Source organism: Artemia sp. Qi Xiang Cuo, chromosome 18 (genome assembly GCF_049724085.1).
Source record: "Artemia sp. Qi Xiang Cuo chromosome 18, ASM4972408v1, whole genome shotgun sequence".
Classification (NCBI taxonomy): domain Eukaryota; kingdom Metazoa; phylum Arthropoda; class Branchiopoda; order Anostraca; family Artemiidae; genus Artemia; species Artemia sp. Qi Xiang Cuo.
In genome coordinates this window covers 37,567,355-37,633,547 of record NC_142811.1, presented here as the reverse complement: position 1 = coordinate 37,633,547, position 66,193 = coordinate 37,567,355, and the positions used below count along the sequence as shown (strand labels likewise).

Below are 66,193 nucleotides of genomic sequence, written 5' to 3'. Positions count from 1 at the left end.
TTATTTTCGGTTCTCGCGTTTTCTACTGTATTTGCCTCCGTGGTACCGGAACCGTAACCTTGTCTCAGTTTTTGGGCTTCCAGATATAACTGAAAAGCTAGTTGAGCTTGCTGATAAACTCCCCCAGACAGTGAAGGCTCTCCCAGCTCATCATGGGTTTGTACGCCTCCTTCATTGATTTAGTGTCTTTACTGTATGTGATTTAGTGTCTTTACGATTTGTATGTATTTTTTCTTTTCTTTTATTTATACTCCGCTTTTGTTACCTTAGCGGGTTAAAAATAAATTATTATTATTATTATTATCAGTGGGAGGTCTCACATAGCAACAAGCTTCTTGGAATTTCTGGTTTTAATCTTCGGAGCATTAACGGAAGAGGCTGCTTCGGGACACGCTGTGATTTCAGCTGAAGTACTAGGTACCTCAGCTCTGTTACAACTTCTAATAAGACTTTTCACATATGTCACATCTATTGCTGGCATGAAACGGTAAAGCGATTCTACGTCTTTTATTTTTGCTGTTGGCAACTCAACTACTGTACTAGAACTCAACTAGGTACTGTACAACTCAACTAGGTACAGGAGGCAGCAACCTTTCCACGACATTCACTGCTGACGCATTGGGCAATGGCCTCCTTAGGCTAGCTTCTGGTGGAATCAGCGCTACCGAAGGAGTAGTATCCGCAAATGAAGTTTTGCAGAACACCCTTTTGCATAGTCCTTGCTTAAACTGTAGTAACTTCACCTTTGAAAATGGCACTAAGCTATACTTATAGCATTTGGACGTTTTGGCGTAATAAAAAAACTTCTGTTTGGTCATTTGAATAATGACAAACGGGTCACGGGGCCGAAGAATCAAAAGCTTTTTTGTCAAGTCTAGTAGCGAAAAGACTTCCTTGTGCTTCAAAGACCTCTCAATGACGCTGTGAACAGCATCGACCTCCTGAATCGTGGAGTGGCCAGGCTCAGAATACTTCATCGTTATACTCTGGACGTGTGAATGCTTCTTCAGGATGTCTTGCTTCATGTAGCTCATTATTTGATTACGACTTTGAGGCACACATGAATCTGACCATGTAACCAACTTTCTGATGTCAGGATAGGTAGTAAAAACCTTATCAAGGATAGCACGAAGACCACTGGCAATATTATTTCCACTTCAACCAGCAAGACATTCTGACCACAAACAACAATAAACTTTCTTGATTAGCTCTCCTGTCTGTCTGCGAAAGGTAAGAATAGCAGTTAAGTTAAAGCAAGTGATCTTCCTTTTGTAAAAAAAAGGATGAAACATCCCCCTTTGGCAAAGAAAAAAGTTTTCCATATCAAAACACAATACGGGGTCATCCGAAGCCCTGTCCTTATCTCTTTCTTCTTTGCTTTCTAGTTTTCCTTTCACATGTTTTGCTTGAGAGGTTTTGACCTCCTCAGATAATTCAGTACCATTTTGTTCAGCCACCTTTTTTTCGGTCGCGTTCAGCAAATCAGCAACTTTCGGCAAAACGGACCATGCTATAATCCCGTATGCGATTCGGCAAAACCGCTTTAAAAAAATCGAAAAATATGCGATTCGGCAAAGGAGAACTGCAAAATACAGGCAGTTAGAGACGTCTTACAGCATTGTGAATTAGACCATTTGAAAGGAGATTTTTTTTTACACAAGATGGTGTTTGTAACTCAGTTTCGCCAAAAATTGTTATTTTCGGCAAAACCGCTTTCAGGCGACGATTTGTAGCTTGCTGTTAAAAAATGAGACAAAATAGCTTGAGGGCCAAGTTTGAGAAATATATCGGAACTGTATGTATAGTAGTATTGGGTCAACAGTAGTTTAATTTATTTTCTATTAGTCAAAGTTTATTGTTTGATATCATTTGATTTGTCAAACAATTGCATTAACATTATTGTTCCGATTCGGCTTAGGTTTAATTATTTTAGGTTTTAATTTTTTTGGCTTAGGTTTTAATTATTCAATTATTTATAAATTATTGGTTTAGTTGTTTATTAAAATTTTCTTTATATTTAAATTTGTTTAGATATTTTTGACTGAAAGCTGTGGTTAAAAGGTCAACAACACATAAGTTTTTATGTATATTATTTTACACCCTAACTGCAGCTCTTCAATGGATTTTTTACAGTCTTAAAAAGATCATCTAAGCCCTGTGAACTAAAAAGATTGCCCATCACTGAACTATGGAGATCAATTTTTAGCTTGTTGGCATTAAAAAGTGGAGAGATGACTTGAAAGATACTGATCATTTATATTGAACAACACAGAATTGGAAGAAAACTAAAAGAGAAAATATATATATAGATTACAGACCTTACGCTAATAACAGGAATAGAAACTTTGCCTAACAATAAAGACAAATGAAGCCTGTCAAAATTCGTTTCCCACCTTAGTTGATAGTATTGTAAGTTCTGCATGATAATTCTTTAACTGCAGTATTTTGAGCTTAAATTACTTGTTGCATATTTTACCTGCCAGATATCATAGAGATTGTTTTACAGAAATGAAAAATTGCTAGCTAACTATGTAGTATGTTGATATTTCTAAAATTGGATGTATTCCACACTCTAGTTGTCTTTCTTTGTGAAATTGAGCTTCAGACAATAGGATAGGATGCTGTCGAAAATATTGCACAAAATTAACAGTTTTGAAAGAAAATAACAAACTTAAAATAACAAACAAAAAATACTTTACGGAATGTGTATCTGAGAAAGAATACTAACTGTATCAGTTTTATGCAACTTCGAGCACAATTATGTTGGTGGAGACAAAAAAAAATTGAATTCTGAACAGAAGTAAAATAAAAATTTGTCCTCGCTAAGAATGACGCCAGTTCAAAGAGCGTGGGAAAGAAGAGGGTGGGTAAAGGTTTTTTTTTAGAAAAAAAAAACATATATATAAAATTGTATTTCAAAAATCTGTGGGATGTATTTTTTTTATTCAATTTTTTTTTATTTAAAATTTGAAAAAAATTCAATTAAATTGGTAGTGTGAGGGGGGGGGGTACTGTCCTCCTCAGTTGGTGGCCCCATTCATATAGACATTGTTTGTGTGGTGACATGAAATGGGTTTGCAGTGCCACAATTTGAGCCCTGTCAGAAATTAGCCCTACTCTCACTAGAGATAATAAACAAATAACCAAACTCTCATGTTGGCTAAGGATTTGCAACCGTACAAAACATTTATTCTGCTTAAATTATGCACAAGAATCTTTTTCAGTTTCACAACTTTGCTCAATTCCAATTTATAAGGTTTCAAAGGTATACAAATACTCTTCAGAAATTTAGAAAAATCCATTGATATGGCTAAAAAAACTCCACTGAAATAGCAATAATTGCATTTTTAGAACTAAAGCCAGAGAAAAAGAAACTGATTTTAGAAAATTAAGATAAAATGTTGTTTTGTTAAAATTTCAATAGCTAATAGACCTGTTAAGTAGGCAAATTTCTTAGACATAGAAATCAGATGAGGGTTAACATGGAAGCTTGGAAATACCTTCCCAGAGTATGTTTTTGGCCCAGACTTTATCATTGAAAGTTGCATTTTCCTACCCTAACCCCTTTCCAAGATAGCAAAAATTAGTTAAGCTACAATTTTATTGCCTTTTGTTATGCTCTTTCAGAATTCAATAATCAATTCTGGGGCAAATTCATTTTTGAGCACTTAAAGGACTAAAAATGGCCCATAGTCACCAGAGGCATACAAGCTTGTTTTATATAATGAAACTGGTTAATGACAAAAAATTGCCATTTGTAGTTGATTCAGGAATGTTTTTTAGTCTTGATAGTAAAATGTTATTAAGAAAACAAATTTGAGTTTTTTTTAAAGATAGCCTGAAACCCCTCAAAATGACATTGCAGCAAAATTGAAATTATTTTTGTGGGGTTTCTAGCTCTTTTTAATAATTTGTATAAATTTGTTTTCAAAATAACATTTTACTATTAAGTCTAAGAAAAACATTCCCAAATCAGCTACAAATGGCAATTTTGTCTCACTAGCCAGTTTTGCTTTAGAAACATGCTGATATAGTTTTGGTGACTAATGGGCTGTTTTGAGGATGCAAAAAAATTTGCCCCAGAATTGGACTTGTGTTGACCCACAACCCTAAAAATTCATGATAACGAACTTGATAGCAACCTGTGTTCGAACCTGGTGCCTGAAAACAAGGCTCAGCCCACAGGGTGAAGCAAAAGGAAAAGGACTAAATAGTATCTAATGAAAAGCCCATCTCCTGTAATAGAAGAAGAAGAAGAAGTTGAAAATCAGTAAATTTTGCCTAATTCAAGCTTTCTAATTAAGCTTTCCTAATTAAGCTTTCTAATTCAAGTGGTTCAATTCCCCTGTCCCCTCTTTGCAGGCATTGTAATATGAATAATGAAACAATTGACCATTGCCTATTTGAATGTAATATGCTGACATCTGCACAACATAACTTGCTTTGTAAACTGTTTAAATACTTCAAACACCACAAAATATCACTATCAGCCAAGAGCCTAGCCAACTATACCTGCACACAGAGCAAAGAAATTGATATCTATCATCTTATGTTTGAACTCCTTGAGTCAAAAGATCTACTGAGATATCTGAAAATATCTAATAAATAAGAGACAACCAAGACAGTAGCTCTGTAGCCCACAGAGTGAAGCAAAAAGAAGAGGGCTAAATAGTACCAACTCAATAGCCCGCCTGCTGTGAATTAGAAGAAGAAGATTGCCTGTGGTAATCATCAGGTTGATGAAATAGCTTCTTCTTGAAGAAGAAGAAGATGAAATAGCAAAAAATGCTATAAATATTGACCAGCCAAGTGGGAGACCAATCCCCATTAGAGATATTTACCAATGGAGACTATCAGATATTATTTTTAATAAAAATAATCCTATCTACCAGCCCCTACTGATAGTCTCAGATGTAGACTTAATAATATGTTTTCCTTTAGTTGAACACATGATGTATCATAGGCTCTCTATTGAAACAGGTATTTACAGTTTCAACAGAAATTTTATCTGTGATTGTTCAAAATATTAACCATAAATAATCAATCTTCAATAATCAAGATTGAAATACTAATCAATCTTGGGCCCACATTGTTCATCATATATATTAAAGACTGTACAAAAAAACCTGAATAACCCACTTACAGTATATTCTGACAATTACAAGCTCTTAGGACAGGCCCAAATTAGCCCCAATCCCTCAACAATGCAGGAAGACTTAGATCAACTATCTAGATGGTCATCTGAGTGGAGTTTGCAATTCAATGCATCAAAATGCAAAGTCTTGCATCTTCAACACATCAATCCTAGATAACCTTACTGTATTGGAGATTACCTACTTAAAGTTGTAAGTGAGGAGAAGGACCTGGGGGTTATTGTTGATTATGAACTCCAGTTCCACAGTCAAACAGAAGCTCAAGTTACTAAAGCCAACCAAGCCCTAAGGCTCATAAAACAAATGCTTACCACCAGGAATATCATGTCTGGTTAAGAAGCTGTACAAAGCTATTGTACATTCACACCCAGAATTTGGAATGATCCTAGCATCTACCCATGATAGAATGGACATTAAAGCAATCAAGAGTGTCCAAAGGCAAGCAACAAAGCTCATACCAGCTTTGCAAGACAAGCCCTATGAGGATTGCCTTGTATTGCTCAATCTCCCTACCCTATTTTATTGAAGAAAGAGAGGAGACGCAATCACTACTTGCAAACTGCTAGAAAACAACCTCTGAAGTCAAGTTTTCTCTTCATCCCTTGCAAGTACAACAAAATGTCACACAAAGGAGCTGCAAATCCCCTGTTGCCATCAATGTGAGCACTGGCAATTCTTCTCCCTACAAGCTGTCCCTTACTCCAACAGCATCTCCAAATCCACCTGTCCCAAACCACAGATATATTCAAGAAATGAGTTGACCAGGACTGGGCAAATACAGAGTGTCTGCTAACCTGGGATGCCAAACCTTAGTCATGTCACACCACCAGCAAGGTTTTCCACAGGAGACTCATCACCACCTTATCTCACTGGACATGCAATTTAAGGTAAATATATTGAGAAACCATGCTAGTCAATTGTTCATGTCTTGGAAACAGCCATTTGATGGGTTTTCTGTCTGGTTTCCTTGATACAGTACATAGCAGCATGTAGCATATATTGTAGCATTACCTATTTTTTTTCTCTATGCATTTAAAGAGCTGAATCTGGGATCATCAAGGGAAAGGGGATTAGTTTGCATTGTCAGTTAAGTAACTATGATATTTGGAAATAGTGGTACTGGTATATTATGCAGGCACCACAAAAGATATCAAGTTTGGTTAATGCTAAAGAAATAAAATAGGATGAATATATAAGTTTAGAAACAAATTTGGGCTATATATATCATATCTAGATAGAAAGTAAACACACTATAGTCTTAGGTAAATATTAATATTCAGTGATACTTACAGTGGAGCCTAAATTAGTCAGCTATCAGTAATGTCCAGCAAGGCCATAACCAGGATTTTTTGTCAGAGGGGGTTTTACAAAAAAAAATTCAGGAGGGGGGGGGGGTTTACACAAAAAAACTAAAAAACGCATTAAAAATTTGTTAATATCCATTTTTGTTATGTTTTTTACAAGTCAGACAAATATTTTGGGGGAAGAGTTCAAACCCCTTCTAGACTATAAATAGGGTTACCACCAGATGGCTAATTTGACTGTGGATATATATACAAATCTTTAAATTAGCCAACTGGCCAACCAGTATTCTAAGCATAGTAGTCCAGCTGGACATAAGGAAACATATTTAAGGAAACATATTATTATTGTGGTGTTTGAAGCATTTAAACAGTTTACAAAGCAAGTTATGTTGTGCAGATGTCAGCATATTACATTCAAATAGGCAATGGTCAATTGTTTCATTATTCATATTACAATGCCTGCAAAGAGGGAACAGGGGAATTGAACCACTTGAATTAGAAAGCTTAATTAGGAAAGCTTAATTAGAAAGCTTGAATTAGGCAAAATTTACTGATTTTCAACTTCTTCTTCTTCTTCTATTACAGGAGATGGGCTTTTCATTAGATACTATTTAGTCCTTTTCCTTTTGCTTCACCCTGTGGGCTGAGCCTTGTTTTCAGGCACCAGGTTCGAACACAGGTTGCTATCAAGTTCGTTATCATGAATTTTTAGGGTTGTGGGTCAACACAAGTCCAATTCTGGGGCAAATTTGTTTTGCATCCTCAAAACAGCACATTAGTCACCAAAACTATATCAGCATGTTTCTAAAGCAAAACTGGCTAGTGAGACAAAATTGCTATTTGTAGCTGATTTGGGAATGTTTTTCTTAGACTTAATAGTAAAATGTTATTTTGAAAACAAATTTATACAAATTATTAAAAAGAGCTAGAAACCCCACAAAAATAATTTCAATTTTGCTGCAATGTCATTTTGAGGGGTTTCAGGCTATCTTTAAAAAAAACTCAAATTTGTTTTCTTAATAACATTTTACTATCAAGACTAAAAAAACATTCCTGAATCAACTACAAATGGCAATTTTTTGTCATTAACCAGTTTCATTATATAAAACAAGCTTGTATGCCTCTGGTGACTATGGGCCATTTTTAGTCCTTTAAGTGCTCAAAAATGAATTTGCCCCAGAATTGATTATTGAATTCTGAAAGAGCATAACAAAAGGCAATAAAATTGTAGCTTAACTAATTTTTGCTATCTTGGAAAGGGGTTAGGGTAGGTAAATGCAACTTTCAATGATAAAGTCTGGGCCAAAAACATACTCTGGGAAGGTATTTCCAAGCTTCCATGTTAACCCTCATCTGATTTCTATGTCTAAGAAATTTGCCTACTTAACAGGTCTATTAGCTATTGAAATTTTAACAAAACAACATTTTATCTTAATTTTCTAAAATCAGTTTCTTTTTCTCTGGCTTTAGTTCTAAAAATGCAATTATTGCTATTTCAGTGGAGTTTTTTTTAGCCATATCAATGGATTTTTTCTAAATTTCTGAAGAGTATTTGTATACCTTTGAAACCTTATAAATTGGAATTGAGCAAAGTTGTGAAACTGAAAAAGATTCTTGTGCATAATTTAAGCAGAATAAATGTTTTGTACGGTTGCAAATCCTTAGCCAACATGAGAGTTTGGTTATTTGTTTATTATCTCTAGTGAGAGTAGGGCTAATTTCTGACAGGGCTCAAATTGTGGCACTGCAAACCCATTTCATGTCACCACACAAACAATGTCTATATGACTGGGGCCACCAACTGAGGAGGACAGTACCCCCCCCCTCACACTACCAATTTAATTGAATTTTTTTCAAATTTTCAATAAAAAAAAATTGAATAAAAAAAATACATCCCACAGATTTTTGAAATACAATTTTATATATATGTTTTTTTTTCTAAAAAAAACCTTTACCCACCCTCTTCTTTCCCACGCTCTTTGAACTGGCGTCATTCTTAGCGAGGACAAATTTTTATTTTACTTCTGTTCAGAATTCAATTTTTTTTTGTCTCCACCAACATAATTGTGCTCGAAGTTGCATAAAACTGATACAGTTAGTATTCTTTCTCAGATACACATTCCGTAAAGTATTTTTTGTTTGTTATTTTAAGTTTGTTATTTTCTTTCAAAACTGTTAATTTTGTGCAATATTTTCGACAGCATCCTATCCTATTGTCTGAAGCTCAATTTCACAAAGAAAGACAACTAGAGTGTGGAATACATCCAATTTTAGAAATATCAACATACTACATAGTTAGCTAGCAATTTTTCATTTCTGTAAAACAATCTCTATGATATCTGGCAGGTAAAATATGCAACAAGTAATTTAAGCTCAAAATACTGCAGTTAAAGAATTATCATGCAGAACTTACAATACTATCAACTAAGGTGGGAAACGAATTTTGACAGGCTTCATTTGTCTTTATTGTTAGGCAAAGTTTCTATTCCTGTTATTAGCGTAAGGTCTGTAATCTATATATATATTTTCTCTTTTAGTTTTCTTCCAATTCTGTGTTGTTCAATATAAATGATCAGTATCTTTCAAGTCATCTCTCCACTTTTTAATGCCAACAAGCTAAAAATTGATCTCCATAGTTCAGTGATGGGCAATCTTTTTAGTTCACAGGGCTTAGATGATCTTTTTAAGACTGTAAAAAATCCATTGAAGAGCTGCAGTTAGGGTGTAAAATAATATACATAAAAACTTATGTGTTGTTGACCTTTTAACCACAGCTTTCAGTCAAAAATATCTAAACAAATTTAAATATAAAGAAAATTTTAATAAACAACTAAACCAATAATTTATAAATAATTGAATAATTAAAACCTAAGCCAAAAAAATTAAAACCTAAAATAATTAAACCTAATCCGAATCGGAACAATAATGTTAATGCCATTGTTTGACAAATCAAATGATATCAAACAATAAACTTTGACTAATAGAAAATAAATTAAACTACTGTTGACCCAATACTACTATACATACAGTTCCGATATATTTCTCAAACTTGGCCCTCAAGCTATTTTGTCTCATTTTTTAACAGCAAGCTACAAATCGTCGCCTGAAAGCGGTTTTGCCGAAAATAACAATTTTTGGCGAAACTGAGTTACAAACGCCATCTTGTGTAAAAAAAAATCTCCTTTCAAATGGTCTAATTCACAATGCTCTAAGACGTCTCTAACTGCCTGTATTTTACAGTTCTCCTTTGCCGAATCGCATATTTTTCGATTTTTTTAAAGCGGTTTTGCCGAATCGCATACGGGATTATAGCATGGTCCGTTTTGCCGAAAGTTGCTGATTTGCTGAACGCGACCGAAAAAAAGGTGGCTGAACAAAATGGTACTGAATTATCTGAGGAGGTCAAAACCTCTCAAGCAAAACATGTGAAAGGAAAACTAGAAAGCAAAGAAGAAAGAGATAAGGACAGGGCTTCGGATGACCCCGTATTGTGTTTTGATATGGAAAAGTTTTTTCTTTGCCAAAGGGGGATGTTTCATCCTTTTTTTACAAAAGGAAGATCACTTGCTTTAACTTAACTGCAATTCTTACCTTTCGCAGACAGACAGGAGAGCTAATCAAGAAAGTTTATTGTTGTTTGTGGTCAGAATGTCTTGCTGGTTGAAGTGGAAATAATATTGCCAGTGGTCTTCGTGCTATCCTTGATAAGGTTTTTACTACCTATCCTGACATCAGAAAGTTGGTTACATGGTCAGATTCATGTGTGCCTCAAAGTCGTAATCAAATAATGAGCTACATGAAGCGAGACATCCTGAAGAAGCATTCACACGTCCAGAGTATAACGATGAAGTATTCTGAGCTTGGCCACTCCACGATTCAGGAGGTCGATGCTGTTCACAGCGTCATTGAGAGGTCTTTGAAGCACAAGGAAGTCTTTTCGCTACTAGACTTGACAAAAAAGCTTTTGATTCTTCGGCCCCGTGACCCGTTTGTCATTATTCAAATTACCAAGCAGAAGTTTTTTGATTACGCCAAAACGTCCAAATACTATAAGTATAGCTAAATTCCAATTTCAAGGGTGAAGTTATTACAGATGAAGTAAGGACTATGCAAAAGGGTGTTGTACAAAATTTCGTTTGCGGATACTACTCCTTCTGTAGTGCTGATTGCACCAGAGGTTAGCCCAAGGAGGCCATTGCCCAATGTGTCAGCATTGAATGTTGTGGAAAGGTTGCTGCCTCCTGTACCTAGTTGAGTTGTACAGTACCTAGTTGAGTTCTAGTACAGTAGTTGAGTTGCCAACAGCAAAAATAAAAGACGTAGAATCGCTTTACCGTTTCATGCCAGCAATAGATGTGGCATATGTGAAGTCTTATTAGAAATTGTAACAGAGCTGAGGTACCTAGTACTTCAGCTGAAATCACAGCGTGTCCCGAAGCAGCCTCTTCCGTTAATGCTCCGAAGATTAAAACCAGAAATTCCAAGAAGCTTGTTGCTATGTGAGACCTCCCACTAATAATAATAATAATAATAATTTATTTTTAACCCGCTAAGGTAACAAAAGCGGAGTATAAATAAAAGAAAAGAAAAAATACATACAAATCGACTAAATACACAGTAAAGACACTAAATCAATGAAGGAGGCGTACAAACCCATGATGAGCTGGGAGAGCCTTCACTGTATGGGGGAGTTTGTCAGCAAGCTCAACTAGCTTATCAGTTATATCTGGAAGCCCAAAAACTGAGACAAGGTTACGGTTCCGGTACCACGGAGGCAAATACAGTAGAAAACGCGAGAACCGAAAATAATAAGAACGTAATGACCGGGTATTTTTTTTCGCCCAAGAATGGGATAAACACCAGAAAGGAACAAAATTGAATGATCAGTAAAAACAGAATACAATTTAGCAAGGGTCTTCCTACTGTATTTCCCCCGATTGGCAACAATTTTGGAGTACGATACTTGGATCTTTTTCTTACAATTCGCCACGGCTTGTTCTCGGAGAGATTTAAGATTTTTAGCAATGTTTATACCCAACCACCGAAAAGAAGAGACACATGGGACAGAAAAAGAAGCGCAATCTAAAGGCGAGTTACAATTACTGTTAAACGAAAGATATTCACATTTAGAAAAATTCAGTGATAGACCAATCTTACTAAGGTTTGTTGCAACTGTAGATACAGAAACAGAAAGACCTTTTCTAGTCCTACTAATTAGAAGTATATCATCAGCATACGCTATGTAAGAAAGATTAATCGCCTGAAAAATACAAGTGGTTGGGATAGAAGATAAAACAGAAGAACTGCAAAGTTTAAAGAGAGAAGGGGAAAGGACAGCACCTTGTCTGACACCACGCCGAACCGGAATTTTAGAATCGGAAATAACCCCTTCAGCTTTTATTCGTAGAAAAGAATTGGCATACCAATAACGAAGGAGAGAAACCAGAGAAAGATTAATGCCGTGACTAAAAAGGGAAAACAGAGCTTGTGAGTGGACGACGCTGTCAAAAGCCTTGGAAAGGTCCAAGGCGCAAAGATGGAGTTCATATCCCTTTTTAGTCCCATCGATAAGAAGATTAATTAGAACTCGATGGGCTTGCTGGCACCCTACCCCAGACGAAAAACCAAGCTGATTTTCGCCAAAATGTGCACTCGATATGGACGGAAGAAGAACATATTCAAAAACTTTACTGAGATTGCATGACACAGTTATTGGCCGATACGACGAGCAATCGCTAGGAGGTTTCCCTCTTTTGAGAATTGATGTTACAGACCCACATAGGAAGCTATCCGGTACCGCAGACGCACACAAGCACATTTGGAAAAGCAACTGCAGGTGTTGAAAAAGAAGTGGGCAATCAACTTTTAAATGGTTGGCAGAAATGCCATCACAATCGAGGGAATTTGATTTCAACCTTTTTACTGCCTGCTGAACCACAGAGAGCTCGACAGGCAAAATCTGAGTTTGGCTCAGCGATACGGGAAGTGCGGCAATAAGAAGTTTCGAAAAAACCGAATGGACATGATAATTCACTGAACTAAAAACTTTACTGTAATCACTATGCCATGCACCGGCACTACTCGGGCTTGTAGTAAAAGAATCATCAAGTTTTTCAGAATTAATTACCTTTTGCCAATCAGATTTACTTAACGGGAAATTCGATATTTTTGATTTAGTCGAGCGCAGGTAATTTTTATAATATAATTTTGTCTTTTGCTTTATTTGATGAATAACCCCTACAGACGGACGACCACAAGAAACCCAGATCCGCAACCAAAACTTTGCTTTATTTTTAATCGATTTCAATTCAGGATCCCACGACCACTCCGGTTTACGCGTGTTTCGCCTGACTCGCTCCTGTGGTACAGCGGTCAATTCAGCTGTTTTAAGGCAAGATACTAATTTTAGATAATAATCATTTAGAGTATTTTTATCATTTGAAGACTTACAACTAAGCTGTAGAAGGTGGAAAGGAACTTGAATTGTAGCAAGTAGCATAGCTAGCGTAGAAATATACAGCGATAAATTTATCTTATTCCAATTTCGACGGAAAACCCATCTTCGTCCTGCTTGTAAAGCATTACGATTAGTACAAATCGGTATTTGAAAAACAAACGAAATCGGTAGGTGATCTAAATCGCAATGATCTTCATGAACAGTTACAGTAGAAACGGGTAGGCCCGGAGAACAAACAACATGATCAATATTACTTTGACTACCGGAATGATGAAGATAAGAATATATACAAGTTTTTTCAACCAGCTTAAACTGCGGCAGCGAATCAAATATCAAATCCGAGCGAATATTCGATGACAGCAGGTCAGCGTTAAAGTCTCCAGCGATCAAAAAACGATAACCTTGATTTGAGACGGATTCCAAAAGTTTCTGTAATACACTGCAAGTCTTAGCGAATCTGTTAAGAGACTGAACCGATTTTCTGTCACAAGGCAAGTAAACATTTACGATCACTAAATCATTAATCCGCACGGCCAAAATGTTAGGATCACTGTGAAAAAGCACAGGCGAGTAGCAGGCAACACTATTTCGGTTCAGTATACAAGCAAGCCCACCCGCCGGCCGTCCGAACGTAGTTCGTGCCGCCGATACGAAAACGACGTGATTAGCACTTCTTTTTAGCAGGTTTGTATTAGCCGACGATAATAAGTGTTCTTGCAAACAGACAATGTCATAATTACATGCAAGTTCGTCAATAACATGCTCTTTTCTTCTGGTACCATTTATGTTGTACGAGACAGCTGAAAGGGACTGCATCATTTTCGGGCACTACTCGAAACGCGAGACTTGAGCACTGGACATTTCAAACTAAAGGATGTATGATCACCGTTGCAGTTTGCACATTTAGGGCTATTTTGGCAAGGCGTTTCCTTAGTGGCAGTATGATTACCGGCACAACGAGCACATTTATCAACAGGACTGGTGCAATCCTTCATCATGTGATCTGGGGATCGGCATTTGAAGCAGCAACGGGGTACACTGATGAAATCGTACACACGGAATATTTCGTAACCTATTTTCAGGCCGTTCTTGATGGCATTGCCTTTTGCGAATGTATCCGAGAACTCTAGCTTAATTGTTTGTGAAGAGCCGAAACGAGTGGCTTCAGTCACACCAGGGTACGAATTTAGTCCAGCAATGTCAAAATCCTCAGGGATACCTCTAGCAATCCCAAGGTGACGCTTAAGCACAGTTTTAGTGGTAGCACCCGATGCGGCTGCACTAATCGAATTGCAGAAATCCGAAATAACAGATTTCTCAATGTTGACATACAACTTGTCACCTCGTGGGCGGACACTGGAAACTGACTTGTGACCTGACAATTGGTCTAAGAATTCCTTTCGACTTTTGGGGTTGCAAACTGTTTGCGGAAGGTTTGAAACAATCACTGTAGCAAGGCTACTCGATAGTGAAGAAGCAGCATCCCCAGGCTGGGGTAGCGGTGGAAAATTTGCTGAATAAGACTCGAACTGATTGGATATAGTTTTTAGATGCAAGTTCAGTTCATTGATTTTCGAGAGCAAAGCCGAGTAAGCCGAAGCCGGGATAACTGGCACTTCCGAAGGGCTTCGAATGACGAAAGTCGGAATTGTAAAACAATCTGAATCACCTTTTCTCAGCATTTCCAAGATATCACCAAGGTGACTAGATGGTGCCTTCGTTCCGGTTCGCTTCTGAAATGGCGCATCAGGATCCAGCTTCAAGCCCAGCCATTTCTTTGCGATCACAATCACTTCGCAATCAAAAAACTCCGCTCCAAATCTTTTGATAGTCTCATCATCTATTCCCTCTTCCTTGTTTCGCTGAGCGAAATTCAACACGGGCTAATAATGCAAATTCTCACTCTGTTCAAAAATCATGACGTAATAAGCTATAGGCACAGCAGCTTGGGATTTTGCGCGCACGAGTGACTAATTCTGCTTTTTTTGCACATACAAACGCCTCTGAGACTTCAAATGCCTCCGTCCACACAATACTAGGAACAAGGGAAGTGTCGGGACCCACTCACCAATTCCCCGCAATTTAAGGGTAACTAAATACCGGCAGGTACATACGGCGCTTGCGGCAGGAACCCTCCCCTCTTCTGCTTGTTGTCTAGTATATGTTATCAATCAATAATCTGTTCCGGAAACTACTTTAGAATTTTGGCTTATATTCATTCAGTACAGTAGGTGGCAACACTGCTCTAAAAATTCGGGGGCACTTTCCACAGCGCAACAATCAAGCTCTGGGAACGCAGCTAGATCTAGAGTTCATTTCGGCCATACCGCTGCTGTCCATAAAAAATACAATCCTCTAGGGTAATTAAATGTTTCTGTCTGAGTCTCTGTACTTAATAATTCACAAAATCTCAAGGGAATTTATGTTCAGTAAAAAATGTCTATAGCCAGAGAATAAATAATCCGATTATAAATGTCTGTAGGGAAACACACAGGTTGAAATCTTACTTTATTTAAAAGATTAGTATCCAAAAACAAGGTGTTTACACGACGAACTCTCAAGTGATACTGATCTTTTGTTACATTTTATTGTAAAACTCCCAGTTAATTGTCGAAATTAAAATTTGTCTATCAGATGAAATATGTTTTGCCGAAAGTCACATTTCTAATTCATGCTGAGCCGATTCCGTTTTGCCATATCTTACCTATGTTCCGAAATTTTCAGGCGGTTTTGCCGAAACTGATATTCATTCCGTTTTATCTCAAGAAAAGCTCACCTTTGACCAATAAAAATAAGCACAACGATATAAGCGATTTTTCTTCTTAATTTTGAAACAAAATTCAACGCTCTAGCTATTGCCGATTCTAAGATACAAATGTCAAAATTTTCAAACTCGTTTTTCTCCCGTTTTTGGAAAAACAGATTCGGCAAAACCGCTTTCAGGCGACGAAATGTAAATTTTCTCATAAGTAATTTCGTAGCACAAAAACATTTGATTCAGTTGAGAGTCAAACAGCAATATTTCTAACAGAGCGTGCACCAAATTTTCTGCTTCAAGATACATCTGTGTAAAAAGGCGGAGATGAATTATGAAGAATTGCATTTTTTGTAGAATCAACAAAGGTAAGTAACAAAAAACTATTCAGATTCTGCCCTGTTTTTGGCTAAGATATTAAAATGGCTCTAGTTAAAATTTTTAAGCTAAATCTTCTAATTAACAAGTTTGCCAGTCGCATTTTCTTCAGAAAACTTTAGATGATAAAAAATCAAAAGTTTAGGGAATTTTTGTAAAACTGTACAACGTTTGTGCAAAAAAAAAAAAAAACATTAAAGAAACGTTGAGGCAGATTTTTGAACTGGCATATAGTATGAAAAACTTCACTAACAATTAAATATTATTTTACAAAACTATTAAATTACCAAAATTATAAAAAGATTCACATCAAAAATATTTCAAGAAATATGGTTGATGGAGTCCCTGCCATCATGTTTTCAAATCGAGGGTAAATAAGCTATGAGGATAAATTATTTTAGACGTTGATTTAAAAATCAAAGGTTCAATTTTGTTACTAAGGGTAAATCGTTAAGTATTTTATCTTCTACTTTTTCCTCAGTATTAATTAAACAAAACACTTTACAAGAAAAGAAAACTTTCAAAGAAAAGCAAAGAGCGAAATTTAAACCTAGCGAAATTTGTGATATGAGTTTCAAGTCAAGCACAAAAAATCAGTTTTTAGCCCTCTCCTTTTTTGTAAATTAGGGCCCCTTTGGCTCACGGACCTATGGGTGCAAAATCCAAACTGATCATAAGCACCTTGTTTCCACTATAAAATATATCCGTAAAGAGGGTTATTTACATAATTTAGGGAATGCTCCTGGCACTGAAAATCTCTTGTTTTTTTTTTGTTAATTTTTAAACACAATTTGATTAAAAAAGATATCATTCCCAGTTTTAAACGTACCTTAGTGCATCTTCGTAGATTATTATTAAAGAACAAAAGAAGAAAAATACAAACTGAAATTAAAACAAGCTGTTAAAGTTTATACAAAGATGGAAATAACCAAGCTCAGGAAGAAAATTTAGGTAATTTTTCGTCATTATCTACATATTATGTTCACCAGCAGCTATTGGCAGGGCTATGTCCAAGCAAAATTGCTCAGAGTTTATTCAAGAAATCATTCTTGAAAAATCTGCCCAAGAATGTGTTCAGGTATGTCAGCAAACATTTCAGTTGAAAAATATCTCAAGGCAAACGACCATGAAAAGTTAGCAGTGAAATACAGAATAATGAAATCCACCAACTGAGAAATGACTTCTTATAATAAAAACTCATTTTATAGATTGTACTGGTAATTGCACCACCATTAGGGTTTTGCACACCAGATGCATCATATACATTTGATAATAGAAATGCCATACAACTTTTTAAATTTATCAGATACGTGCTGAGAATGTAAAAATGGCTTATAAAATATCAGAAAGTCTGCACAAAAATTTTGAGCAATCTAAGTTCAAAATGAAGAGGTTGCCTGGACATTGATAGTAAATAGCGGGCTTAATAAAAATCATATAACGCTTTTGCAAATGGCAATAATGGATACCAAAGAAACCCAAAAATGAAAAGACTAGAATTTTCCATTCAAAATTGAAGAAAACGATGTTTCTCTCCAATTTTGAAGGAATTTTTCCCGTGTAGTGAGGCTGTTAAACGGAAAGTATCACTGGAATCGAGCACTTCTGGCAAAAAGCACCAAAATTGGTAGAGATATAGATTAAAGCACGGGAAATCCAATGATGACGAGAAGCACGTCGAACAGACACTTGAAAGCACCTTTACGAGTATCCAAAGCGCTGAAATAGCCAAAGTTTACTTTCGCTGAAATAGCCAAAGCCAAAATAGCGAATGAAATAGCCAAAATAGCGCTGAAATAGCCAAAGTTTGTATACTTTCAATGATATCTCTTTTTTAGACTTCAAGTCTTTAAGGAAATGAGTTTTGAGCTGTTTATTCCAAACAGTGAATTTAATGGGAAAAAAATAGGAAGTCTGTATTTTCTATCAAATCGTATGGTATTTGTCAACTCAGACAGTGAAGACGCCTTGAAGTCAATGAGTATGCCTTATAATTTAGTAAAAACGGTAAGTACAATTTTTGGCTATTAGTTATTCATATTTTTTTACTCTTTTCCTTTTTGGATACTGTTAGTGCATAAATTCCATCTTTAATTTGTAAAAATGATTATCCATCAGTGTTTTCCTTCAGAGGTCAAAAGTGCCATATGGCAATCCACATATTTAGTTCATTGTAGATTTTTTAAATCTCAGATTTTAAAAACTGGTATAATTTGAAGAATTTCCTATGGTGAATGAATACTTTACAAATAATTAAAAAATCCTTTTGGGCCTTACTACAAGTATATTGTCATACATAACAGTATATACAAATCCGGGTTTTAAATATGTATAACCTTTATATCTGATTATTGAATTGCAGCATTATTTGTCAGCAGTAGGCTACATCTCTGTGGTCAAAATGTACCTATCGATTTAAATCTGTAAGTCCCTTATGTAGATTGTAATGAAACTTTTTATGCTTGGGAATTTTTAAGATTTTTTAGTGTCTGGTAAGACAGCAAACCTTATTGATTATGTTATTGTAAACCAAAGACTGGCAAGATCAATACAAGATGCTAGGGTATATAGGAGTGCTGTTATTGATGTTAAAAGTAAAGATCACCATCTAGTAGTATCAAGGGTTAATTTAAAGCTGAAATATCGGAAGGGTAACTACCTCCTGGGAAGTTGTGGTGTTGGTAGACTCCAGGATAAGAACTTGAGAGTTTAAAATTTGATAATGTGGAAGATGGTTGGAGTAATTTTAGAAAAATAATTTGTGAAGTTCCTGAAGGTGTCTTAGGGAAGAAAGCTAGAACTGCAGCTATGAATATTTTTGAAAAAGCTTTATCATTGGTTGCGCGCTAGCGCTGCCTAAGTAAAGAATGTTGCGGGCAAAATTTTTTTTTTTTTTTTTTTTTTTTTTTCTCTACATGCCCAAGCACTTTATATCAAAGGAGTTGTTGTAGGAACTTCGAAAAGGGCTCATTTGACTGGAAATTGGTTGGCTAGTGCACTTTTAATAGTCAAAAGTGTTTGGAGGGCAACTAGCCCCCCCCCCGCCCCTCATTCCCCCAAACACATCAAATCAAAATTTTGAGACAACCATTTTGTTCAGCATAGTTGATTTTAATATAGAAAATATCTTTTTGAGGAGGGCACTCCCCCACAACCCTCAGGGCAAGGGTTTTGAGTTATACCCTGAGGGCATATAAGTTCAATGTTGTCAAAATGTACTGTTTATTATTTCTTTCTTTAAAGCAGGGCACTTCATATAGAAGGGGTTGTCTTAGAGACTTCAAAGGGGGTTCATTCGTTTGGAAACCGAAAGTTCTAGTGCCCTTTTTAGTAGTCAAAAGTGATTGGAGGGCAACTAGCCCCCTCCTCACCCCAATCATTCCTCTAAATACATCCAATCAAAATTTTGAGATAGCGATTTTGTTCAGCATAGTTGATTTCCTGATAGAATATGTGTTTTTTAGGAGGTCACTCCCCAACAACCCTCGGGGCAAGGGTTTTAAGTTATGCTTTGGGGCCATATAAGGTTTATGTAGAAGGTGTTGTTGTAGAAACTTCAAAACAGGCTCATTCGATTGGAAATTCAAAGGGCTAGTGCCCTTTTAATAGTCAAAAGTGTTTGGAGGGCAACTAGCCCCCCCCCCACGTCCATCATTCCCCCAAACACATCCAATCAAAATTGTGAGATAGCATTTTGTTCGGCATTGTTGATTTCCAGATAGAAAATATGTTTTTGAGGAGGACACTCCCCCAAAACCCTCAGAGTAAGGGTATTAATTTATGGCCTGGGGGCATATAAGGTTTTATTAAAGGCGTTGTCATAGAAACTTGAAAACAGGCTCATGCGATTGGAAATTTAAATGAATAGTGCCCTTTATAATAGTCAAAAGTGATTCAAGGCCAACTACCCCCCCCCCTCCACGCCCATCATTCCCCAAACACATCCAATCAAAATTTTGAGATAACTTGTTTGTTCAGCATAGTTGATTTTGAGATAGAAAATGTGTTTTTGAGGAGGAGACTCCCCCAAAACCCTCAGGGCAAGGGTTTTAAGTTATGCCCTGGGGGTATATAAGGCTTTAATAGAAGGTGTTACCGTAGAAGCTTCAAAAAAGGCTCATTGGATTGGAAATTCAAAGGGCTAGTGCCCTTTTAATAGTGGAAAGTCATTGGAGGGCAACTAGCCCCCCACCCACGCCTATCATTCCCCCAAACACAACCAATAAAAATTGTGAGATAGCCATTTTGTTCAACGTAGTTGATTTCCAGATAGAAAATAGGTTTTTGAGGAGGACACTCCCCCGCAACCCTCAGGGCAAATGTTTTAAGTTATGCCCTGGTGGTATATAAGGCTTTAATAGAAGGTGTTGTAGTAGAAACTTCAAAACAGGCTCATTTGATTAGAAATTCAAAGTGCTAGTGCCCTTTTTATTAGTCGAAAGTGATTGGAGGGCAACTAGCCCCACACCCATCATTCCCCCAAACACATCCAACCAAAATTGTGAGATAGCCATTTTGTTCAATGTAGTTGATTTCCAGATAGAAAATATCTTTTTGAGGAGGACACAACCCTCAGGGCAAGGGTTTTAAGTTATGCCCTGGGGGTATATAAGGCTTTTATAGAAGGTGTTGTCGTAGAAACTTCAAAACGGGCTCATTTAATTGGAAATTCAAAGGGCTAGTGCTCTTTTTAATACTCGAAAGTGATTGGAGGGCAACTAGCCCCACACCCATCATTCCCCCAAACACATCCAATCAAAATTGTGAGATAGCGATTTTGTTCAATTTAGTTGATTTCCAGATAGAAATTAGGTTTTTGAGGAGGATACTCCCCCACAATCCTCAGACTCCAGGATAAGAACTTGAGAGTTTAAAATTTGATAATGTGGAATATGGTTGGAGTAATTTTAGAAAAATAATTTGTGAAGTTGCTGAAGGTGTCTTAAGGAAGAAAGCTAGAACTGCAGCTATGAATATTAGTGAAAAGCTTTATCATAGGTTGCGCGCTAGCGCTGCCTAAGTAAAGAATGATGTGGGCTCAATATGTTTTTTTTTTCTCCATGCCCAGACACTTTGTATCAAAGGAGCTGTTTTAGAAACTTCGAAAAGGGCTCATTTGACTGGAAATTGGTTGGCTAGTGCCCTTTTAATAGTCAAAAGTGTTTGGAGGGCAACTAGCCCCCCCACGCCCATCATTCCCCCAAACACATCAAATCAAAATTTTTAGACAGCCATTTTGTTCAGCTTAGTTGATTTTAATTTAGAAAATATCTTTTTGAGGGGGACACTTCCCCACAACCCTCAGGGCAAGGGTTTTAAGTTATACCCTGAGGGCATATAAGTTCAATGTTGTCAAAATGTACAGTTTATTATTTCTTTCTTTAAAGCAGGGCACTTCATATAGAAGGGGTCGTCTTAGAGACTTCAAAGGGGGTTCATTCGTTTGGAAACCGAAAGTTCTGGTGCCCTTTTTAATAGTCAAAAGGGATTGGAGGGCAACTACCCCCCGCCCCGCCCCAATCAGTCCTCTAAACACATCCAATCAAAATTTTGAGATAACGATTTTGTTCAGCATAGTTGATTTCCTGATAGAAAATGTGTTTTTTAGGAGGACACTCCCCAACAACCCTCAGGGCAAGGGTTTTAAGTTATGCTTTGGGGCCATATCAGGTTTTTATAGAAGGTGTTGTCGTAGAAACTTCAAAACAGGCTCATTCAATTGGAAATTCAAAGAGCTAGTGCCCTTTTTAATAGTCAAAAGTGATTGGAGGGAAACTCGCCCCCCCCCCCCCACGTCCATCATTCCCCCAAACACATCCAATCAAAATTGTGAGATAGCCATTTTGTTTGGCATTGTTGATTTCCAGATAGAAAATATATTTTTGAGGAGGACACTCCCCCAAAACCCTCAGAGTAAGGGTTTTAATTTATGGCCTGGGGGCATATAAGGTTTTTATTAAAGGCGTTGTCATAGAAACTTCAAAACAGGCTCCTGCGATTGCAAATTCAAAGGATTAGTGCCCTTTATAATAGTCAAAAGTGATTGGAGGGCAACTACCCCCCCCCTCCACGCCCATCATTCCCCAAACACATCCAATCAAAATTTTGAGATAACTTCTTTGTTCAGCATAGTTGATTTTGAGATAGAAAATGTGTTTTTGAGGGGGAGACTCCCCCACAACCCTCAGGGCTAGGGTTTTAAGTTATGCCCTAGGGGTATATAAGGTTTTTACAGAAGGCGTTATCGTAGAAGCTTCAAAAAATGCTCATTGGATTGGAAATTCAAAGGGCTAGTGCCCTTTTAATAGTCAAAAGTGGTTGGAGGGCAACTAGCCCCCCACCCACGCCGATATTTCCCCCAAACACTACCAATAAAAATTGTGAGATAGCCATTTTGTTCAACGTAGTTGATTTCCAGATAGAAAATAGGTTTTTGAGGAGGACACTCCCCCGCAACCCTCAGGGCAGAGGTTTTAAGTTATGCCCTGGGGGTATATAAGGCTTTAATAGAAGGTGTTTTCGTAAAAACTTCAAAACAGGCTCATTCGATTGAAAATTCAAAGCGCTAGTGCCCTTTTTAATAGTCAAAAGTGATATGAGGGCAACAAGCCCCACACCCATCATTTCCCCAAACACATCCACTCAATATTGTGAGATAGCCATTTTGTTCAATGTGGTTGATTTCCAGATAGAAAATATCTTTTTGAGGGGGACACTCCCCCATACCCTCAGGGCAAGGGTTTTAAGTTATGCCCTGGGGGTATATAAGGCTTTTATAGAAGGTGTTGTCTTAGAAACTTCAAAACTGGCTCATTTAATTGGAAATTCAAAGGGCTAGTGCTCTTTTTAATAATCGAAAGTGATTGGAGGGCAACTAGCCCCACACCCATCATTCCCCCAAACACATCCAATCAAAATTGTGAGATAGCGATTTTGTTCAATTTAGTTGATTTCCAGATAGAAAATAGGTTTTTGAGGAGGATACTCCCCCACAACCCTCAGGGCAAGGGTTTTAAGTTATGCCCTGGGGGCATATAAGGCTTTTATAGAAGGCGTTGTCGTAGAAACTTCACAACAGGCTCATTTGATTGGAAATTCAAAGGGCTAGTGCCCTTTTTAATTGTCAAAAGTGATTGGAGGGCAACTAGCCCCCCCCCCCCCACGCCCATCATTCCCCAAAACACATCCAATAAAAATTTGAAATAGGCATTTTGTCAGCGTAGTTGATTTCCAGATGGAAATTATATTTTTGACGAGGACACTCCCCCATAACCCTCTGGGCAAGGGTTTTAAGTTTTGCCCTGGGAGCATACAAGGTTTCTATTGAAGGCAATGTCGTAGAAACTTCAAAACAGGCTCATTGGATTGGAAATTCACAAGGCTAGTGCCCTTTTTAATAGTCCAAAGTGATTCGAGGGCAACTAGATCCCCCCCCCCACGCCCATTATTCCCCCAAACACATCCAATCACAATTGTGAAATAGCCTTTTTGTTCAGCATAGTTGATTTCCAGAGAGAAAATTTGTTTTTGAGGACGACACTTCCCCTAAACCCTCAGGGCAAGGGTTTTAAGTTATACCCTGGGGGCATATAAGGTTTTTATAGAAGGTGTTGTCGTAGAAACTTCAAAACAGGCTCATTCGATTGGAAATTCAAAGGGCTAGTGCCCTTTTTCATAGTCTAAGGTGATTATAGGGCAACTAGCCCCCCCCCTCCCCTCGCCCATCATTCATCCAAACACATCCAATCAAAATTGTGAGATAGCCATTTTGTTCAGTGTGTTAATAAGCTGTACGCTAGAGAACCTCTAGTCTAATCTACATTCAGTTGCTTGAGAAGTTCCCATCGAGGTTCCTTCTTTCTCAAGCTATTATTGAGTCTGTTATGGTATATATTCTTTAAAATGCAATAATCCACCCAAGTAAGTCTAATACCACTCAATATATTCATTCCTGTTGATATCTGGTATTGATCAGCTGGGATGGATAATTTTGTATACATTTTCTGTAGCTTTTAACCCCTAAAATACATGCTGGGCCTTGTACCTCCCCCTATCTATGCTTATATATACTGTGTTCACAAATGCTAGGAGTACGAATGAACATCGTAATACTTCAGTTTTACTTAAATAAAACCTTACTGAGGTAGTTTATGCTTAAATAAAGTCCTTGCTGCAGCTTTGTCTTAGTCTGCTATGATGGGACTCCATTAAAAGGACATTCTACTTTTTGACTAGTTTATATAGTCATTCTCTCCATAGAAAATGTTTATTCTTGCCCCTTCACCTTCCCTTTGCAAAAAATTAAGTAGTGATTCTTTTCTTTTCTTCATTTTTTGCAAGGGGCAGGGGGAGGAGGAATATAAAATTTCTAGTTTATATATAAAAATATAAATTTCAATTCATTGTAAACCTTGTCTTACATATTTGTTTTTGAAAAACATTTCAAAGCAATAAACATTTCAAAGCTAAGAAAATGACTATTAAAATTGAATTTTCTATATGCTCATTCAACATTAACGGAAGGAAGGATAAAGAGGATTCTTTGAACCAGAAACTATCTAATTTCCACATTTTTTTCTACAAGAACATCTTTTGCCCTTGGTGAGTTTGAACTGCCTTCGCAGGAGTAAAGAACACTTGGTTTTTGCCAGAAGGGCCCGAAAAACTTCCGGGAGACCTTCAGGCGGGCTGGGATGCCTATTAAAACATAAGCTAGTCCCGCTATCCCCTGTGTGTTATTATGAATGTGATTATTTCACTGCAATCCGTTTTGCTAACCTAGTTCTTATTTATGTATACCTCCCTTGCGACCAAAGATCCTTTTCCTCTTTAACAAAGTATACTAAAGCATGTGCATTGCTAAAAACCCTTCTTATTAGTGTTGAGAGTAATGGATTGGATTGGATCCTGTTAGGCGATATAAACTGCGATATAAACTCTACCTTAACACGGACTGATTTATTCTTGGATTCGCTACCTAATGGCTATCGGGTTTCGGATATAGATGCATCCCATTCATACATACATAATAGCAGTTCATTGTCTGATATTGATCACTGTGTTGTTTCTTCTGGTGTTTCCATTAGCGATATTCACATTGACCAGGATGAACGTGATTATGACCCTCTGCCCCTTTCGGCAACTGTCACCATCAATACGACTCGGGCTGAACAGACCTTATGTACTAATTATAAAAAGTGGATAACCAAGAGAGACTGGAATAAAGCGGACTGGCTTCTATATCTATCAACCCTTGCTCTTCTTTTATCTACGATTAAAGTTCTATTTAATTTACTCTGTACTAGTGTTATATTCCCAAAAGCTCGAGTTCAGCTCAATATATATTACAGCCAGATTGTTTCCTGCCTGAAAAAAGCTGAAGAAGTGATTGTCCCGCTTTGTCGTTTTAAGCTTAAGACTATATGTTAAATATGGAAATCTGACCTTGATTTAAAAATTTTGAAAAATCTTGCAAAATTGTGGCTTAAAATTGTGATAGCTTGTGGCTGCCCTTTAAGGGGGTCACCTCTTTGACATTAAGCAGAAAACTAAGTTGGTGTTTAAACGTTATCTTCGTAAAGTAAGGTACAATGGTGTGGAATTTCCGAAAACCTCTAGTCAGTGGAAACAAGTGGTTAATGTTGCGAAATTTGATTCACCTCCTAATGCCGATTGGATCCCTAATGCCTCTTGGATTAATCATTATAATAAGATTTTTAATATTATGAATGATGCGGTTCACTCTCATTTTGTTAGCCTCTGTTCTTATGTATTACCTGCGAAAATTTACCAAGGCCATGTGCCTCCCGTTTCTGCTGACCGTGTGATTCGGTGTGTTTAGAATTTAAAATCTAAATCATGTGATATTGAGGGTATTAGTGTTTTTCACGTTCATATTGATTTGAAAGAATTGATTTATCATTTGCAGTTATTATTTCAAATTTGTCTTTGTACGTCTTTGGTGCCTGATTCTCCTTTGTGCGGGAGCGTCACTTCGATTCTTAAACGTGGGAAAGATCCGACTAATTGCACATCATATAGACCTTTGTACGGTAGCTTGTTCGCTGAGCAAAGTTTTTGAATATGTCCTGCTTACTGAAATTCTTCTAAAAGTTGATTATGTCTCCAATCAATTTGGGTTTAAACCAAATATAGGATGCCAACATGTGCATCGAATTCTTACTTCTTTTTTAATGCAAGCACAAAAAGATGGATCTGAAGTTCATTTATGTGCGTTAGATATTTCAAAAGCTTTTGACTCGGTTTGTCACAGCCAACTATGGTATTCTCTTACCCAGCTTGGAGTGAATTCATCTGTTATATGTATCCTTCGTTTTTGGTATGCAAATTCATATGTTCGACTTCGGTCAGGAGAGATCTTTTTTGGTAATATTCCTATCCGGTCTGGACTTAGGCAGCGATGGGCTCTGTCACCATACCTTTTTAGTGCTTGTTTATACCCTGTGCTTTCTCGTATTTTTCCGGCGTGTTGTTTTATGGGTCTAACTAATTTATCTTATATTGCTTATGCAGATGATTTATTAGTTATTAGCCGTTCAAAATTCACCCTAGCTAAGTCTACCCAGTTTGTTTCTAAGCTTTTGGAAAAAATTGGCCTCGTGCTTAATGCTGAAAAATGTGTGTTCAATGCTAAAAACCCAAGTAGTGTTTTGAGTTGTAGTTCTTTTTCAGTTAAGCTGGCTCCTGTGTTGCGTTGACTCAGGATTAGTATCTGCTCTTCTATTTCAGCTATCCGTGCTAGTGCACTTGCAGATATTAAGAATAAGCCTAAAGCAGGCTATGCTAAAATTCTCCCTAATCGCGGCCGACATTCTCGTAAGGCAGTGGCTAAACTCTATTCTACATATTGCGACCATTCAATTCTTTTTCTATCAAGTTTGCACCCATTTTTTAATACTAGTGATATGCAGGATATTAGAGTTTTGTATTTCCGTTATTGTAAATATCTTTTTTATTTGCCTCGTTGGTATAGAAACCTTAAGATTATTTGAATGTTTAATGCAACTGATATATTGACGTCACATAATCAGTTGGACTCCAAGTTAAAAGATGAGGCCTGCAAGCGGTTGGGTCCTTTTCATCCTCTTGTGCGATTGTTCTGATTTGCATTTGTAGTTTTTTATATTGATATTGTTTTGCATGAGTTTTGTTTTGTATGTCTTTACCTTTTATTTTCATTTGTTACTCCAATTTTTATAATTTTAGTGGGTCAAAAATAAATTATTATTAATATACATTTTAGGTTGACCTGAAGAGGTCACTTTTTGGCAAGTTTTTGAAGGGCCGTATCTTCCCCTTACCAAACGGCGGTTTTGAAGGTGAAACGACCTTCAAGATGTACTTCAAGGATGGGTCAACCAAGGCAGTGCATCGTATTCTAGCGCATGGTAAAATATAATAGTTTTTTACTTTTTTAGGAGAGGTGGTCTATTAGCGGCATCTAATTTAACACTAAAAATTAGATGGTGACATAGTTCATATATAGTTAGCATAAATGCAAAAAACTCTTTTGTGTGTACCCTGCAATGGTATGTGCTTTATAAATTGTAGTAGATTTTAAACCCAACTATCTTAATGAAAGTCAAAACCACGTTTTTGCTCTAAAATTTTGTCTGTTTAAGTTCATTTTAAAGGAATCAAGTGACGAGTTTTTGAGGATATCCTACCTTGGTAGACCATTCCAAAATGAGATGCAGCGTCTTACAAAAATGTTCAAGTACTGCCTAAAGGTGCCTCCTCTTGTAGGTAATCTAAGCGTACTGTATGTCTGCCTGTTTGCCGTATTTTCTTCCGAAACACTCTGTGATAATTCAAAAGACGATGTTCGACATATTAAAAATGTACTAGTAAAAATATCCACAAGAGTTTCATACAAGTGAATATCCTAAAGTTTATACTTGTTCTAAGTCATGTATTGCCAAAGTGGGTTTGACCTTAACTTTGTAATAGGGGACCCAGAGATCGAACCTTGCTGTAGCAAAACACTACAGGGCCAATGTAGGGCCCTTAGTTGTCAATAAGCGTCGTTAATCTGATTGTTTACTTACTTACCCCTGTTTTAAGTAAATGAAAAAAAATACAGTCCACTTAGAGTTTTTTTTTTGTTTTTTTTTTTGCGTTGAAGATGATTTGGCGGAGGTTCTTGCCAAAATAGCAAACTCAAAATATGGGTATCTTGGTCTTTTCTTCAAAGTCATATCATGCCATTATTTTAAAACTGGGAAATGCATGACCTTATTGAAACTAGCATATTCTTTAAGCCCTTTTTTCTCAGCAGAATGTTTTGAAACATAAGAACATGTGATGGTGCCAATCAGATAATAAACTAATATTTTAAATAATTGGCATTAAAATCAGACTTCTGTTGCCATGACTAAAAAACAAAAGGGCTGAAAAGACAGCTTTTTGAAGTTGAAGTAACCAAATTGTGTCATTACAGCACGGGTAATTTTGATGATAGTTCTGTATATAAAAATTGGAAGCTTTATTCATCAAGAAGGTTTATTTTTAAAAGTGAATCCACAAAAAATAGAAGATGCTTCCACTCGTTCATCATTAAAGGTCAAATTCTCCGGTTAATCACTAAGATTCAGTTAATCACATTAAAATATATTTTATTTTCAGTAAAGTGTATATCGTGTCATAGTCTTGAGAAGGAGTGGAGGTTATCAGCTGTGCTCATGGTAATATTTGCTCGTTTTGAGTTTGAGTCGCTTATTTATAGTACTTTGTGTTTGTTTTTGCTTACTTTTATTTATTGATGGTGATCTGTTGTATTTTTTAAACTTGGAAGGTTATTTGATTTTATTTATGCTCATTTTTGGCTTAGTGGAGATTTTTTATTTTTCTTTAAAAAATATCATTAGTGGAAAAAATTTTTTTAAATTAATTTCTGCTGTTTTTTTTCTTTACATAGTCATTTTCATGGAAAAAAAAATATTTTGTATCTTAGCTTTTCAAACAGTTCGTGGTAATGTACTGTAAGTAAGGAGCGACCCGGCTCAATGGTAACCGAAACTCTAGAAAATGGGATTTTGATACCAATAGATACATCAGAAGAATCAGATTTTAATGCTGATTTCAAATATATATGTTTCATCAATTTCAGTCCTACACATCAAAAGTTACGTGCCTGAGAACATTTGGCTAATTTTCGAAAAAAAGAGGGAAAGGCCTCCTAAAAGATATAGAACCTTAATAAAAATCACAACATGATATTCAGCATATTAGAGAACCCTACTATGGAGGTTTCAAGCACCTGTCTACAAAATGTTTTGCGCGAAGAAAGATCACGGATGTGTTTTTTTATTTTTTATTTTTTTTCAGGGGTGATCGTATTGACCCAGTGGACCTAGAATATCGTGGGAGGGCTTACTGGAACGGAAATTAAAAGTTCTAGTACCCTTTTTAAGTGACCAAAAAAATGGAGGGTAACTAGGCCCCCTAATTTTTGGAGCACGCTCATTTTTTTTCCAAAGTTACCCAATCAAAACTTTGGGATAGCCAATTTGTTCAACATTGTCGAAAATATAATAACTATGTTAATTTTGTTTTGATTATTCATATATGGTGATTCAAAATCAAAACCTGTATTAATTCAAAACCTTCAAAAATTAAATAAAAAAGACAAGCTTTTTTAACTGAAAGTAAGGAACAACATTAAAACTTAAAACGAACAGAAATTATTCCGTATGTGAAAGGGGCTGTCCCCTCCACAACGCCTCGCTCTTGACGCTAAACTTTGACTCTTTCTCACAACTATATTTTTTTAAACAATAAAAAACTTCAGCGTAAAGAGCGAGGCGTTGAGGAGGGGAAAGCCTCTTTCATATACGGAATATTTTCTTTTCGTTTTAAGTTTTAACGTCGTTCCTTACTTTCAGTTAAAAAAACTTGTTTTTTTTTATTTAATTTCTTTAAGAATCCATAGTTTGGCTTGCTATTTGTATGTTGGAGAATGTTCTTTAACTATTTTAAATCCTGACACAAATAGCATTGTTTAATTTAAGTTTAAACCTCCTCAAATTGACTTGAAAAATAAAACTTAATATTATTCCCAAGAAATTCTATCTATGTTCTTTGACAACCAGGATACACTTACACTCTTTTGATTAATCTGAATTGTAAGAGCAGAAGTACTAATATTAGTAGCCCCGAAAGTTTCAAATTAATACCTCCAGTTGTTCTTGATATATTGCCAAGTTATCTTATTGGCAACCATACACATAGTGTCTTTTGATTTACTTTTAAAGCAACATTTAGTTTTAAAGCATAATGGACCAACTGGAGAATCGAGGGGGTTGAAATACCCAATATTCCTTGAGAAATAGCTGCTAGACTGTTCTACTATGGAAAATAAATGGGCTTGGGAGGAGGGCTACTTGCCTTCCAATCTCTTTACTCTTAAAAGGGCACTAGAACTTTTAAGTCTTGAATCTAGTTAGCTCCTTTAGAAGTGTCATTGAAAAATAGTGCTGCCTTTGATATTGCTTATATGCCCTACATATAGTTGAAAACCTACATACATCTAGTTTTTTTCTGTTTAATTGAAACTTTCCCTAAACGTCCCCTAAGAGTTTTACCTTAATACCCTTAGTGTCATTAGTTACAGTTACTGTAGTGGTAGTATTAATAGTATATTGATTGCCTTTTGGTGATATGAACCTCATCAAATGGATGAATGTGGTTATAATGGAGCTTGTGTATTCTGTGCTGCTAAGTTTTGTCCAGTCAAATTTTCATGAAGGAGTGGATAATGAAGTTATTGCCAAACAAGCAGCTGACTTTTTTTATGAAAAGTCTATTATGACACCTAAAACTGACCTATGGTCCCGAGTTTTCGTAGGCGAATGTGTGCCTCGACGGCAAGGTGATCTAGCTAATTACCGTCAAATAAAGGAAATAATTGAGACCTTTGAGAAATGTGAGTCTGATGATTTTATTTTGCCTACTGGCTTGATTATTTTGCCCACCGAGGTTCCTGTCATTCCAGCCGTTGCATATTCAATCCTCGCATCAAGGTCTCTAATTATTGTCTCCGAACTCTAGCAAATCCTTGAGAAAATTTTGTCTTATGATTTAAATTTCCCCCCTCTTAGCGACCCATGCCCCATCCAGTTGCTGATAAGCATGTCATTATTGTCATTTAAAGTGTTGTTGATGCATCATCAGTTTCCTCAGACGAGCTATCTCGCATTATTCCCCTTTGCCAATAAAAAAAATATATGCAAAGACCCACCAATAGATTCACGTGTTTTAACCAGGTCAGGAGTTGCTTCAGTAAGCATTGCACTTTGGTCAGGAAATATCCCTTAGGACTTTTCCCTGAGAGCTCTTGTTGATCCCCCAGAAAAGAAGTTCCAAATACCTTTAATACTTTTTCCAAAAACCTTTGAGTGCTCACAGAAAAAAAAAATAAACCTTCGCTTCTATCCTCCCGATTTATATGTCCTGCTGCAGAACTATCACTAAATATGGATGCCCACTGTGCTACAGACGCTCTTAAAGTGCTATTGATACATCATCAGTCGCCTGTATCTCGCATTATTTACCTTTCGTCAATCAAAATAATAAAAACGAAGTCTCACCGCCTCGTGTGGGATTATAAAATGAACGCGAATTGATTCAGATGGTTTAATCAGATGAGAAAGTGACTCAACATAAACAAAAATATGTATATAATTTACCTCTCCTCTAGATTTTTACACAAAAAAGAAAGGCGGTTCGAAGAGCTACACAGTATCTAAAAAAACTGATTTTAAAGATAGGATAATTTTTCAGGTTGAATCGTCTGCAAGAAATTTTTGGAGGAGAGAGGGGGAATTCTCTGCAAGGATGGAATTCTCCGGAAGGGATTCTAAAGGATGGGGTATTTTTACATTGGAGGGACTTTACAAGGAGGAGTTTCTCCTGAGGGGAGGGAGTTTTTCATGGAGGTTGAGCCAGATGTACCAGCATTATTTGTAAAACAATCGGAAATTAAATAAAAAAAAAAATTCAACTGAAAGTAAAGAGCAAAATTGAACCTTAAAACGGACAAAAACTACTCCGTATATGAAGGGCTTGTCACCACCCTACGCTTTATAAAAATCAAGAAAGTAGTAAAAGTTTCCTCTTTACGCTAAATTGTGACTGTTTGTCCCAATTTTTTTTAAGAACTACTCCAGAAACACAGGGGCAGTTTAATTACAATAGGAAGCTTTTTAAAGTGCTAAAAACTTTAGCATGAACAGCAAGGTATTGAGAAGGGGTTAACCCCTTCATATACGGAATAACATATGTTTGTTTTGGGTTTTAATGCTGCTCCTTACAAATACCGTTGAAACAATTTTTTTTTATTTTATTTAATATCGATGAGAAGCCACGGTTTCATTCCGTCTAAAACTAACACACCGTTTGAAAATATAAGGATATGGCAGAGAAAAGTAAGAAAAACTTTGTTTATTTACCAAAAAAATAAATGATGCTAATATTTCATATTTGTGGTATATTTTCTAATACTGGCGACTCCAGCGACATGATGATGATGCTTTTGGTAAAAAAAAAAAAAAAAAGCTGCACTTGTGTGCTACGTAAATGAGACAGATGGACAAGGTTTTTTTTTATTTTTCTTGTTTTTTTGCAGAACCCTTTCTCTTCTTTTTTCATTTAATTTCTTTCTCACTTTTTTTCTTAATGCGTTTTGTCCATTATCCGCTTTCCAACTCAAAGGAATACTTTAAGAATTGAGTTTGTCATATCAATGTTGTTGTCCTCGCATCTTTGCCTCGTTTTTGTCTTGCAAAAGTGTCAAATTAAAAAAAAAAATATTATATATGCATATATAGGTTAATTATGGTTAAAATCCATAAAATTCTCTAATTCCTTTAGTTTGATCCATGACCCTATTTCCTCATTTTTGATCGTTTCCTTTGCTTATATTATGGCAGGCCAGTATGGTTTAAGAAAATATCTATGAAAACAAATAGTAAAAAATCGTGCTACCTAACCATGATTAATGTGAGAATAATTTAGTGTGTGATGTAAAAGTTCTAGTAGAGGGTATGGATTATTTGAACCTTCTTTTTACGTTGGAACTCCTAGAGTTATGTTCGGTAAAGGTTAAGAATAGTAGCTTCTTAGAAGCAGACAAGCTAGTATCATATAGCCTTAAGCTATGTAGGAAAAAGCTAAAATACAGTAATAATTGATTAAAATTGACTCACAGACAGATAAAAGTAAGGGGAAAAGGAAATAGATTCATTGATTTTAGTTTCATGTTATAAAGTGTATTTATAGTTTCATATTTACTAGTTGAAGCTTCTAATGCGCTATTTGGTGGTGCTCTTGGTATGGCGCTATTGGGTGGTGCTAGTAGTATGGCGCCTGAGGAGAGGTCTGATCACCCACCTCCTTACGAAGCCCTTGACAACCCGCCTGCTTACGAAGCCCTACCTCCATGTGAGTTCTTTGACGCTTCAGGCCCTGCAGCTTCTGGACCAGGTATATTAATTTTTATAGGGCTAATTATAATGCTCTAAGTCAGTGGTACCAATTTCGTGGCATGCCTCACCTAGGCAATTCTAATATCATGGTGCTCCCTCGTGAAGTTTACAAATAACAAAAAAAAACATATCCGCAAATCGCCAATATCCGCGATTTGCACAAAATCCAAACAAACTATTAATTGCCATCGACGGATGCTAGCAAACAACTGAGAAGTTTATAGGGATTCGTGGGAAAAGTTTTTTAAATTAATTTCTGCTCGTTTTTTCTCTACTTAGTCATTTTCATGGAAAAAATATATTTTGTATCTTTTAGCTTTTTTCCTTAAGAATCCATAGTTTGGCTTGCTATTTGTATGTTGGAGAATGTTTTTCAGCAATTTTCAATCCTGACACAAATAGTAATGTTTAATTTAAGTTTAAACCTCCTCAAATTGACCTGAAAAATAAAACTTAATATTATTCCCAAGAAATTCTATATATGCTCTTTGATAACCTGGATACAATTACACTCTTTTGATTAATCTGAATTGTAAGAGCAGAAGTACTAATATTAATAGCCCCGAAAGTTTCAGATTAATACCTCCAGTTGTTCTTGATATATTGCTAAGTTTTCTTTTTGGTATCCATACACATAGTGTCTTTTGATTTACTTTTAAAGCAACATTTAGTTTTAAAGCATAATGGACCAAATGCATAATCTAGGGGGTTGACATACCCAATATTCCTTGAGAAATAGCTGCTAGACTGTTCTACTATGGAAAATAAATGGGCTTGGAAGGAGCGCTACTTGCCCTCCAATCTCCTTTTACTGTCGTTTTAATCTGAAGACTAGATGTTCAATATGGAAAACTGACCCTGAAAAATTGTGCAAAATTGTGGCTTAGAATTTGGGTAACGTGTGGTCGCTCTTTAAGGGCCTTTCTCATAACCAACTTTCACCCCTAGCCTTAGCGCATTAGCAAGAGCAATTGTATTTTAAGGCCTTTTTGAGATTAAACAGAAAAAAAAGTTGGAATTTAAACGTTGTCTTCATAAAGTAAGGTACAATGGTGTGGAATTTTCGAAGACCTCTAGTCAGTGGAAACAAGTGATTAATGTAGCGAAATCTATCAACCCTTGCTCTTCTTTTGTTTTCACGGCTGCAAAACGCCGTGAAGTCATTGACCTTATACCTTGTCATGAATGTATTCATAGTATAAAGCCCTCCGGCGATAAATTGGTGGTGTGGATTGATCACTGCTGCTAAGGACTTTTGCGATTCTGTTCCCTCTGTAATGAGCAACTGTGACGTCAAAGTAAATGAAACAAAATATATCGGTATTATGAAATGTTTATCAAATGTCTTTGACGTGGGCATGCTAATTGGCCGCGGCAATATTAAGGATGCTAAACGAATGGGCAATTCTTTTGCTACTAAAGTGTTTTTCGAAAATGCAATTGCTCTTGGTAATGCGCTGAACCTTCGTGTGAAAGTTGGTTATGAGATTTTCCATGTTCATGAGTTCCAGTGTCCACCGAGGGGCTGTTATAATTGCCAATCGCCTAATCACCTGAAGGCCTATTGTAATAAACCTAAACGTTGATCCCGCTGTGCAGAAGAGCATGAATTGTCGCTCGATTCCCCGTGCCAGGCTATCCCTATATATGCTAATTGTCATGTTAATCATGTTTCATTTTCACCATCAATACGACTAAATATGCCAATTGTCATGCCAATCATGTTTCATTTTCTCTAAAATGCCTAAAACCTTCCATAATGCTGTAGATAAACGTTCTAGTCAGCAAAGAAAATGACTTTTAAAATCGACTTTTATATCGTCATTCAACATTAACGGAACGAAGGATAAAGATGATTCTTTGAACCAGAAACTATCTAGTTTCGAGATTTTGTTTCTACAAGAACACCTCTTGCCCTTAGTGAGTTTTAACTCCCTTCGCAGGAGTAAAGAACACTTGGTTTTCGCTAGAAATGCCCGAAAAACTTCCGGGAAACCTTCAGGTGGGCAGGCCTGCGTATTAAAACATAAACCGTGGGTGTTATCGTGAATGTGATTATTTCATTGCAATCCGTTTTGCTAACCTAGTTTTTATTAATGTATTCCTCCCTTGCGACCAAAGATCCTTTTCCTCTCTAAAAAGTATACTAAAGCATGTGCATCGCTAAAGACCCTTCTTGTTAGTGTTGAGAGTAATGGATTGGATTGGATCCTGTTAGGCGATATGAACTGTAATATAAACTCTAGCTCAGCACAAACTGATTTATTTTTGAATTCGCTACCAAATGGATATTGGGTTTTGGATAAAGACCCATTCATACATACAGAATAACAGTTCATTGTCTGATATTGATCACTGTGTTGTTTATTCTGGTGTTTCTATTAGCGATATTCACATTGACCAGGATGAACTTGGTTATTGCCATCTGCCCCTTTCAGCCATTGTCACCTCTTCCCTGATATTTCACATGAAATACAACACTTGGCTGCAGCATTTCAAAACGTGTAATGTAAATTGAGGTGATTTTTCCTAGTTTTCCATAATTTATCAAGAGAAACTGATTTCTATTGAGGATTTATAAGAAAAACCTATCTTGTATAGTTCCTAATATTGTTTCTCCTGCTTATAATATTTTTTTTTTTTGCATTAAACTTTGTCCAAATACAGAGTGACATTTGATGTTCTGAGGTCGAGACTATTTTCAGATTCTTGTCGTATTTTTAGAATTAATTCAAGAATATTCCTAGTGCTGAAAATTTTGTAATTTTTTTTTCCAGAAGGAAATAACTATTTCCTAGTTTTTAGTATAAAAAAACTTATGGGTCTAAAAAAAAATTTTTAAGTTGAAAAAATTTTAAGTTTGTATAAAAGTTTCTTGTCAAACGGGGTCTTCCCAATGGAGAGCTATTAATTAAGTAATAATAATAATACTTTATTTCTTGCCCTCTATAGAACAATACGAGTGGAGCAAAATATTATCTGCAATAAAAAAGAAGCAAGAAAAAAATTAAATTTCATTTCTAGTAGAGGAAACGGATTAAATTGTGGTATGTAACAGACATGAAATTAGCTCTTCAACTTGAAGAAAAATTAAATAAAATGAAGGAAAAACACAAAATACAGAAGAAAGGACTGGCACAAGAAAAAGAATGTTTGACCAGCAGTGTATGGAACCTCAGATCGGTAAACAAACAAAAAACCATAAAAAATACCATAGAATAAGCTTGTTAAACTTTTTCTTACAAATATACCTTGCATAAATCTTTTAACCTCAAATTTTCAATATATTCATTGCTAAAAATGACTGTCAAATTTTGCCACCTTCCTTGTAACGCCAAAAAGTATGTATCGATCCTATTTAAATTTCCAGTTTAATTCCTTTTTGTATATGAATTTTCTAATAAATGCTAATAAAACTGTTTCCTTCTTTTCCCTTTCTTTCTCTCTCTCTCTCTCCCTTGTTTCTTTATTTCTTTCTCTCTTTCTCGCCACCTCTCACTCTTCTTTGACATGCGTATTTTGTAGAACCTATCGGGATATCTCCTGAAAAGCCATCATTAGCAGCCACGGCTGAGCAATTAGGGGAAACCTTACCAGTCCAAGTAGCTAGCAGTTTACCCTCCGAAAGTGCCACGTCCTCGCCTTCGCAATTGTCTACATCCCAAGATGAAATGATATTTTCTGAGTTGATAGACTGTACCGATGAAGTTGAACGCCTGACCTGTGTTCTGGCCTGTGGACCTTGGTAAGATTTATTTGCTCTTTCGTTTGGGTTGAATGTTTTGAAAATAGATAGCATTCAACCAGCTAAATTTTTAAACCTATGGCTAAGTGCGGTGACTAAGAAAGTTTTTTTTAAGAAACTTTTTATTCAGAGATGTTCCTAGGATTGGTGGTACCTGGGGAAAATTAATTACAGTGCCTCCCTTCCTACTCAAATATAAGCAAAAAAGCCAAGTCAATGTGAAAATTGGATCAAAGCAGGCAAATTCCTTAGACCTGGCACCCCCACGACTTGGCACCCAGAGCAGTTGCCCTATTGCAATAGCCTAATGCATGTTGAGATGAGGATTCAGCAAAAGTTTAACCCGACGATTTGCTTAGCAACTGCATTGGACGGATCTAAAATCTCATATTCTTTTTAGATCCTAGTAATAAATATCCTAGTTTTGTAGTCACCACAATTCTCTGTTATAAATATCCTAGTTCTTCAGTCACCACAATTCTCTGTTATAAATATCCTAGTTTCTTAGTCACCACACTTCTCTGTTATAAATATCGTAATTTCTTAGTCACCACTCTTCTCTGTTATATATCTCCTAGTGTTTTAGTCATCACACTTCTTTATTACAAATCTCTTAGTGTTGAAGTCACCACACTGCTCTGTTATAAATATCCTAGTTTTTTAGTCATTCCACTTCTCTGTTATAAATCTCCTAGTCTTTTAGTCACCACACTTTTCTGTAATAAATCTACTAGTTTTTTAGTCACCACATTTCTCTATAATAAATATCCTAGTTTTTTATCCACCACACTTTTCTGTAATAAATCTACTAGTTTTTTAGTCACTACATTTCTCTATAATAAATATTCTAGTTTTTTATCCACCACACTTCTCTGTTATAAATATCCTAGTTTTTTAGTCACCACATTTCTCTGTAATAAATCTACTAGTTTTTTAGCCCCCACATTTCTCTATAATAAATATCCTAGTTTTTTATCCACCACACTTTTCTGTAATAAATCTACTAGTTTTTAGTCACTACATTTCTCTATAATAAATATTCTAGTTTTTTATCCACCACACTTCTCTGTTATAAATATCCTAGTTTTTTAGTCACCACATTTCTCTGTAATAAATCTACTAGTTTTTTAGCCCCCACATTTCTCCATATTAAATATCCTAGTTTTTTATCCACCACACTTTTCTGTAATAAATCTACTAGTTTTTAGTCACTACATTTCTCTATAATAAATATCCTAGTTTTTTATCCACCACACTTCTCTGTTATAAATATCCTAGTTTTTTAGTCACCACATTTCTCTGTAATAAATCTACTAGTTTTTTAGCCCCCACATTTCTCCATATTAAATATCCTACTTTTTTATCCACCACACTGTTCTGTAATAAATCTACTAGTTCTTTATCCTCAACAATTCTCTGTTGTAAATATCCTAGTTTATTAGTCACCACACTTCTCTGTTATAAATATCCTAATTTTTTAGTCACCACTCTTCTCTGTTATATATCTCCTAGTGTTTTAGTCATCACACTTCTTTATTACAAATCTCTTAGTGTTGAAGTCACCACACTGCTCTGTTATAAATATCCTAGTTTTTTAGTCATTACACTTCTCTGTTATAAATCTCCTAGTCTTTTAGTCACCACACTTTTCTGTAATAAATCTACTAGTTTTTTAGTCACCACATTTCTCTATAATAAATATCCTAGTTCTTTATCCACCACACTTCTCTGTTATAAATATCCTAGTTTTTTAGTCACCACATTTCTCTGTAATAAATCTACTAGTTTTTTAGTCACCACATTTCTCTATAATAAATATCCTAGTTTTCTATCCCCTACACTTCTCTGTAATAAATCCACTAGTTTTTTAGCCCCCACATTTCTCTATATTAAATATCCTACTTTTTTATCCACCACACTTTTCTGTAATAAATCTACTAGTTTTTAGTCACTACATTTCTCTATAATAAATATCCTAGTTTTTTATCCACCACACTTCTCTGTTATAAATATACTAGTTTTTTAGTCACCACATTTCTCTGTAATAAATCTACTAGTTTTTTAGCCCCCACATTTCTCTATATTAAATATCCTAGTTTTTTATCCACCACACTTTTCTGTAATAAATCTACTAGTTTTTAGTCACTACATTTCTCTATAATAAATATTCTAGTTTTTTATCCACCACACTTCTCTGTTATAAATATCCTAGTTTTTTAGTCACAACATTTCTCTGTAATAAATCAACTAGTTTTTTAGCCCCCACATTTCTCCATATTAAATATCCTACTTTTTTATCCACCACACTGTTCTGTAATAAATCTACTAGTTCTTTATCCTCCACACTTCTCTGTTATAAATATCCTAGTTTCTTAGTCACCACACTTCTCTGTTATAAATATCCTAATTTTTTAGTCACCACTCTTCTCTGTTATATATCTCCTAGTGTTTTAGTCATCACACTTCGTTATTACAAATCTCTTAGTGTTGAAGTCACCACACTGCTCTGTTATAAATATCCTAGTTTTTTAGTCATTACACTTCTCTGTTATAAATCTCCTAGTCTTTTAGTCACCACACTTTTCTGTAATAAATATACTAGTTTTTTAGTCACCACATTTCTCTATAATAAATATCCTAGTTCTTTATCCACCTCACTTCTCTGTTATAAATATCCTAGTTTTTTAGTCACCACATTTCTCTGTAATAAATCTACTAGTTTTTTAGTCACCACATTTCTCTATAATAAATATCCTAGTTTTCTATCCACTACACTTCTCTGTAATAAATCTACTAGTTTTTTAGCCCCCACATTTCTCTATATTAAATATCCTACTTTTTTATCCACCACACTTTTCTGTAATAAATCTACTAGTTTTTTAGTCACTACATTTCTCTATAATAAATATCCTAGTTTTTTATACACCACACTTCTCTGTTATAAATATACTATTTTTTTAGTCACCACATTTCTCTGTAATAAATCTACTAGTTTTTTAGCCCCCACATTTCTCTATATTAAATATCCTACTTTTTTATCCACCACACTTTTCTGTAATAAATCTACTAGTTTTTTAGTCACTATATTTCTCTATAATAAATATCCTAGTTTTTTATCCACCACACTTCTCTGTTATAAATATCCTAGTTTTTTAGTCACCACATTTCTCTGTAATAAATCTACTAGTTTTTTAGCCCCCACATTTCTCCATATTAAATATCCTACTTTTTTATCCACCACACTTTTCTGTAATAAATCTACTAGTTCTTTATCCACCACAATTCTCTGTTGTAAATATCCTAGTTTCTTAGTCACCACACTTCTCTGTTATAAATATCCTAATTTTTTAGTCACCACTCTTCTCTGTTATATATCTCCTAGTGTTTTAGTCATCACACTTCTTTATTACAAATCTCTTAGTGTTGAAGTCACCACACTGCTCTGTTATAAATATCCTAGTTTTTTAGTCATTACACTTCTCTGTTATAAATCTCCTAGTCTTTTAGTCACCACACTTTTCTCTAATAAATCTACTAGTTTTTTAGTCACCACATTTCTCTATAATAAATATCCTAGTTCTTTATCCACCACACTTCTCTGTTATAAATATCCTAGTTTTTTAGTCACCACATTTCTCTGTAATACATAAATCTACTAGTTTTTTAGTCACCACATTTCTCTATAATAAATATCCTAGTTTTCTATCCCCTACACTTCTCTGTAATAAATCCACTAGTTTTTTAGCCCCCACATTTCTCTATATTAAATATCCTACTTTTTTATCCACCACACTTCTCTGTTATAAATACCCTAGTTTTTTTAGTCACCACACTTCTCTGTTATAAATATCCTAGTTTCTTAGTCACCGCACTTTTATTCAGTGCGGTGATAATATCTATAGTAATTATATAATTATATAATTTATGCTAATTATATAAAATATAGTGATGAGTTGACTATATAATATAGTCACCGCACTAAGTGCGGTGACTATAGGAATTGAAGCACTGAGTCCTTTCGAAAAATAAATAAGTAAAAAATAAGTAGACTTAAAAATAAAATTACTTCCATTCGTGAAATTTTTTTTTAGGTCTGTGGTAGCAATGAATATGATGAACTGCCTTATGATAAGTGAAGTCTGAAGTATATGTTCTTTTCCCATGAGAAAACTTGGCAAAACTAGGTTCCTAGAAAACTTTAACTAGGTTCCTAGTTAAACTTTTGTTGAATCCTCATCTCACCATGTATTAGGCTATTGTAAGCTAGTTTGAGTACGAGTTTATTGTTTAGTCTTGCTGTTTGCTTTTTCAGTTTTTTTTTCTTCCCTGTTCCCTTTCCGTTAATTTCCTTCTGTCCATTCCATGTCATATGGCATTTTGTTATTTAATGATGACAAATAAATATAATCAGTGTAAAATAATATAGCAAAATTTTCTTTTTAATGATCTATTATGCATTTTGATGGTTTTATGAAAACACGCAAGCTGTGCACTACAAACTTTTAAAGAGGTGCGTAATAAAATTTTAAAGGGGTGGACTATGAAAATTCGGGATGATTTGGGATATAAAATTTAGGTGGGATATAACATTTTTGAGGGCATTGGTGTTCCCTTTGTATAAAAATCCTAATTCTTGCAAAATTCATTTTGTTCTCCAGGAAATCCTTGTGTATGTTAGGACCTTTCTGAGGTGGTTCTGGCAAAGAATTAATCTTTAAATAGGTGCGCTAAAAGTTTTTAAAGAGGCCCCCTATGAAATTTTAAAGAGGTGCACTATGAAATATTATAAGTTTGTGCCATAGATTTTTTGGAGGGTATTGGTCTTTCCTCGAGATAAATATCGCAATTCCTGCATATTTTCTTTTGTTCTCCAGAAAATTCTGGGGGGGGGGTCTTCTTGAACCTTGCTGAGATGGTTCTAACAAAGTGTGAATCTATACAAGTTACTTCTGTTTCCATGTCAGGAAGTGATCTATCTGAGGGTTATCCTACCATACAATTTGTTTTAACTCATTTATGTTTACTTCTCCCACCCCCTCTTCCCGAAATGGTCTAAAAGATCCTTTTTTGTATATTAATTATTATAAAAATAACAATAATGGTCATTCAAGAAAGTAAAATAAGAAATAAGAAATGGTATAATAATCAATATAGGAAACAAGAAAGTAAGACAAAATAAGAAATAACTTATTTCATGTCCAAAAATCATGTTCTTACCATCAGCGGCAACTTTATGAAATACTGTATACCATGCTTACAATACTAACCCTTCTGTTCGTTGAGAGAAGGGGTTCTCAGAGAAGGCCAAAGCTTTAATATAAAAAAAAATAGTGTTAACTTACCTCTTTCAGTTTGGGTGTGGGAAATTATGCTACAAGCCTGTCCAGTGGACAGGCTGTTCAAAATACATTTTTAAACCCCTCCCAAATTCTTCTTCGAGGAGGATATTTTTTAACCTTGGATTGTCAATACCCTTCCTTGAAAATGATGTCCCTAATTATTTTGCAAATAGATACTTTCAACTTAGTATTTTATGCCTTTACAGGGTAAAGATTCTGAATAGGAAATTGAAGGAGAGAAATATAGCAACTGTGGGTCAACTCTGTTCCTTGCCGCTCAGCGAGATTGAGAAACTGGATATTCAGCCGCCCAAAATTCCTAAAGTCAAATCGGCTATGCAGGTAATTTCATCATCAACGACAATAACTCTTTAGATTTTTATTCTTTTTTCTCCTTTGATTTTTGAATAGCATGCTGAGATTTTTCTTTTAAATATAACTAGGTTGTTTCTAGTGCTCATAGCTTTTTGGGAGGTTTGGAAGTCTTCTGATGGAACTTTACATCTGAGACACGAAATGATTATAGAAAATCCTGAAATTTTCGGGAAACACTAATACTTCATCTATTCAAATAGTGCAAAATACCCAATTTGTCAAAAAAAAAGTAAATGGTATATAAAACCCAAATACCATAAATTGTAGGAAATTTGGGAATGTATTTTTCGGAAGTTAGTGTTAAAGTTTTGAGTCATTTAATTAAAGGCCTTTAAGCAAAGGTTGGTTTTAGCAGTATGAATAATTCCTTAATGACAGTTTTACTTTTATTTTCCCTGAGAGAAGGATTTTTTTTTCTGCTAATCTTTTCTACACCATTGAGTTCCTATTCTAAGTGACAATGTAAACTATGAATCAATTTCTTTGCTGCGAAGACTAGGTTTTTGCCTGACTAAATTTTTGAGATTTTGAGAATATAATCAGGTTGTGTCTAGTGCTCATGTTTTTTGTTTTTTTTTTGAAAATTTTGAATTTCCAGCAACATTAATACCTCATTTTCGAAACAGTATAAAATTCCCAATTTCTCAGGAAAAAATTCTATATGAAATACAAATACTGTAGATTCTAGAAAATTTTCGAATTTATTTTCTAGTTCAAGTTCCAGTCCCAAAAATTTGTAGCTGGGTACGTGAACTACCAATAAGTCCTTTCGACCCTTTGATGCTCCAAAAAGTATCATCAGATATTCAAAAATCCATTTAACTTATCCGTAGCTAAACCCTCTTATCAGTTAAAACACTGCAATCAACTTAATTGAACTTCTAATTTAATTGGTGTGATATTGGAAGTACAGGTACTTGATTCAACTTGCCCCAGCAGTTGAAGACCTATAGGGCGGCTGGTACCAATACGGCTCTTCACGCTCACTCCCGCGCCCTTTTGCACTCTCCAAAACAAATCATGAATAACCTTCTTCTTTGTAATGACTTAATTATGCATTAATAAACACTAATCAATCTATCTCTTCTTTGAGATATCAAATAGTGCATTAAAAATATTCCTAGCCATGTGCCAAGGTAAGTTGTGATTCAGGATTGCACTGTAGATGTTTAAAGTATTTGCTATATAGCAGAGGGGATTGAGGGATATGGTCTCCACACTCAGTGGCTGACAATCAAATAAGACATGCTGGATTGTTTAATTAGTTACAAAGCAGGCCCGGCATAGGGCTTATTAATATAACTTCTGAATAAATAATATACTATTAAGAACAAGGGTATCCGATTTGAAACGGTAATATAGCACTATGTATGATCTAGAACAAAAAGAATATAAACTCAATTTGCTGCGATTAACATTAGATCTTTGCCTAATAATATCACGTGAATTGACGTCAGAGAGAGGACTTGGGTTTAACAAAGAAGCCTTGGTTGTCAGTAAATCAGCAGGTTTATTATATTTGGTACCTTTATGGCTAGGAGCATGTTGTAAATAAACCTGGCTGCCTTTAGCCTGGAGGCTCAGAAGCTGTCTTCTAATGTTCAATAGGTCCTTATCATTTGCGATTCTATTAATTTTTTTCAGCAACAGTATTGCCGATCTGGAGTCAGAAAGGCAAAAATATTCTCCTCTACAATGCTATAAATTTAGGAGAACATCTAGGCCCAAGTGAATGGCCCATAATTCAGCTGACAAAATGGAAGATCCCAAAGGAAGGGATGAACAAAGGTTAAGGTTCAGTGTTGGTATACATACTCCTGCTCCAGCTCCCTCACCCTGAACAGATCCATTTGAATAGATTTTCCTGTGATTAGGGCACAACTTCGAAATCTGTTCAGCCAGAATGGTCTGAATCTCATGATTGGGAATTTGGTTTTTTATTTATTGGAATAAATTCTCCTTGACAAATAGATGGACTCATTTCCCAAGGCGGGGTGTCAGTAAATGGATTCGTATAGGGGGGATATTGACTCCAATTGAACCTGATTCCAAGATGAATGGCCATTGGTGTAAGCTGCCTTCAAAGCGAAGGTGAAGGCACACATGCTTGTTTCCATAAGCTTGAATTCGTGAGAAGTATTTGTTCCTTTGACTGGATGCTCTTTGACTTAGGGGAACCAAACCAGACAGTTGTTTTAGTTTAGACAGAGGAGTATGCCTGTGCAAACCCAGAGCAATTCGAATGGCTGAATTTTGTAAAGATTCCAGGGTTTTAAATGCAGATGATGAACAAATTGAAAAGAATTGAAAGTACCAAGGACACCAAAATGAAAATATATTTAGCCCTTTTGATCTATCTTAGGTCTATTCATACCTGAAAATCCGGTTTTCCTACGAGTTTTAGTTTAGCTGCTATAAGTATTTTTAGTTAGAATCCATCAGCAAAACAGTGTTGCCAATGATTAAACAATGATAAACTGTGGAACTGAAAAAAAAATTAGCGGAAACTATTTTCTATGAATCTGACAATGTTTTTCATTCGTGATAATTGAAATTTACAAAATCTGTTGATTGCTAAATTTAGCGTAAAAGTTTCGAATCACATGCTTTAGTTGTTCAACCAAAGGCTGGTTTCATCAGTATAATTATTTACTTGATCGGTTTTACGCCATTGAATTCCTGGTCTATGTGACCATCTAAACTATGTATCAATTTTCTTTGCCGCGGAATGATTTTGGGAAACTAGGTTTTCGCCATCGCTGTCAAAATACTTTGTTTTTATAGGGGGGGGGGGGGTCTACTCCAATTTTTGAATAGCCTGAAGAGCTTTATTTCTTTTTTATGAATTTTTTTTCGTTATTTGTTTTCAGGATCAGGTTGAAAACCAGAAATTTCTCAATCTTGAGAAGTATTAACTCTACCGAATCCATATTAGAGTTTTATTGCTTAATCTACAAGTTTTTGCACTATCACAGTCTATGCTTATTTTAAACAGCTCTGATGAACCCATGGACTCAAGAGAGAGCCGCAAATAATTTTTCTTATTCGCTGCTGTGCAATGTGCTCCCCCTCCCTATTGAGGCTGAAAGGCGTGTAAAGATTTCACAAATCGTTGCTATGTGTACCTTTGTGTACTTTTGCGGTCTACCTCCATGATAGGATCTTCCTTATTGTCAGTTTAGTGTAGTATTTAGGAAATTGTCGTGAATGTTCTTAAGAGCAAAGTACCTCCACCAGTGAACTCTGGTGACTTCAATCACGGGAAGTAAACCTGTCTTTTCTTTGGGTGGTTTGATTTGTTGTCCTCTGAATCTATCGGATATTCTAGATTCTTCAAAGTTTTCGATTATGGGGGTTCTTCTCTGTTCCTGGTTCTGCTACATTCTGTCTAAACTAAATTATGCATATAATATGTATAGGCTCGCATATAATAGATGTAAGTTATTGATATAGGCTATAATAAAAATATGCTCTTCTGCTAAAACGTAATATCTTAGCAGAAGTTCCATTCGTAGTTAAGAATGCAGCTTCCATGACCTAGCACGGCGATTCTAATGGCGTTGTCAAACTTCGTTGAAAATCTGCGGAACTATCTGAAACAAACCATATTGTCTAAAGGATAAAAACAGATTTTACCACTTTCTTCATTCAAGCCACGGATTGTACACTGACTAGCACGGACCTATACATAGAATACGCGCCCAACAGAAGATTGGATGGACTACTACTAACAACTCACCACAGCACCATGCCGCCTGAGGCCAACACAGCTACCCACGCTCCTCCTCACTCCCAATCTATTCAAAACCTCCCTCTTTACACCCTCCCACCCCAACCGCAGACGACCGGCTTTCAGTTAAGCCCTAGACGGTTAGCCAAAAAGGACAAACTTTGGCAATCTGTTATCCTTCATCCGCAGAACGACCCCTAGCCACCTCAAACTTTCTCTCATTATAGCCCTAGTAGGCGGTATTGAACAACACTTCGTACAGCCTACTGTTTGAAATACGGTCAGTTAACCGGGTACCCAGAACAATGTGTTAGCAATTTCGCTGGCAAATATTTAGCAAATCTTCATCCGCTTTTCGGAGCGCCCATGCTTCAGAACTATAATCGACCACTGTCATCACTGTAGCTTTCAATATTCTAATCTTGGTTTGTAGACTTATGTATCTATTCTTCCAAACTTTTTTAACTGTGAAAAAACACCCTGAGCCTTGGCTATTCTACTTTTAGCATCTTCACTGCTCCCACCATCTTTACTAATAATACTACCAAGGTAAGTGAAGCTGTCCACCTAATTGAAGCTGAATGGAAACACGAGAATAAAACGGACTTTGGAAAAACTTATTCTGTATCTTTATCTACTTTTCCTTAATTTTTTTTTAATTTTCCCAAAAATGCAGATGCTTGGTTTTGGCAGAAGACAACCGCTTGTGCCGCTACGTGAAGCCATTTACTAAGGTGTTTGCCACTCATAACAATTGTATCGCTTCAAACAGTGCTACTTGTTTTACCTTTTGAGTTCGAAGATTTTGTTGAAATATTAAAATGGACTGATTAGATTTTTCTTTGACTTCAGTTGCAATATTGGTGATGAACTTGTAAGTATGCGTCAAAAGAATGGAACGAATAAAATTCAGGCCATTTTTGCTTCGATATTTTGTTAACCTGATCTGTCTGGTCCTGTTTAGTGCATGGTTTATCTTACAAATATGTCTTGCACTCTGAAAAAAATTTTTTATTGTGATTTCTGATAGACTTGAGGCAAAGAAAGACACTTGTCACGATCTCCCTCATACCAAGGGCTTTCAGTAAGAAAGTTATATTTGGTCCTCCCTATCGTATCCCTCTGGTTTTGTTTAGTGTTCGAATTATCTCACAAGTAGGCCAATATGCTTCATCCTCTGAAGAAAGTTTTTACTGCTTCCTGCTAGACAAGAGACAAAGAATGACACTTGTCACGTCTTCCCTGTTAGGAAGGGAATTCAGTGAAATAATTTTTTTCTGCCCCCCCCCCCACCCATTGTATCGTTCTTGTATTGTTTAGTGTTTGAATTGTCTCACAAGTAGGCCCATATGCTGTATCCTCTGAGAAAAGTTTTTGCTGTGTTTCGTGCTGGAATTGAGACAAAGAAAGACGCTTGTCACGACGTTCTTCTTACCAGGTACTTTCAGTAAGAAAATTGTATTTGGTGAAAATTAAAATATTCAATTGGCAAATGTCCAAAACTCCATTAAAAGAAGTATAAAATGATAGAAGAGTCTGATTGATAAAATGTTAACTACCGAGACTAAGATTGTTGCGATGAACCTTGATGGAAAAAAGAGAATAACACTACTAAGACCAAATACAATCAATAAAAAAGATAATCAAAAGCAACAATGAACATTTCGCGGAAACAAAAGTGATAAAATAGAGCCATTAAACCATACAGCAGTAAACTAAAAGAAAAGATAACACACAAAGAAATAATAATAAAAAGAAAGGTTACATGGACAGAAAATAATTTTTTTCAGACGATAGAATAAGAAGTGCATTACAATACTAATTTTGAAATATTGACCAATAAGCATATCCTGATGTTCATTGATTTATGTTGATATAATTTTTAAAAAAATGTATACGGTTCGAACTTTAGATACCTATTACGGTCATCAGTTTTAGGTGGGGCTAATCATTTGATAGAGGGTCATGAGTCTAATACGTATACCAAAATATAAATATGCCTTAAAACTTAGCTCAATTCATATTCCAGATAAATTAATAATAAATAAAAAAATTAAATAGATATAAAATAAATAAACACCAAAAAGGAACATTGTTTGCTTTTGGGTGTAGGCCCTGAGTCTTTTCCCCTTACGTCCTTCTGCTGTTGGGTTTGCACAACGTCTGACATTGAAAATGGCTACCAATGGAAGGTTTCGTCATGCGGTAAACACCGATCAAAACACATTTAGAGCTTATTCTCTGTCTAACCTTAAGATGAAGCTTATTGTAAGGTATCTTTGCAAGTTATCGTCGCTATTTGGCCTAACGGCCGTATCTAATGTTTTACGCTTGTCAAATAATTGCAGTAGACTACAGGCTAATTTGTTCTCAAATAGAAGTTCAGTAAATGTTCTCAAAGAAAACATCTCTTGCTAATCTTCCCTTTTTGACACCTTAACAAAAAGGTTTTGCCGGTTATTTCATGTGTTTGAAAATCTCATATATTACCTTTAGACATGACTAGGTCGTTATATTCTTCCTGAAATTACTCCTATGTATGCTTGTTGCTCCTAAGATAGTGTCATATTTTTGTCGTATTTTTGATTGCATTACTTGAATACTTGTAGTTTCTTGATTTTCATTATATTTAGGCTGTTTCTCTGCTGTTCTAGCAGAAGTTGTTAGCTAGCGATTTTTTCAAACAATTGCATTTCTATGAGCGAAATTTTTTTTTGCTAAAATTGTCAAAGAATTTGATCCTTTAATCTTTTTTTTATTTTTCACAAATATCTTCTGGGATTGGCTGACTCAGTAGCCTATTGTTTCTTTGTTGTTGTTTTTTTCTTTCAATTGTGTGCTTTTTAAAATCTCCACCCAATTTGTATATTTTTGAGGATTGTTAGCTATCACAGTTGTTTACACAAGATAACATAAAATTGTCTGCAACCATTGTTACTTCAATAAGCTTTAATTTAATGATATTTTTTATAACATTAACTTTATGACATGAAATGTCAGGCAACCATATTAGTTTAATAATTGGAGAGCAAAAAGCTTGTAGCTAATTTAAAAGAATTTGAAGTTTTAATATAAACTTGTATTTATTCTCACATTGGATTCAACTGCAAAGAAAGAGTTGGGATTGAATTATGATAATCCAAAATTAGATCTGTTAAATCTAGATTTAATATAATCCTTTCTTCGCTGAAAAAAAACTGCATATTAGACTGCGAAAATGTTCATTAATATCATCGTTTGACAAATAATTTACTTGTATCATAGAACGATGTGGTAAAGTAAAGAACGATGTGGGCACAATGTGTTTTTTTTTTTCCCACCCGGGCACTTCGTATCGAAGGAGTTGTCGTAGAAACTTCGAAAAGGGCTCATTTGATTGGAAATGGGAGTGGCTAGTGCTCTTTTTAATAGTCGATAGTGATTGGAGGGCAACTAGCCCCCCCCCCCCACGCCCATCATTCCCCCAAACACATCCAATCAAAATTTGAGCTAGCCATTTTGTTCAGCGTAGTTGATTTCCAGATAGAAAATACGTTGTTGAGGAGGACACTCGCCCCACAACCCTCAGGGCAAGGGTTTTAAGTTATGCCCTGGGTGCATATAAGGTTTTTATAGAAGGTGTTGTCTTAGAAGCTTCAAAACAGGCACATTCGATTGGAAATTCAAAGGGCTAGTACCCTTTTTAATAGTCAAAAGTGATTGGAGGGCAACTAGCCCTCCCCCCGCCCACGCCCATCATTCCCCCAAATACATCCAATCAAAATTTCGAGATAGCCATTTTGTTCCGCGTAGTTGATTTCCGGATAAAAATATATTTTTGAGGAGGACACTCTCCCACAACCCTCAGGGCAAGGGTTTTAAGTTATGTCCTAGGGGCATATAAGGTTTCTATAGAAGGTGTTGTCGTAGAAACTTCTAAACAGGCTCATTCGATTGGAATTTCAAACGGCTAGTGCCCTTTTTAATAGTCGAAAGTTATTGGAGGGCAACTAGCCCCCCCCCACGCCCATCATTCCCCCCCACACCTCCAATCAAAATTTTGAGGTAGCCATTTTGTTCAGCATAGTTGATTTCCGGATAGAAAATATGTTTTTGAGGAGGACACTCCCCCACAACCCTCAAGGCAACGGTTTTAAGTTATGCCCTGGGGGCATATAAGGTTTTATAGAAGGTGTTGTCGTAGAAACTTCAAAACAGGCTCATTCAATTGGAAATTCAAAGGGCTAGTGCCCTTTTTAATAGTCGAAACTGATTGTCGAAACTGCCCCCCCCCCCCCACGCCCATCATTCCCCCAAACACATCTAATTAAAATTTTGAGATAGCCATTTTGTTCAGCGTAGTTGTTTTCCAGATAGAAAATATGTTTTTGAGGAGGACAATCCCTCACAACCCTCGGGGCAAGGGTTTTAAGTTATGTCCTGGGGGCATATAAGTTTTTATAGAAGGCGTTGTCGTAGAAACTTCAAAACAGGCTCATTCGATTGAAAATCAAAGGGCTAGTACCCTTTTTAATAGTCGAAAGTGATTGGAGGGCAACTAGCCCCCCCCACGCCCATCATTCCCCCCAACACATCCAATCAAAATTTTGAGATAGCCATTTTGTTCAACGTAGTTTTAAGTTCTGGAAATTAGGTCTTTGAGGATGACAACCCCCCCAGAGCGCTCAGGTCAAGGGTTGTAAGCTTTTCCCTGGGGGCATATAAAGTTTTTATAAAAAGTGTTGTCGTAGAAACTTCAAAAAGGTTCTATTGGTTGGAAATTAAAACTACTAGTGCCCTTTTGAATAGTTGAAAGTGATTGAAAGATAACTAGCACCCCTTCCACACCCACCATTTCCCCAAGCACATCCAATCAAAATTATGAGATAGCCATTTTGTTCCACGCAGTTAAAGTTCGGGAAAGTATACCTTTGAGTAGGACACTCCCCCCACAGTCTTCAGAGCAAGGGTTATAAGTTATGCCCTGGGGGCATATAAGTTTTATTGAAATCTTTGTCGTAGAAACTTGAAAAAGGGCCCTTTCGATTGGAAACTCAAAGGTCTAGTGTCCTTTTTAATAGTCGAAAGTGATTTAAGGGCAACTGCCACCATCTCTTGCCCACCTTTTCCCCAAACACATTCAATCAAAATTTTTAGATAGCTATTTTATTCAGTGTTTTGGATTTCGAGATAGAAATTATGTTTTTGAGGAGGACACTCCCCCAGAGCCTTCAGGGCAAGGGTTGTAAGTTATGCCCTGGGGGTATATAAGCCTTTTACTGAACGCCTCGTCGTAGAAACTTCAAAAATGACTCATTCGATTGGAAATTGAAATGGCTAGTGTCCTTTTTAATAGTCGAAAAGGATTGGAAGGCAACAAACACCCCTTCCACGCCCACTATCTCCCCAAATATATCCGATCAAAATTTCTTGATAGCCATTTTGTTCCACGAAGTTTAAAGTTCAGGAAATTATACCTTTGAGCAGGACACTCTCCCCATAGTCTTCAGGGCAAGGGTTATAAGTTATACCCTGGGGGCATATAAGGTTTTTATTGAAATGGACAACTAACCCTCCTCTCAAGCCCACCACTTCCCCAAACACATCCAATAAAAATTTTGAGATATCTAATTTGTTCAACGTAGTCAAAAGTTCTGGAAGTTATGTCTTTTAGGATAAAAACCCCATCAGAGCTTTCAGTTCAAGGGTTGTAATTTGTGCCCTGGGGACATATAAGGTTTATATAGAAAGTTGCATTAGAAATTTTAAAAGGGGCCCATTTGATCGGAAATTGAAGGTACAATTTTTAATTATCGAAATTGAGAGCAGAGTAACTAACCGTCGTCTCACACCCACCATTTCCCCAAAAATGTCCTAAGAATACTTAGAGATAATAAGTTTATCCAATGTCGATGGGCGTTCTGGACATTATGTGTTTGTGGTGAAAAAACCCGCAGAGTCCCCAGGGCAAAGGTTGTAAGTTATGTCCAGGGGGCATATAAGGTTTTTAATGATAGAGTTGTCGTAAAAACTTCAAAAGCAGCTCATTCGATTGGAAATTGAGAGGGATAGTGACCTTTTTAATAGTTGAAAGTGATTGGATGATAATCCAAAATTAGATCTGTTAAACCTAGATTAAATATAATCCTTTCTTCACTGAAAAAAACTGCATTTTAGACTGCGAAAATGTTCATTAATATCATCGTGTGACAAATAATTTACTTGTATCATCTGAACAGAGCCCTAGTTTTCCTTACTTCTTCTTTCATCAAAATGGATAAAAATTTCGATAGCTTAATAAAGTTCTCACTAACTTCAACTGGTAGTATTTGAACCGTCTAAGGGTTTGTACAATAACAATAAACTTGAATCGAGGACTTACCAAACATAATAGTAAGGGGGGGGGGGGGCGGTTTGTGTCATCATTGGTGGCTGTCTTCTTTTCCACTCATGTTTTTTAATTATCCTTTTTTTTCATTCATTCCCAGACATATTTCGTAGTTTTTTTGTTTGTTTTTTCCTACAAACATATGCTATTGTCCCTTTTAAGTTTTATATTTTTGCACTTTTTATTGTATCCAAATTTTTACTTATGAAAGTCATCTCGAAAATAAAACTTTTTCTTTCCTTACCATTTTTTATTTTTAATATTAAGGCGCCTTCCCCTAGGGAGCCTGTACTCTTCATAACAGAGTCTCTGGTCTCGATAAAAAAAAAGAACTACTGAATATATGAAGTTTGAAGTTGAGTTTTAGTGCTTGCAAAGAAGAACATTTGTGTGGTACATATACTAAGATATGAAATGACCCGCGGAATCTAATTTTCACTATATTTATTTATTCCGTATCTCAGTAATAGTCCACTTTTTTTTCATTAGCAATAATTTATTGTGTTTCGCAAATGGCTTTATGTTTGAGATGAAATAATTTGACGATTTTACATATTTCTTTGTCAAACAAATTATTTTGCAAGTCCAGGTTCGATTTTACACTTAGATATAGTCATAAAAGCTGTATTTTATTTTTTAGGATTTAAATTCATAAATGTATCTATCTCTCCCTTGACGCTAAATTACCTTCCGATGTCGCTTTAGCACTCCCTAAGCAGCTCCATTAATCTTTAAATGGATTGAATTTCGAAAGAAAAAAAAATGAGACTAAAAATCATTTTTCATCTTATTTTAGAAATTTTACTTGGAATGGAAGAAAAGTGCAGTTACGAAAGTGCTTAATGTAGTCAAACAGAAGTTAGTAGATAGTCAGGTGGAAGGCGAAGAACCCTCTGTCGTAGCCACACCGCCACTGCCAGTAGAATTTTTTATTCCCAAAGAAAAAATTGAAGAAGAAAACATGCCCAAGGTGACTCATAGGGCATGATTTGATTGTCTTCCTTCAATTTTATTTATTTTTTTTATTTGAAATAAATTTGTCGCAGATTTGTTAAAATTAGAAGTTTAGACCTTAGATACCTTCAGTTTTGTAAGCAGCTTTACACAAGTAAGCGGAGACTTATTTATTTTATTCCTATAGAGGATCCCGCAAAGGTCTAGTTTCCAAAACATGCTACAAATCGTACTAAGGCTTTGAAAAATCGGTTATGATTGGAAATAAAATCCTGAGATATTGAATAGTAACATATACGCATTTATAATATTGAGGTAACGTTTAATATGCATAGTTTTTTAGGAAATCCTAAGCTCAGGACTGAAATTCAAAGATATTGAGGAAAATATAAAAAAAAAACGCTACCAAGGCATGTATAATCCGGCGATTCGGGTGTCGATACCCCAATTCTCAAATTTGTGATAAGTACTAATTCCACTGCTCCGGAAACTCTTATAAACCTAATATCCATTTGTTTTCATCCGTCTGCTCATTGTTACCAAGTCAACCCCCTCCCCCCTTCAGATGCTGCATCCATCAATATTCGTTTTATATGCGTACCGAAGGTTCCATTTTTCTTGTGGACATTTGTCGAAGTGATAATTTTTCAAAAAATAAAATTTGCTGTGGAAAACTTGCCGATTTCAATAATTTATTCGTAATATATTAAGATCAAGCTTCTCTTTGAAACATGTGGGTCCCAAAATTATGAAATACTCACAAAGATTTGAGCTGGTTGTGCATTCTCATGCTCCATATTCGCTGGCCTCAGAGTAATGAAACTAGGCAGTTTAATAACAGGAAAGAATTAAAGTAAACAAGTAAGAATTATTTTAGAGAACCAGGAAATAGAGTTGAAGGAATAGATATAGAGGAAAATGATAAAGTTTGTGATACCTTGGATGTGAAGGAAGATTTGTTTTGTGAGGAGGAATTAGCGGCAGTACTTAAAGGAATAGAAAATAGTAAGGCTCCAGGTGCTGATAGAGTGGTAAATGAGTTTCTTAAATATGGTGGCTCTGAGGTTAGAAATAAGTTACTGAAGATTATGAATATGATTTGTGAAAAAGGGGAAGTACCTAGGGATTTTAGAAAAACTTTAATTAAGCCACTTTATAAGAAAGGTGACAAAAGTGAGTGTGGTAATTATCGAGGCTAATAATTGAGAAGTGCCTGAGTTTTCAAACACCTTTGGTCCTCAGTTTTTATAGATTACGAGCAAGCGTTCGATTCTGTTGATAGAAGAGCTTTAGTAAAGGTTTTATCCTTGTACTATTTTAGTACAAGGACTCTATGTATCCTTGTACTATTTTGTACTATTTAAATAAATTATCATATTAATTGATTATTAATATGATTTTTGAAAAAGGGGAAGTACCTAACGATTTTAGGAAAACTTTAATTAAGCCACTTTATAAGACAGGTGACAAAAGTGAGTGTGGTAATTATCGAGGGATTAGTCTTTTCTTTGTAGGTAGTAAAATTACTAGTAAATTACAGTGCGGTTTTAGAAAAGGTAGAGGGTGTGTCGACCTAAATTTCACCCTTAGGTTAATAATTGAGAAGTGCCTGAGTTTTCAAACACCTTTGGTCCTCAGTTTTATAGATTATGAGCAAGCGTTCGGTTCTGTTAATAGAAGGGCTTTAGTAAAGGTTTTATCCTTGTATGGTATACCAGACAAATACATTAAAGTGATTAATGCTATGTACGAGAATAAAACTGCTACGGTTAAGGTAGGAAATGAGGTGAGCAGCTGGTTTTGTATTGAATTAGGAGTTAAGCAGGGTTGTGTTCTATCCCCCTTTATATAGATTATTTTGATGGACTTTGTCTTAAGGAGCACAGGAAAGGCAATGGGAAAGGCCACGGAATCAAATGGGGAGGAAAAAGTCTCCTGGACTTAGATTATGCTTATGATTTGAGCATCCTAGATGAAAGTGTGAGCAAAATGAATGAAGTTTCAGAGGTTTTGCGAGTTCAGGGTGCTAGAATAGGTTTGAAAATTAATGTTAAAAAGACTAAGTCACTAAGGCTAGGAATAAGTAAAGATGAAAAGGTGTAGTTGGGTAATGAAAAGATTGATCAGGTGGACAGCTTCACTTACATTGGTAGTATTATTAGTAAAGATGGTTGGAGCAGTGAAGATGTCAAAAGTAGAATAGCCAAGGCTCAGGGAGCATTTTCACAGTTGAAAAAAGTTATGAAAAACAGAAAGATAAGTCTGCAAACCAAGATCAGAATTTTAGAAGCTACAGTGATGACAGTGGTCAAATATGGCTCTGAAGCATGGGCGCTCCGAAAAGCGGATGAAGATTTGCTAGATGTTTTCCAAAGAAATTGTTCTGGGTACCCAGCTGACTGACCGTATTTCAAACAATGGGCTATACGAAAAATGTGGTTCAATACCGCTCTCTAGGGCTATAATGAAAGAAAGGTTGAGGTGGCTGGGGCACGTTGTGCGGATGAAGGATGACAGATTGCCGAAGATTGTTCTTTTCGGCCAACCGTCTTGGGCTAAACGGAAAGCAGGCCGTTCTCGTCTGGGGTGGGAGGACATTATAAAGAAAAGTTTAAAGGAAATGGGAACTTCATGGGCGGGCGTAAAAAGGGAGGCTTTGAATAGATTGGGATGGAGGAGGAGCGTGCGTAGCTGCGTTGGCTTCAGGCGGTTTGATGTTGTGGTGAGTTGTTAGTAGAAGTAGTAGTAGGAAATCCAGAAATGATATTGTGATATAACAGCGTGCCCGTCTCTCTCTCTCTCTCTCTGTACGCTAGGAATCATGGGAGAGGAACTTTATTTTAAGGCGATGCTTAATAAGGAGGAATGATAAAGTGGATAATATCAGCAAGGGAGCTATTTTTGCCGCTCAGTGACAAGAGTAAATATCTGGGAAGGGTAAAGTCGAAGATATATCCTTACTTTTGTCTAACGTTTGGATATTTCGTGGCCTCCAATGGTCTTAATTATAAAGATAAAAATTTGTTGTGCTGTATAGAAACAACTTCAAGTCCTTTTGCCGCTGGTTTGATTCTAGTTTTTACCTAAAACAAATATCCAAGGACTCTGTGCAGCCTAATTCTTATACATTCAAGACATTAAATGCGATTACAATCATGATATAAGAACAGAAAAATAAAGCAGAATTTCAATGCTTATAATATAATGGTTGTTTTGGGCTTGCCACACAAAAGGTTAACTGAATGTGCTATTTCAAAGTTTGAAGCATTTTATGGTCTTTTCCATATTTTCTTTCAAACAGATTTTTTTTTTATATTCCCAATTTTTTTTTTTAGAAATTCTACAATTCTTAGTTCTATCACCCTGCAAATTTCCTTGGGGGGGGGGGGGGCTGTAGGCTTTAGTATTACAAACCCAATGAATTTTTCATATTTAGAATTGCCAAAAAAAAGGCTGATTCTTTAAATATATGGTTTAGAGAGGGCTTTTGCCCCGGGTGTAGAAATTTTAGGGCGCAAAATTTCAAACTTATAATGTAACGGTTATAATTATTTTTTAATTCTCGAAACTTATATGTCCTGGGCAAAAGTCCCCTCTCTAACAATATATACATTAAAAGAATCAGCCTTTTTTGGCAATTCTAAATATAAAAATCCATTATTTATAAGGTAGAGGGCATAACTAATAAATTAAATAATACTAATTAAATTAAAATAATTTCAAAAAATTATTAACTAATAAATTAAAATAATTTTGTTCATGAATGAAAATTTTGTTAAACCGTGGACAGTACACTTTTTTGCGGACAGAAGGGGGGGGGGGGTAATCAAGATTTTGCTCCAGGCACAATAGAAGCCCAAGCTACCACTGCTTCCCGGGCTTCCCCAATTATCTGAGACGTATGGTTTTGTGAGTTTCCTTTTAACCAATTTGAAGATTCAGGTTTCGTTTTTAAGGTCCTTGGTACTTTAAGTGTTTACGAACTTGTGTTGTTTAAGTCCTTGCATTAAGCATTAGGTCTACTTAATAAAGTGTTTTGTTTTAGTTGTCACTCATGTGGGAAGCATCATTGATTCGTTATTATACAGGATCTCTTACTTAAGAGCTGACAGCCGCAAGAGCTTTGCGATTTACTTACGTAATGTTCACACTGCGTATTTTATCAAAGGGTTAGCGAAGAGACTGCTGTACAAACCAAATATTGCTATAGCAGTACACCTTGTTTAGAGAAAAATATATAAAACCGTGACAAAAATAAAACAGTCAAACTTAAATAATAGGCATCCTCCTTCCAATCCTATGTCGTTATTAAAAAAAAGTATCAGTTCAGATATACCTTTATTTAAAAATTTATGTCATGTAAGTAACATTGACAAAAAGCAATTATTTCTTTAGGGCTAAGAGATAAGACAAGCATTTCTAGCAGTAAATAAATTGTCGACATTAGGGTAAAGTATTTGGGATTTAAAAACTTACTCCAATTCCCAATCAACAAAAAAAGAGTGGATAATAATAATAAAAAAAATAATAGGATCGGCGCAAAAAAAAAACTAGAAGAAGCGCAATACTAGAATCAGCGCAAGAAAAAAAAAATCAGTAAAAAAAAGAAGCTGAAGAAATTGTGCTTGAAAATAAGAAAGAAATTAAATACCGTGAATGTGGCAAAATAAAGTATGTAAGGATACCTACATATTTTGCATTTCAAAAACTGTAATGATCGCATTGGTGATACACACAATTAAATACGCTTTAGTAATTGAAAGGTATAAGAGACGAAAGATACCCGAAACTTTTCTGGTCATATAATAAGCATACAGAAATAAAGAAATGCTCAAAAAACCACTCATATAAAACAAAATATTACATGAGTTTTTACCATTACCTATCATGTTTCTGTTGCAAATATTAGTTTCTGTATTTTTTTTTTTTAGATACTTGCCAACTTTAATGGCAACCAATGGCTTTTCTTTATATCATGTTTTGTACTTCTCTCTGTACTATACAATTGTATATTATAATTGTACTATTAGAGTATAATTGTACTACATTTGCACTTTTTACTGTGCTACTGATTACTGATAACGGATTATTTCTAGAAAGCCGAGCTTCATACTTTGAACTGCTATTTTAACTTTTTAGATACGCAGGTGGAACACACATCTATGCTTGATCTTGAGAAGAAAGTAACATCGTATTTGGGTTATCTAGGATTGTGCTATAAACTAGATTATTTTGTAGCACTTCAGAGCCCTTACAAACTCTTCTAAATTCTTTATTGTGAATTAAATTGCAGTGATTTATTTGATTTTGGATGAAGGCCTTATCCAAGGAGGGGTTAGTGAATTCAACCCCTCCAAAAGTTTTTTCCGACTCTTGAGAACGTAACAAAAGTGTATATAAGTAAATTCTTATGCATTTAAAAAGTTTTTGTCCCCCCTCCCGCAACAAAATCCTTCAAAAAGGGCTCCTTCAATTGGAAATTGAGAGGGATGGTGCCCTCTGTAATAGTCAAAAGTGATTGGTGAGTAACTAGCCCCCCTCTCACGCCCACCGTTCCTCCAAAAACATCCAATCAAAATTTTCAGATAGCCGATTTTTTCAACGTAGCAGAAAGTTCTGGAAATTAGGTCTTTGAGAATGACCCCCCCCCCCCAGTACTCAGTGCAAGGGTTGTAAGTTATGCCCTAAGTTATGACCTGGGGGCATATAAGATTTTTATTGAAATTTTTGTCATAGAAACTTCAAAAGGGCTCATTTGATTGGAAATTGAAAGAGCAAGGGCCATTTTTAATAATTGAAAGTGATTGTAGAGAAACTATCGCCCCTCTCACGCCCACCATTTCCCCAAACACATCTAATCAAAATTTTGCGATAGCCATTTTGTTTAACGTAGTTGAAAGTTCTGGAAATTAGGTCTTAGAGGATGACAATCACCCCAACAGACCTTAGGGTAAGGGTTGTAATTTATGCCATGGGGGGATAAAAGGTGTTTATAGAAAGCGTTGTCGTTTCAAAAAGGGCTCACTCGATTGGAAATTGAAGGCTTAGTGCCCTTTTTTATAGTCGAAAGTGATTGGAAGGCTTGGCATTTTTATAGTAAAGATCGATTGGGGTATAATGTATTATTTTTTGTTGTTGTCCTTGATTAGAACAGGGCACTTTTTATCGAAGGAGTTGTCTTTGGAACTTCGAAAAGGGTTAATTCGATAGAAAATAGAAAGGGCTGATGCCCTTTTTAATAGTCGAAATTATTGGAGGGCAACTAATCCCACTCCCACGCCCACCCCCCCAATTGCCAATTATGTTTAAAAACAGAAAGTTGCCTTAAGATTAAATCAAAATGCACTGCGTTAATGCTTATTCCAAATAAGAAATCTCAGCAGTATCCCAAGAACGACTGAGGGTACTATGTTCAAACTTTCAGGGCTACTTCTGCTCTTAAAATTTAATAAAATCAAAATAGCGTAAGTGTATGCAAGCTATCAAAGAAAGTAAACAAATTTTTTTGCGAATGGTATCAAGTTTTCCTTTTCAGGTCTTTTCTCCAGTGTACAAATAGCAGGCCAAACTTTAAAGTCTTACAAAACCGAAATGATTTAAAGTATTATCCCAAGGCCAGAACAAAATTTGCACTTTACTGAAAAAATACAGAATGCTATTACTTTTATAATTATAATATATCAAATAATATAAACATTTTGATTACTAAATATCAGTATATGTATATTTAACTGACAATGCACATTCATTTGTATTTTTTCAGTAAAGTGCAAATTTTTTTCTGGCTTTGGGAAGACGTAGGGGTTTTGCGCCCAACTTATGTTAATTTCTGCTCGTTTTGAGTTTGACTCGGTTAATTATTGTAATTTCTGGTCGTTTTGGGTTTCATTTGTTTATCGATGCTGATTTGTGGTAGTTTCACGCTTGGTATGTTATTTTGTTTTATTTTTGAAAATTTTTTGTTTAATGGAGTTCTTTACTTTTCTTTAAAAAACTTATTTTGTGGAAAACGTTTTTAAATTAAATTCTGTTCGTTTTATATTGACATAGTATTTTCAGATAATAAGAAAATAATAATTTAAATCTTTTCGTTTTTTAAGACTATAGTTGCAAAATTTTGATTGGATGTGTTTTGGAAAATCGTGGGCGTGAGAGAGGCGTTACGTGCTATCAAATCACTTTCAACTATTAAAAAAGGCACTAGCCCTTTCCATTTCCAATCGAATGAGCCCTATTGAAGTTTTTTACGACAACGCTTTCAATAAAAACTTTATATGCCCCAGGACATAACTTACAATCCTTGCCCTGAGGGCTGTGGGGGGAGAGGTTTTCACCCTTAAAGACCTAATTTTCAAAACTTTCAACTACGTTGAGTAGAAGGGCTATCTAAAAATTTTGATTGAATTTGTTTGGGGAAAAGGTGGGCGTGAGAGGGAGGTTAGTTGCCCTTAAATCACTTTTGACTATTAAAAAGCGTACTATCCCTTTGAATTTCAAATTGAATGAGCCCCTTTTCAAGTTTCTACGACAAAGAATTCAATAAAACTTATATGCCTCTAGGGCTTAACTTATAATCCTAGCCCTGAGGGTTGTGGGTAGACCCCCGCACCGCGCCGGCGGATTGACCTAATGCCGCCGACGAGGCGCCCGGTCAAACGCCACCGAAGTGTCGTAACGCAGCCGGCACGCCACAGGCAAACCGCCGCCCGCAGAGTGGGCGGCATTCGGTCGGTCGACTTTAAATCAATTTTGCGGCAATTCTTTATTATGTCAACCGCAAAGTCGGATATTTTCCTTCTCGTTTGGTTTAGTATTTCAATTTTCCTGATTAGAAATCAAGTAGGGCTTGCACTATCCCCAAATTTTCGGGGATTTGGCTTTTGTGTGTACTCCCTTTTAATTATATTCTTTGGATATTATTGAATTCCAAGGCGAATCTATGACTCTGTTTTCCAATAATTTGAGGTGTATCTGAATAATTTCGACATTTTTGTTGTTGTCTTTGTACCCCTTTACTCATACCCTCAATTTTTTTTTTCAAGGAACACTAAGCGGTTTAACGTTATTTTGCGTGTTTGTTTGAACCATATAGTGACCTAGTTAATTATTAAGTAAATTATTTTTCTAATGAAAGCTGAGATGGTATCCTATAAAGGTGGTATCCAGAAGGGGGAGGTAGGGAGGTATTACATTTAAATGATAATGTCTTAAAAATTTTTTATTGAAAGCAGGGATCTCAAAAAGTTAATTTTTATTAATTTAAAACAGAGACGGTGTCCTATCAAGGTGGTATCCAGAGGGGAGGGGGGGGGTAGTGAGCTATCATATTTAAATGATAATACCTCGATTTTTTTTGAAAGCAGGGGTGCCAATAAGTTGATTTTTTTTAAATTTTAACCCTAGAAGGGTAAGCTTTCGTAAATTTTACGACGCAAAAACACTTTTTTGCGGGTTTTTTTTCAAATTCAAATTAATTTATTTAGCATAAAAATAATACAAACAAATTTACAGCGGCCATCTACAAAAACCCGAAGGTTTGTTTATGATGGCTGCAAATTCATTATTATAAAGCTCTACATCCACATAAAAACTATCTCTTTACGGGGGAAAGTCAGCACTTGAACTAAATCAACACAAAGAACATCCCCTACTCTAAAAGGATTACACTCTAGAAATCGCAAGTGAGAAATATCACAAATCATCCGTAAAACATCCAATTAAAAAAAAAAAAAAAAAAAAAAAAAAAAAAAAAAAAAAAAAAAAAAGAGATACATCTAACTAAATCAACTATGACAAAATCAATAAGTATCAGCTAGGCTATAGAGCCGACTCCGTGTGCTTTGGCTGGGTAATTTCGCGAAAATGCGACCATTATCTGTCCAAATAATTTTCATACCAAACATTAATCAAATTCAAAAATCTAATCATTCAGATTATAACCCAAAAGGTAACGCTTCAATCTACTCTTTAGCTGGCTTACATTATCAACTTGTCTAATAGCATCCGGGAGGGAATTCCACACCCCTGGTCCCGCAAAACGAGGCAGAAACGCAGTACGTTGAGTATTCCGGAGCTCCGATGCAAGGTCATTCACATTTCTAGTCTCATAACAGTGATAGGATGAGTTAGCTTTAAAAATTTCCCAAAATACCTCCGGTGAACACTTATTCAAACATTGATATATAAAAATTGCTAACTGGTAATCCCTTAACTGATAAATATTTATAATTTTCAAACTTGTATAATAATTCAACGTGCAATTTTCAAACTGAATATAATTACCTAAAATACGAACTATTTTATTCTGTAAAATTTGGACCTTTCTAAAACTTGAAATAAAACTACTAGTCCATAGCATGCAACCATACGATAAATAAGGGCTAACAATAGAATGATAAAGTAAAACATTTGACGGTAGTTGATTTTTCAGTCTTCTTATCGCACCCAACCCTCTTGAAATCTTAACTGCCACAAGATCACAATGTGATTTCCAACTTAAATTAAAATCAAGACTAAAGCCCAAATATTTAACACTATTTACATGCTTTAAAAATTCACCGTTAAAAACAGTTTTATTATCTAAAACACATGAAACTCCATTTCTACAAAATGTCACGAAATTTGTTTTTGAAATATTCACTACCAAATAACTAGAATTTGTAAAACTTATCAATTCAGTGAGGGCCTTATTTGTCTTCTCAATTAATTGGTTCAGATAAGTAGCTGTAATCGTAAACACCGTGTCATCAGAAAAAGACGTTATAAGTGCATCTGATATATAAAAACGCATGGTATCAACGTAAATTAGATAAAGAAGTGGGCCAAGCACTGAACCCTGAGGCACACCAGAATTAACGATACAAGTTTTTGGAATACAATTTTTAATAGAGACTCGAATAATACGCTGGTTAAGATAACATTCAAACCATTTCAGAATAACCCCTTGGATCCCTAAACGGCTTAGCCTATTTAATAAAATTTTATGACCCACCGTGTCAAAAGCCTTTCTAAAGTCTATAAATACTGAAAGTACCAGGACACTTTTTTTGAGAGCACTATTGATGAAATCTGTTAGGTGCTGGACTGCATGTATTGCACAGTGGTTTTTACTGAATCCAAACTGGGTATCACTAAGAAAACCGTAATTCGTCAGATGGTTGTAAAGCCGTCTATGCATCACTTTTTCATACAGCTTAGCAAATAGGGGCAATATTGAAATCGGCCTCTAATTAGACGGATCAGTTTTTGAACCCCCTTTGTGAAGCGGAATAATTTTAGCCTCTTTCAGACGAGTAGGAAATTCACCTTTCTTCAAAGAAAGGTTAATCAAATAAACAATACAAGGCAACAAATATACCATAACATGCTTGAACGCTTTCAGATTAATTCCATCATTCCCTGGAGAACTTGATTTTACCAATTCTATTATCTGTTTTAATTCTTCGACGTTTGTTTCATCTGCAGACATTTCCAATCCAACTCCCCTTTCATCACTAAACGTCTCATTAATTTAATTATTTTCATCGTATGGATTCTCACTTTTTGATTCATCAATAATCAACAAATTTATCATCAAAGATCAGACTAGCAAGAATCTCGGTCTCTTTCTTCTTATTTACGATTTCATTTATAATATTGCAAGTCGTTTTCGTATTGCCTTTGTTTTCCTTAAATTTCTCTCCATAATATTCGCGGATGCATGACCTCCTTAGCCGATTTACTTTATTACGAATCTGTTTAAATTCAGTTAGATCTTGACTATGGTTACTATTTAAGTAACTCAAATACAATGCATTTCTCCTTCTAATTTAAGTCGAGTAGCTCCATAGGTACCCAAGGTTTCCGGGGTTCCTTTTTCCTCACCTTTATGCTCTTTACTGGGCAAGTTCTCTCAAATATTGGCTGCAATATGTCCATGAACTTATCGAATGCTGCAGAAGCACTTTCAGATTCTTCATAAACTGATTTTCATGACACAATACTTAGTTCCTCTCTAAACTTCTGTAGGTTCTCTTTTTTTAGTTGCCTTCTTTTAACCTTTGTCCTGTTCTGCTTTATCGCATATTGATATGAAGTCACTGCTACTATAGGAAAGTGATCGGAAACCTCATTTACTATAACGTCAGCATAACAGCTATGTAATGCCCGGGATCGCACGAAAATATTGTCAATAAGTGTAGCTGACTGTCCTGCAACAAGAGTCGGAATCCCAACTAATGGATAAAAATCATAACTGGAGAAAAGGTTTAAAAAATCCAAATTATCATTGCATAAACTTAAAAGATCAAAATTAAAATCCCCCATGCAAATGCATTCCAAATTACTCAATTCTACTGCATCCATTAAACTACTAAAACCATTTTCAAATTCCTTCCAAACTATGCTCGGCGGTTTATAAACCTCAGTAATCAATTTATCTTTCCCACCAACTTCCAGCTCAAGAGTAAGAGATTCCACCTTACCTTCTATCCAAAGTGATAGGTATTCCCTTATTTTAGCAACAAAATGATCCTTAACCAAAAATGCCAAACCTCCACGTCCCATTCTCTCTCTATTCCTTACAATAAGCCTGTATCCTGGAAAATTATATAACGACAGAACATGCTCAGAAGTTAAAAAAGTTTCACAAAGGCCAATTACATTAAATTTACTATTCACATTATCAATTAACTGGAGAATTTCATAATACGTTGAAGTTACATGGCAATGCCAATGACACAGGCAAAACGATCTTTCATTCACCTCTAAGACTGAAGAAATCACATCCACGTAACAACTATCTCTCTGCGGGGAAAAATCAGCATTTATACTTTCTGGAAGTAAATCATCATAAAGAACATCTCCCACTCTCGTGCACTATTTAATATTGCCTTTCTACGTTTTGTAAGAAATTCAGTAAAATAAATTCCGGATCCAGCTAATTTTGATTTAGTTTTAAACACTTTGTACGCAAGTTCTTTTGATACCGACTTCACTAAAACTGGGGCCACAGGATCTGGATTTCTGTGGGTTAAATTTCGAGAATCTTCCGTAGAGTTGAGTCTGAAACGCTGAATCGAAACAAAATGCTCCCTAGTAATAGTCGAAACTCCCATAGTTGACTTAACAAGGTTTAGGACAGTCATATCAAGA

The 66,193-nt window shown here is 35.7% G+C and overlaps 1 protein-coding gene across 1 annotated transcript; it reads left to right on the top strand.

Annotated features, from left to right (window-relative positions):
• The first annotated feature begins 6,016 nt into the window (after positions 1-6,016).
• On the top strand, positions 6,017-54,152 carry LOC148941465 (uncharacterized). Its single transcript, XM_089104271.1, has 7 exons — positions 6,017-6,040; positions 17,886-18,054; positions 27,311-27,455; positions 33,361-33,549; positions 37,077-37,296; positions 42,842-42,977; positions 53,904-54,152. Exons 2-7 carry the CDS (start codon positions 17,905-17,907, stop codon positions 54,093-54,095), a joined length of 1,032 nt encoding a protein of 343 aa, XP_088960397.1. The 5' UTR covers positions 6,017-6,040; positions 17,886-17,904; the 3' UTR covers positions 54,096-54,152.
• Positions 54,153-66,193: the final 12,041 nt, after the last annotated feature.

Bases quoted from the DNA above. Each gene is read 5' to 3' on its own strand.
- LOC148941465 (XM_089104271.1), top strand. From the start codon at position 17,905: ATGAGTTTTGAGCTGTTTATTCCAAACAGTGAATTTAATGGGAAAAAA. The intron at 27,456-33,360 runs GTAAAATATAAT...CATATTTACTAG, and splicing joins GCATCGTATTCTAGCGCATG to TTGAAGCTTCTAATGCGCTA. The intron at 33,550-37,076 runs GTATATTAATTT...CGTATTTTGTAG, and splicing joins CCCTGCAGCTTCTGGACCAG to AACCTATCGGGATATCTCCT.